Raw genomic sequence first — 72,089 nt, 5'->3', positions numbered from 1 at the left:
AAATTGACACCCAGTGCAGATTACATAATCCACATGTGTTTTATAAAGTATTCAAAGATGCAATAATCAATGGGTTCACACAATGGCTGCAGTAAATCATGCACTTTAATAAAATAATCATGGTAACTGCATACAAGACAATAAACATACAAGGAACCAAAAGATGTAGAACATTTCAAAAGCTATCAACAATAAACGTATTATTCTCAGCCTCCACGCTTTTACCAGAAGACCTCAAGTTCTCCCCTAGTGTGCAGCCCAACGGGCGAGAGCAGATCTCCTACTAAATCCTGCAGTCTTTTAGGGACTCAACTGTTCTTGGTCTAATCCAAACTTTTATAACTTCCTCTTAGCAGAAAACTAAGATGAGCACAGACCTTTCCTATGGATGAAAGGAGGATGAAAATGAAAGCTGAATACGCAAATGAGCACAAAATGCTTTCCAAATTTTTGCAAATAAATTGAACCCCCCCACCGTCCAAAACAATATCAGATGGTGTGAGGAGTTGGCCACTTACTAAAGACTATAAGACGAATTGACGTAGAGCAGAGTCCACATCTCTACGGTTTGCAGACTTTTTCCCAGCACGGAGCACCGGTTGTCGGAGTCCACATCTCTACGGGTTGCAGACTTTTTCCCAGCACGGAGCACCGGTTGTGTCGATATTATTGTATTTTATTACAGATTTGCTTGCTGTATTTTATTAGTGATTTACTTGCTCATCAGTTTAGCCTCAGTAATCAATGTTTCCATTCAGTGACAGTAAGCAAAGGAAGACATGCAGGCTAGTAGATCTTATGCATACATAAGGCCAAACCCAAGAGTAGTGATCAAGGAACTCATTCCATTGTTCTTATAGCCACTTGTCCCATTGTGTGGATGGGGATAGTAGACCCAGGGGAGCCAACACCACAGGAGTTCTCACATGCAATCTTGGGCAATGGGGCTCAGCCTAAAGGTACCGTTACACTCAGCGACGCTGCAGCGATATAGACAACGAGCCGATCGCTGCAGCGTCGCTGTTTAGGTCGCTGGCAGACATCAAACACAGCAACACCAGAACGATGCAGGAGCGATCCTGTGACGTACTTATCGTTCTCGCCGGTTGTTAGCTCCATGTTAAAACATTGCTGGCATCGTTGCTTTTGCTGTCAAACATGACGAATCACGCCGACCTGACGACCAAATAAAGTTCCGGACTTCTAGTTACGACCAGCGATGTCACAGCGGGATCCAGATCGCTGCTGCGTGTCAAACACAACGAGATCGCTATCCAGGACGCTGCAACGTCACGGATCGTTGTCGTTCTCGTTGTAAAGTTGCTCAGTGTGAAGGTACCTTAAGTGAAACATCCCCACCAATGCACAGTTATCTTTTGGAGGGGAGTGTTTCCCAAGGGTCAGACTCAATTCTGGGGGCAGCTTGGGATATTGAGTACTGACGAGGAAATGTTTTTGTTGTTGGAGTGACGTTGAGGGGAGAGGATCCAGGCTGAGATGAATGAATGGCCTATGGAGTTTTGGAGATTGGTTGCCGGCTGGGTTGGATTTCCATACTACAGTTGAGGGATCTGTCATCTGGACTTCACAAACTTTCTTTAGGATTGTTGGTCCCGGATAGTTGTGTTATTTGTCGTCTGGCGGAGCCTGGACTGTGACTACAGACTATACAGGCGGGAGATCCGAAATCTGTGGACCAATCAAAAGTTGGGAGACAGTGAGTATCGCCTGGTACGGGGGCAGTGGGACTATCAGCCCCGGGGAGGGGATCTTGTGAACTGGGGACATTGTATTTTGGCAATCTACCTGGATTTGTTGTAAAACCAGTATTTGCATTGTTAACCTGCCTAGGTGATTACAACAACCCACAACCTCAGATCTTCAAAGATGGAATCCCATGTTATTTCACAATCACTTTAAGAAAATTTTGCTCCAAAGTCTTGGCATTCGGTAAAGCAGGTAGCGCAATGAAATGAGCCATGTTGCTGAACCTATCCACTAATGTTATAGTGCTACCTGCCGGTATGGGTAGATCAGTGATTAAATCTACAGACAAATGAGTTCATGGCATCGCCAAAGGTTGAAGAGCTCCGGACGGACGAGTATTTGGGGTCTTAGAAAATGAGCAAGTATTGCTGGTAGCCACATATTTGCGAACATCCTGGTTCACCGTAGACCACCAAAAACGACTAGTAAAAAGATCTGTGTTGTCTTTACTACTAGTGGAGCGCCCCCAAGGGCTAAGGGAACTCGGTACCGGGCCCTTTGGTTCTCAAGGGGGATGTCACGGTGGCTGAAACGGTCCATGGCCCTCGGGAGGTCCGTTGTGAAAGGGGAAAGGTCTTTAAAGGGGAAATGTTCGTGACGCCACCTGTGGTATTAGGTCAGGGTGACCGACGCTGCTTAGGGGTCCGCTGGGGTGATGTTATGGCAGCTAGATGGTATACCTTCCCACAGGTGAAGTGTGTCCACAGGGCTTCCCCATGTGTAGATGGTGGATGGTAGATGGCGCAGTGAATAACGAGGACACAAGGTTGCAGTCTCTTTACCTTTTTACTGAAGGCTTCAGCATCCACAGTCCAAAGCACCAGATCACAGGGCAGGCAGAGTCCGGCCGGTCTGAAGGCAAATCCAGAGTCCCCTTATCCAGGTGGAAATCAGTAGCCTATCTCTAGCGCCTGAGTGTTGTAGTACCTTCCTGCTAAGTTTCTCGGTAAGGTCCTCACAACTGTTGTTGGTGTTGTGTTTCTCTCTGTCTGATGGATAGGAACAAACCCGTATGACTGGTGGCCTGGGGCTTTTTACAGGGACTCTAGCACGCCCCAGCCCCACAAGTTGCCACCGTGCCTCCTGGGTATAGGTCAGGCAGATAACGTGGAATTAACTGTCCTGCCGGTCTCTGGAGTAAGGCATGGAGACGATTGCTCCCTCAGTGTTCCGGCTACCGGATCCTGCACCTCAGAAGGAGGCAGCCTGTCTAGGGCAGAACTCCTTCTGGTTTCCTCTCCTTTTGCTATGACTTTGTTTCTCACCCCCTACAATACAATTCACTGTTCGTGTCTCTTTCTTAGGATGCTGCCGCATCAGTAGGCAGTCGCAGCTCCGTGTCCTTCTGTCTAGGCCTCTGACAGGATCCCACCCATGTCAGGGACCAACTACCTGAGCAGAGCTCAGATAGCAGCTAACTCGGTGGAGCCCAGCTAGCTTCTCCCCCACTTCCTATCCAGACCACCAGTTTTACCTAATTGTGAGGAGTGCCCTAATAAATAGGAGCATAGCTCCCCCTGGTGGACTGGAGTGTGAAGTGTGTTGCATGGTTTGCGATACCTGGTAAAGAGATCTCCTTTATTGCCTTCAGACGTAACATCACTCCCCCTAGAGGAGAACGATATTACTGCAACGACCAGGACCCTGGGGCGCTGCAAAACACCCCCCACCCCCCCGTTAAATCCAGTACTCCGGGACTGGGAAAAAAACAACAACAATACATTAGCAAAAAGACATGCAATTTTTGAAATGCTATAAAACAAGTTAATTTATACTAAGCTTCCCTTTATGGGAGGTGAGGACACTTGAACGTTGCATAACAATAACATATCTACATTGTGCGTACGACTTTTTAAGGCAAGTAGAAAACAGTTATTAACTAGCTATGAAACACAATTACCCATACAGGTATACTATCTACTAAGTGCAAGTACCCTCTAAGGGTATACTAACATAGAACTCCAAAGTGCAAATCAAGATTTTTCCTTATTCTTCTACACATGCAGGACTATCTATCAACCCCCACGGGCTCACTGCATTTCCTTCAGTTTATTCAAAGTACATTATCAAACATTTTCCCCATTATCTAGACTTCAACTCTGTGTAAACACTATTAGTATCTAAATCTAAATTCTTAACTTTATTTGCTATATTACCCTGTAATACACCAACTTCTTAACAAAGTGCAAGGATGCAACATTCTCTTTAAGGCTGTGTGCACACGTTGTGTTTTTTTCGCGGTTTTTCCCGATAAAAACGCTATAAAACCGCAAAAAAAAACCACATACAATAAGCATCCCATAATTTAGAATGAATTCCGCATGTTTTGTGCACATGATGCAGTTTTTTCCGCGAAAAAAACGCATCACGGTAAAAACCGCAGCATGTTCATTAATTTTGCTTTTTTTTTTGTGGATTTCCCACTACAAAATGCATTGGGAAGTGTCACGGCAAAAACGCGGCAAAACCGCGGCAAAAACGCATGCGGTTTTCTTGCGGATTTCTTGCAGAAAATGTCCGGTTTTTCTCAGGAATTTTCTGAGAGAAATCCTGAACGTGTGCACCTAGTCTAAGGCAAACTCAAGTCTTTCAATGAGGTAGTGCAAACAATCACATCATCAACATTCAAGTCAGTTTTAGCAATATGAGTGATGTGATGAGAGGGACCCGTGACGAACCCCCAACGTTGGTTTTGGGTGGGCTACAAGACGTGTCTCCTGACCTGGAATTCTACCACACCAACGGGTTTTTCTTCAGGTCTGTAAAACAAAATTCTTACAACAAGATTAGTAGCAGTCTCCAACGAAGGCAGTCTCTGTAAAAGCCTCCGTTGTAAAACCAGTAGGAAGCACCTTTAAGAAGGTGCAAACTATTTACAAGTACAGTTTGTGAATCATTCACAGTTTATGATTCTGAGTTCCTTGAAACAATTATGAACTTTGGGCAACAACTGAGGATCCCTTTAAATGTGAGACCCCTTTAAGAGTTAACCCTAAATGGGTTCAGTACTTTAGCAGCAAACCGTTAACAGTTAACTATGTACAATCTTTTCAGTGTTCTTTTATGCGAAGGCTTCCAGGGCTTCACCTGGCACAGAACCCTTCTTGGCCTGGGAAGGGTTGGATCCAGGGTCACACCTGGTGCCAAGTAAACACCATTGGTTTGTCTTTCATGGATAGTTAAGTCATGCGCAGCGATGGAGGTCTGCGTAGCTTGAGTATGGGCATTTACTGCAGCAGAGGTAGCAGCTACTGGCGGTTCAGCTGCAGTAGTAGTGGGGACGATTTCTTGGACCCCCTGCGACGCTAGGAGTGGGATTGGTGTCTCATCGGTGGTCTGGGGAGTCGCTAGAGCTGGGCCGATGGCTGGTGTTCGGTCACAGTCGGGGCCAGGAGCGGTCACTGAGGCGGAATCAGCAGCTGGGGGAAGTGCGGTCACTGGAGCAGGATCGGTCGGTGGGGCAGGGACATTTTCTGTACCTGCGTCTGATGTGGTTCCACCGATGCCGGTCTGCTCCGCTGATGTGGACGCTGGAGTCTGCTGTTGCCCAGACCGCGATTCTTCCAGTGCGATCTTCCTGCACAGCTCCGACTTCCATATCTTCACTGCTGTCGGCTCTGCGTCCAGGAGTTGATGGCTCGGCTCCTCCACCTGCGGATCCAAGAAGTCCGGATCCTCCAGCAGCGGCGAGTTCGGTTTCGCCTCCAGTCGCTTGGGATGGTCCTGGGTCACTTCGTCGTCATTCAGGTACCTGCTGGTCGCCATCTCTGCTCCTGGATCTGTGGCCGCAAATGCACGCTGCTCCTCCATTTTCTGGGGGCGGGGCTCCTTGGCTGCTGGGCACATCTTCATCTCGTAGCATTAGTCGGAAGGGGCGTTCATCACTTCTGGCGCCGCTTTGGTAGTCTCCTCCCATGTTGGCACGCCCTTCTTTTTCTCCTGCGCTCCTCGTGGCGCTGTAATGGCGGCGGTTTTGGCAGAAATTTTGGCGGTCTTTTGCAATACACAGTCCTTTCAGCAAATCACAGTTCAACACAGTTCTGACACAGTTCTTAGGCGCACATGACCCGATTTTCAGGCTTAAGTAGATCCTGTTCGTGACGCCAAAAGATTGGAGCGCTCCCAAGGGCTAGGGGAACTCGGCACCGGGCTCTTCGGTTCTCAAGGGGGATGTCACGGTGGCTGACCCGGTCCGTGGCCGTCGGGAGTTCCGTTGTAAAAGGGGAAAGGTCTTTAACCCCTTTACCCCCAATTTTTACAATTCTGACCACTGTCCCTTTATGAGGTTATAACTCCGAAACGCTTCAACGGATCCTGGTGATTCTGACAATGTTTTCTCGTGACATATTGTACTTCATGATAGTGGTAAAATTTCTTTGATAGTACCTGCGTTTATTTGTGAAAAAAACGGAAATTTGGCGAAAATTTTGAAAATTTCGCAATTTTCAAACTTTTAATTTTTATGCAATTAAATCACAGAGATATGTCACACAAAATACTTAATAAGTAACATTTCCCACATGTCTCCTTTACATCAGCATAATTTTGGAACCAATTTTTTTTTTTGTTAGGGAGTTATAAGGGTTAAAAGTTGACCAGCAATTTCTCATTTTTACAACACCATTTTTTTTTAGGGACCACGTCTCATTTGAAGTCATTTTGAGGGGTCTATATGATAGAAAATGCCCAAGTGTGACACCATTCTAAAAACTGCACCCCTCAAGGTGCTCAAATCCACATTCAAGAAGTTTATTAACCCTTCAGGTGTTTAATAGGAATTTTTGGAATGTTTAAATAAAAATGAACATTTAACTTTTTTACACAAAAAATTTACTTCAGCTCCAATTTGTTTTATTTTACCAAGGGTAACAGGAGAAAATGGACCCCAAAAGTTGTTGTCCAATTTGTCCTGAGTACGCTGATACCTCATATGTGGCAGTAAACCACTGTTTGGGCGCATGGGAGAGCTCGGAAGGGAAGGAGCGCCGTTTGACTTTTCAATGCAAAATTGACAGAAATAGAGATGGGACGCCATGTTGCGTTTGGAGAGCCACTGATGTGCCTAAACATTGAAACCCCCCACAAGTGACACCATTTTGGAAAGTAGACCCCCTAAGGAACTTATCTAGAGGTGTGGTGAGCACTTTGACCCACCAAGTGCTTCACAGAAGTTTATAATGCAGAACCGTAAAAATAAAAAATCATATTTTTTCACAAAAATTATATTTTTGCCCCCAATTTTTTATTTTTCCAAGGGTAAGAGAAGAAATTGGACCTCAAAAGTTGTTGTCCAATTTGTCCTGAGTACGCTGATACCCCATATGTGGCAGTAAACCACTGTTTGGGCGCATGGGAGAGCTCGGAAGGGAAGGAGCGCCGTTTGACTTTTCAATGCAAAATTGACAGGAATTGAGATGGGACGCCATGTTGCGTTTGGAGAGCCACTGATGTGCCTAAACATTGAAACCCCCCACAAGTGACACCATTTTGGAAAGTAGACCCCCTAAGGAACTTATCTGGATGTGTGGTGAGCACTTTGACCCACCAAGGGCTTCACAGAAGTTTATAATGCAGAGCCATAAAAATAAAACAAAATTTTTTTCCCACAAAAATTATTTTTTAGCCCCCAGTTTTGTATTTTCCCTAGGGTAACAGGAGAAATTGGACCCCAAAAGTTGTTGTCCAATTTGTCCTGAGTACGCTGATACCCCATATGTGGGGGGGAACCACCGTTTGGGCGCATGGGAGGGCTCGGAAGGGAAGGAGCGCCATTTGGAATGCAGACTTAGATGAAATGGTCTGCAGGCGTCACATTGCGTTTGCAGAGCCCCTAATGTACCTAAACAGTAGAAACCCCCCACAAGTGACACCATTTTGGAAAGTAGACCCCCTAAGGAACTCATCTTGATGTGTTGTGAGAGCTTTGAACCCCCAAGTATTTCACTACAGTTTATAACGCAGAGCCATGCAAATAAAAAATATTTTTTTTTCCACAAAAATTATATTTTAGCCCCCAGTTTTGTATTTTTCCAAGGTTAGCAGGAGAAATTGGACCCTAAATGTTGTTGTCCAATTTGTCCTGAGTACGCTGATACCCGATATGTGGGGGGGAACCACCGTTTGGGCGCATGGGAGGGCTCGGAAGGGAAGGAGCATCATTTGGAATGCAGACTTAGATGGATTGGTCTGCAGGCGTCACATTGCGTTTGCAGAGCCCCTAATGTACCTAAACAGTAGAAACCCCCCACAAGTGACCCCATATTGGAAACTAGACCCCTCAATGAACTTATCTAGATGTGTTGTGAGAACTTTGAACCCCCAAGTGTTTCACTACAGTTTATAACGCAGAGCCGTGAAAATAAAAAATCTTTTTGTTTTCCCTCAAAAATTATTTTTTAGCCCCCAGTTTTGTATTTTCCCAAGGGTAACAGGAGAAATTGGTCCACAAAAGTTGTTGTCCAATTTGTCCTGAGTACGCTGATACCCCATATGTGAGGGTAAACCCCTGTTTGGGCACACAGGAGAGCTCGGAAGGGAAGGAGCACTGTTTTACTTTTTCAACGCAGAATTGGCTGGAATAGAGACCGGCGCCATGTCGTGTTTGGAGAGCCCCTGATGTGCCGAAACAGTGGAAACCCCCCAATTATAACTGAAACCCTAATCTAAACACACCCCTAACCCTAATTCCAACGGTAACCCTAACCACACCTCTAACCCTGACACACCCCTAACCCTAATCCCAACCCTATTCCCAACTGTAAATGTAATCTAAACCCTAACCCTAACTTTAGCCCCAACCCTAACTGTAGCCCCAACCCTAACCCTAACCCTAGCCCTAACCCTAGCCCTAACCCTAGCCCTAGCCCTAACCCTAGCCCTAACCCTAGCCCTAACCCTAGCCCTAACCCTAGCCCTAACCCTAACCCTAGCCCTAGCCCTAACCCTAACCCTAGCCCTAACCCTAGCCCTAACCCTAGCCCTAGCCCTAACCCTAGCCCTAACCCTAGCCCTAACCCTAGCCCTAGCCCTAACCCTAGCCCTAACCCTAGCCCTAATGGGAAAATGGAAATACATTTTTTTTTATTTTTCCCTAACTAAGGGGGTGATGAAGGGGGGTTTGATTTACTTTTATAGCGAGTTTTTTAGCGGATTTTTATGATTGGCAGCCGTCACACACTGAAAGACCCTTTTTATTGCAAAAAATATTTTTTGCAATACCACATTTTGAGAGCTATAATTTTTCCATATTTTGGTCCACAGAGTCATGTGAGGTCTTGTTTTTTGCGGGACGAGTTGACGTTTTTATTGAAAACATTTTTGGGCACGTGACATTTTTTGATCGCTTTTTATTCCGATTTTTGTGAGGAAGAATGACCAAAAGCCAGCTATTCATGAATTTCTATTGGGGGAGGCGTTTATACCGTTCCGCATTTGGTAAAATTGATAAATCAGTTTTATTCTTCGGGTCAGTACAATTACAGCGATACCTCATTTATATCATTTTTTTATGGTTTGGCGCTTTTATACGATAAAAACTATTTTACAGAAAAAATTATTTTTGCATCGCTTTATTCTCAGGACTATAACTTTTTTATTTTTTTGCTGATGATGCTGTATGGCGGCTCGTTTTTTGCGGGACAATATGACGCTTTCAGCGGTACCATGGTTATTTATATCTGTCCTTTTGATCGCGTGTTATTCCACTTTTTGTTCGGCGGTATGATAATAAAGCGTTGTTTTTTGCCTTGTTTTTTTTTTTTTTTCTTACGGTGTTTACTGAAGGGGTTAACTAGTGGGACAGTTTTATAGGTCGGGTCGTTACGGACGCGGCGATACTAAATATGTGTACTTTTATTGGTTTTTTTTTTTTATTTAGATGAAGAAATGTATTTATGGGAATAATATATATATTTTTTTTTCATTATTTTGGAATATTTTTTTTTATTTTTTTTACACATTTGGAAAATTTTTTTTTTACTTTTTTACTTTGTCCCAGGGGGGGACATCACAGATCAGTGATCTGACAGTTTGCACAGCACTCTGTCAGATCACTGATCTGACTTGCAGCGCTGCAGGCTTCACAGTGCCTGCTCTGAGCAGGCTCTGTGAAGCCACCTCCCTCCCTCCAGGACCCGGATCCGCGGCCATCTTGGATCCGGGGCTGGAGGGAGCAGGGAGGGAGGTGAGACCCTCGCAGCAACGCGATCACATCGCGTTGCTCCGGGGGTCTCAGGGAAGCCCGCAGGTCCGTGACCGCTCCTGGCACATAGTGCCGGATGTCAGCTGCGATGAGCAGCTGACACCCGGCCGCGATCGGCCGCGCTCCCCCCGTGAGCGCGGCCGATCGGCTATGACGTACTATCCCGTCCAGGGTCAGATAAGCCCAGGGCACCTCGACGGGATAGTACGTCTAAGGTCACAGAGGGGTTAAAGTGGAAATGTTCGTGGCGCCACCTGTGGTATTCGGTCAGGGTGACCGACGCTGCTTAGGGGTCCGCTGGGGTGATGTTATGGCAGCTAGATGGTATACCTTCCCACAGGTGAAGTGTGTCCCCAGGGCTTCCCCGTGTGTAGATGGTGGATGGTAGATGTCGCAGTGAATAACAAGGACACAAGGTTGCAGTCTCTTTACCTTTTTACTGAAGGCTTCAGCATCCACAGTCCAAAGCACAAGATCACAGGGCAGGCAGAGTCCGGCTAGTCAGAAGGCAAATCCAGCGTCCCCTTATCCAGGTGGAAATCAGTAGCCTTCCTCTAGCGCCTGAGTGTTGTAGTACCTTCCTGCTAAGCTTCTCGGTAAGGTACTCACAACTGTTGTTGGTATTGTGTTTCTCTCTGTCCCCCAGATGGATAGGAACAAACCCGTATGACTTGTGGCCTGGGGCTTTTTACAGAGACTCTAGCACACCCCAGCCCCCACAAGTTGCCACCGTGCCTCCTGGGTATAGGTCGGGCAGATAACATGGAATTAACTGTCCTGCCGGTCTCTGGAGCAAGGCATGGAGACGATTGCTCTCTCGGTGTTCCGGCTACCGGATCCTGCACCTCAGAAGGAGGCAGCCTGTGTAGGGCAGAATTCCTTCTGGTTTCCTCTAATTTTGGTATGACTTCGTTTCTCACCCTCTACAATACAATTTGCTGTTTGTGTCTCTTTCTTAGGATGCTGCCGGATCGGTAGGCAGTCGCACCCCTGTCAGGGACCAACTACCTGAGCGGCGCTCAGATAGCAGCTAACTTGGTGGAGTCCAGCTAGCTTCTCCCCCACTTCCTATCCAGATCACCAGTTTTACCTAATTGTGAGGAGTGCCCTAATAAATAGGAGTATAGCTCCCCCTGGTGGACTGGAGTGTGAATTTGTTGCATGGTTTGTGATACCTGGTAAAGAGATCTCCTTTATTGCCTTTAGACATAACATCACTCCCCCTAGAGGAGAACGATATTACTGCAACGACCAGGACCCTGGGGCGCTGCACTAGCATACCCAGCAAAGACCAAATAATGATCCTCACTCAAAACTTTAAGTTTGAGGTTTACAGGGACAAACAGTTTACTTTAAGGACAGGCAGCAGGGTTGTCCCCCCTTGAGCCCCTATGACCTCTTTCTCCAGATCAGAAAATATAATAGCAGTAATTACCCCTTTCTGTAATATAGGAAACAGTTCGCAATTACTTTCATCCCCTGGTCAACAACAAGATAAATCATCCACCTTAATGTTCTTATCCCCAAGGATATAAAAGTCATAACAAAGTTGAATCTGGTAAAGAATAAATACCATCTTGCCTGTTTACGTGTTAGATGTTTGGCAGACTTCAAATACAAAAGATTTTTATGATTGGTGATTACCATAACCGGATGAACTGAACCCTCCAAAAAATGATGCCACTCCTCAAAGGCCCACTTTATTGCCAAGAGTTCCCTATTACCAATGTCATAGTTTCTCTCGGCTGGTGACAGCTTCTTGGAGAAGCACATGGACGCCATGAACTTGGGGATGAACCCTGCGACACTTCAGCCCCAGTCCCACCTCTGAAGCATCAACCTCTACAATAAATGGCTGAGTGATGTCAGGCTGTATAAGAATCGGTGCAGAAACAAAACATTTCTTTAAAGTAGCAAAAGATTCATTGGCCGGACTGGACCCTTCAGAAAAGTCTGTCCCTTTCCTGGTCATATCTGTCAGTGGTTTGGCAACTACTGAAAAGTTCTTGATGAACTTACGGTGATAATTGGCGACCTCTAGAAACCTTTCTAAAGTTTATAAGTCTTCAGGACGATCCCAATCGAGTACCATCAGGACTTTCGCCGAATCCATGTGAAAACCGGTGAATGATAACAAATACCCCAGAAAAGGAATCACCTGAAGCGAGAACATACATTTCTATGGTTTGACGTATAATTCATTGTCCCTAAGTATTTGTAAGACCTGCCGACATGCATCTGATGTGACTCGAGGTCCGGCAAATACAAATCAATACGTCATCCAGATAGAGTACTGCAAATCTACCTGCCTGGTGACAGAAAATGTAATTTCCAAAGTGTTGAAAAACAGCAGGAGCATTAGTCAACCCAAAAAGTATAACAATATTTTCGTAGTGTCCTTCTGGCTTTTTAAAAGCGGTCTTCTCTCATCCTCCTGCTCAACCCCTTTCCGACATCGGGCATAATAATACGCCGATGTCGGACACCCTCCATTTGCTGTGGGCTCCAGCGGTAAGCCCACATCTTTTCCGGCACATGTGCCGCTAACAGCCATTGGAGGAATAGCGATACCATCACCTGGCCCCAGATCACAAAAAATGGAGATGCTACGGATATTGGAAAATGGCGCAATTTTGTTTTTTTAGAAAGTTTGGAATTTTATTTCATCACTTAGATAAGAAAGAACCTAGACATGTTTGGTGTCTATGAACTCGTAATGACATGGAGAATCACAATGGCAGCTCAGTTTTAGCATTTAGTGAACCTAGCAAAAAAGACAACCAAAAAAACAAGTGTGGGATTGCACTTTTTTGCAATTTTACCGCACTTTGAATTTTTTTCCTCTTTTCGAGTACACAACATGGTAAAACCAATGGTGTCGTTCAAAAGTACAACTCGTCCCGCAAAAAAACAAGCACTCAAATGGCCATTTTGACCAAAAAAAAATAGAAAGTTATGGCTCTGGAAAGAAGGGGAGCAAATAATGAAAATGGAAAACCAAAAATACCTCTGGTCATTAAGGGGTTAATACAGATGAGATTATAGGCCCCCCTAAAGTCCAGTCTGGAAAACAACTTCGTCCCAATTATCTGATTAAAGAAATCTGGAATAAGAGGGGGTGGATATGGAACCAAAACAGTGATTCGATTTAACTCCTTGAGATACAAACACCCCATCGGTTTTCTTAAAGAAAAATCCTGCTGCCACCGGAGATGAAGAGGGTCTGACATGTTCCTTAGCCAGGCTCTCCGCAATATTATCTTTCACGGCATGTCTTTCAGGACCAGGAACACTATACAACCTGTTCTTAGGCAACTTAGCCTCAGGAATCAAATCCACTGCGCAATCATAAGGACGGTGAGGTGGTAGTTCTTGACAGCCTTATTCTGAAAACACATCCTCGTAATCAGACAAATACTCTGGTAGAGACCTGGTTGTTACCATGGATAAACGAGTGCGCATGCAGTTATTTTGTCAGTAATTGCTCCACCTCACTATCTCCCGTGCCTGCCAGTCCACTACCGGATTATGTAACATCAGCCAAGGTAGGCCTAGATCCACAAGCGAGGGCAAGCCCTCTAACACATAACATTTGATGGATTCAGTGTGCATGGCCCCTACCCGAAGATGTATATCCTAAAAGACCTGAGTGAAATACCCCTGAATAAAGGCATATGGATGGGCAGGTACCAACAAAATTACGCATCTTCCCCCCCCCAAAAAAAAAACCACTCCCTTTTGCATCGAGCTTGTGGTGGACCAGAGTAAAGAGTTTCCCACCATTAGCTGCATGGGTTCCTCACTGGACTCAGGCCAAGGTGCATTAGACATGACTCCCTGAAAATTGAGGAGTCACCTCTTGTCTCTGACTCGGTGGTCTACATGGATCGCTAAAGACATGGCAGCATTTTTGGAAAATCAGGGTCTCATACAAGACAAAGGCATCTTTTATAATTTCAGACAGCCCCTAACAAAATTGACTTTGGAGTGCAGTGTCATTCCACCTACGGAACTAGGAGCAAAACTCCTCCACTGGATTATCTCCCTGCTGATGCAGATTTAATTTAGACTCAGCCAGAGAAACTCGTCGGGATCTTCATAGATTAGACCCAGAGCCGTAAAAAAAATTCCTCAAAGAAACTGGGAATCAGACGGGAAAGAAAATGCCCAGACTTGAGGGTCGCCCTGGAATGGCCATTACAAACAGAATGATCTATTTCAAGTGTTTATTTCTGTTAATGTTGATGATTATGGCTTACAGCCAATGAAAAGCCAATAGTCATTATCTCAGTAAATTAGAATACTTTATAACATCAGTTTGAAAAATGAATTTAAAATCCGAAATGTTGGCCTACTGAAATGTATGTTCAGTAAACGCCCTCAATACTTGGTCAGGACTCCTTTTGCATCAATGTGGCATGGCATGGAAGCGATCAGCCTGTGGCACTGCTGAGGGGTTATGGAAGCCCAGGTTGCTTTGATAGCAGCTTTCAGCTCCTCTGTATTGTTGGGTCTGGTGTACCTCATTTTCTTCTTGACAATACCCCACAGATTCTCTATGGGGTTAAGGTCAGGCTACTTTGCTGCCTTGGGTACCAGGTTTCGTACTTTTGGCAGTGTGGACAGGTGGCAAGTCCGCATGGAGAATGAAATTTCCATCTCCAAAAAACTTATCGGCCCCCCTACAGTCATACATGGCAGGGGTTTGGGTAATGTCAATAGTGTTATCATGGAGTTAACTTGGTGATGCTCTGAACGTTCTTTGCAGCTTGAGGGCAAGATGAATTCAATTAAGTATCAGGAAATCCTTGGCGGATATTGGCATTTGCAACAGGACAAGGATCCTATTATATCTCACAGTCCAATGAGGCTTGGTTTCAAAGGAAGCCCTGATTTTCGAGTGTCTGTCACAATCACCTGACTTGAACCCCATAGAAAATCTATGGTAGGATTTAAACAAGGCATTGCCCATGAGGACTGGCTAAGATCCCTGAGGAACGCTGCTAAAAGCTGGTGTCTGGCTCTGCATCATGTGTACGGCAGGTCACAACAGCCAGAGGTGCTCTACCGAGTACTAAAAATGCTGGTCATGACAGAGGGAACAAATCGGAGACTTTCAGCAACTTGTGCTGAATTTGAAGAAACCACTTGATATATATTAGTCGTGTTGCGCTCATTACATCCTTCTTGTTTGACTGGTTGATAGCAAATAGCAGAAAGTTTCTAAATTTAATTTAAAAAAAATAATGTGTAATGGGGGGTGAATAATTTTGAATGCAAATGTAGATGAAGACAATCTAACTTTTATCTTAGTCCTTCTGTCACCTACTGATTTTATGTCCTACTCAGGATTTGTCTTGTAACTTGAAATGGGTCCATATTGTGCCTTGTGGTATCTCGTGTAACGGGGGTATCGTCACCTACATGTTATACCCTAAAGGCGGTGTACAGTGGTGGTGATGGGTCAATACCCACAGGGACTACTTTTATCAATGTAACTTCACCATACACAAAACTATCAAGACAATTAACGCTTTCAATATATGTCAGGTTGATGCAAATGATTTCCACTAGGAAAACATCCTTTGTGCCTCTGTATCCCCCACATAATTAACTTACACTTCCCATTTCATTTAGGATTGTGATTTCACAGCAATAATTGCTTCCCAATTAGCAAGTTCCCGTGGAGGGGCAATTAATGAGATGTTTACAGATTGCGAATACTTGCATGTTGATCCTTATTTCCCCTATTTAGTGAATTGTTGCTAATTATTACAACACAGAACACAATATCAGAGGCTTCCAGATCGCAATCTTATTGGGCCTGATTCACTATTCTTTATCAGCATTTTTTTAATTATTTTTATTATTTTATTATTTTTAGTCACTTTTTGATTCTTGCCTTTTCTATTTTTTTTTTAACCTTCTGCTTTTTCTGTGTTCGCTAGATATACAGTGGGGAAAATAAGTATTTGATACACTGCCGATTTTGCAAGTTTTCCCACCTACAATTAATGGAGAGCTCTGCAATTTTTACTGTAGTTACACTTCACCTGTGAGAGACAGAATCTAAAAAAAAAAAACACAAAATCACATTTTATGATTTTTACATAGTTCATGCAATAAAATGCAAGTTAATTAAGTATTTGATACAACCGAAAAACAACTTAATATTAAGTGCAAAAACCTTTGCTTGCAATTACAGAAGTCAGACGTTTCCTGTAGTTCCTGACCGAGTTTGCACACACTGCAGCAGGGATTTTGGCCCCCTCCTCCATACAGATCTTCTCCAGATCTTTCAGGTTTCGCGGCTGTCGCTGGGCAACACTGAGTTTAAGATCCCTCCAAATATTTTATATTGGGTTCAGGTCAGGAGACTGGCTAGGCCACTCCAGGATCGTGAAATGCTACTTACGGAGCCACTCCTTATTTGCCCTTGCTGTGCATTTCGGGTCACTATCATGCTGGAAGACCTATCTTCAATATTCTTACTGAGGGAAGGAGGTTGTTGGCCAAAATTTTGCGATACATGATCCCATCCATTCTCCCTACAATACGGTGCAGTCGTCCTGTCCCTTTGCAGAAAAGTACCCCAAAGTATGATGTTTCCCCCACCATGCTTCACAGTTGGGAGAGTGTTCTTGGGTTTGTACTCATCCTACTTCTTCCTCCAAACACCGTGAGTCGAGTTGCATGCCCTTCAGGATTTTAATCCAGGACGGTGTATTGTTTTACTAACGGTAATGTTTGAGACTGTGGTTCCAGCTCTCTTCAGGTCATTGACCAGGTCCTCCCGTATAGTTCTGGGCTGATTCCTGACCTTTCGCAGAATCATCCTTACCCAACGAGGCGAGATCTTGCATGGAGTCCCACACAGAGGAAGATTGAGTCATCTTGTGTTTCTTCCATTTTATAATAACAGTTGTCTTTTATACAGGTAACGAGTTCAAACGGGTGAAATTAATACAAGTAATCAGTGTAGAGTAGGAGAGATTCTTAGGAGAGACAGAATTCTTGTTGGTTGGTGGGTGATCAAATACAAATTTCATGCAACAAAATGCAAATTAGTTATGTAAAATTCATACAACATGATTTTATAGATTGCTAATTTCTGATTCTGTCTCTCACAGTTGAAGTGTACTTACGATAAATATTAGACCTCTCCATTCTTTGTAGGTGGAACAGTCTGCAAAATCGACAGTGTATCAAATACTTATTCTCCCCATTATGTATATATATACACTGGGTCAGGGACACTGGCAATGTAAGTGATTGGAGATATGTATCATGAAGATTGCTATCTTCTGTAATCTGAAAAGCCAGAAGTTTTGCTCCAGCATGCTATGTGCTGAGGGGTTAATCAGCCATGACAGGGTTGGGCTTTTATGTGAGTGGCTGTATGAGATGGGCGGGATGTCCACTCACCATATCTCCTCCCCAAGGGTGTGGTTTGGCAAATTAAATATCTGACCACTGAGGTTTTTTTCTCTGCTTGTGGATTTGTAAGCAGGATGGTCCAGAGAATTGTTTATGTGCAACTGTGCTGGACTCTGTTGATATTTTACCCTGAGCAGCCAGATCTCCACAGGTATATCGACTGTCCTGTTCGTTATCTTTTGTATTCCCGTTTTGCTACATTGAAATCTAATATATCAGGCAGCACATAATGTGAACAACACTGAAGCACCCAATCTCAATATGTGAATACACTGTGAAATAGGCCAGATGGCCATAAACATAGACTGAGATAAAGGGAAAGTTGGTTAAATAAGATGTTGCTTAGGCTACTTTCACACTAGCGTCGGATTCGAGGTGCGGGGAGGTGGGGGCGGAGTTCCGGCCGCGCATGCGCGGTCGGAAAAAGCGGTCCGCCGGCTGCAAAAAACGTTACATTTAACGTTTTTTGCTCCCGGCGGTCCGCCACAACACGGCGCAACGTCGCAAGACAGTTGCGACGTGTGTCAATACGTCGCAATGCGTTGGTAATGTAACTCTATGGGGCAAAAACGCATCCTGCAGACAACTTTGCAGGATGCATTTTTTCCCCTAAACGACGCATTGCGACGTATTGAAAAAAATGCCAGTGTGAAAGTAGCCTTACCCATGGTTCTGGAGGACTCAGTGAGGCCCCACAGTGCTCCTACGCCGGCGCTATTTTAATGGATGTAACATTTTCTTCTAACTCCACAATATTCTATGCACATTAACGAAGCTACTGGGGGGTCAGAGGAGGCCGTCGCCCCGGGCCCCGCCACATGAAGGAATAAAGTTAATTTCCTCCTGGCAGAGGGTCTCTCAGTGCGGGCGCTGTACGGTGTCAGAACGCTAGGTATACTGTGTTTTGGGGGAGCGGTGGGGACATCATTCTGTGTACAGTTGTGCTCAAAAGTTTACATACCCCAGAAGAATTTTTGCTTACTTGCCCTTTTTTCCAGACAGTATAAATGATAACACCAAAACTTTTTCTCAAATCATGGTTAGTGGTTGGGTGAAGCCATTTATTGTCAAACTACTGTGCTTTCTCTTTTTAAATCATAATGACAGCCCAAAACATCCAAATGACCCTGATCAAAAGTTCACACCTGTGACCTGTTTGCTTATAATCAGTGTGCGTGCATAAAAGCTGAGTGAGTTTCTAGGATCCAGACAGACTCTTGCATCTTTCATCCAGCCACTGACGTTTCTGGATTGTGAGTCATAGGGAAAGCAAAAGAATTGTCAACAGATCTATGGCAAAAGGTAGTTGAACTGTATAAAACAGGAAAGGGATACAAAAAGATATCCAAGGAATTAATTGATAATGACAGTCAGCAGTGTTCAAACGGTTATTAATAATTGGAAAATTAGGGGCTTGGTAAAAACAAAACCATGGTCGGGTAGACCAACAAAAATGTCGTCCACAACTGCCAGGAAAATTGCTCGGGATGCAAAGAAAAAAACACAAATAACATCAGCTGAAATACTGGACTCTCTGAAAACTAGCGGCGTGGCTGTTTCAAGATGCACAATAAGGAGGCACTTGAAGAAAAATGGGCTGCATGGTCGAGTCGCCACAAGATAACCATTACTGCGCAAATGCCACCAAGCATCTCACCTACAATACACAAAACAGCTCAGAGACAAACCTCAAAACTTCCGTAACAGGGTAATTAGGAGTGATGAGACCAAAATTGAACGTTACATTTGGAGAGAGGTCAACAAGGCCTATGATGAAAGGACCACCATTCCTACTGTAAAGCATGGAGGTGGATCGCTGATGTTTTGGGGATGTGTGAGCTACAAAGGCACAGGAAACTTGATCAGAGATGAAGGAAAGATGAATGCAGCACTTTATCAGCAAATACTCATCAGCCTGGAAGCTGCGCATGGGACGTTCTTGGACGTTCGGACATGACAACGATCCAAAACAAAAGGCCAAGACAACCTGTCATTGGCTACAGCAGAACAAAGTGAAGCTTCTGGAGTGGACATCTCAGTCTCCTGACCTCAGTATCATTGAGCCACTCTGGGGAGATCTCAACCGCGCACTTCATGCTAGACAGCCCAGGAATTTACAGGAACTGGAGGCATTTTGCCAAGAAGAATGGGCAGCTTTACCATCTGAGAAAATAAAGAACCTCATCACCAACTACTAGGGTTGAGCGACTTTTACTTTTTTAGGGTCGAGTCGGGTTTCGCGAAACCCGACTATCTCAAAAGTCGAGTCGAGTGAAATCGGCCGATTATCGCGAAAAGTCGGGGATCAACTGAAACACGAAACCCAATGCAAGTCAATGGGGAAGCATAGTCGGCAGTGAGTGGGGGCCAGGAAAACACCTACAGTGCCCATTTTAATGGCAAAAACATCTTGTTACTGAAGCTTGACAATCTTAATTTACCTTATAATAATAGTTAGGCATTGGAAATTGGGGGTCATTTGGCTAAAGTTGTGGGGGGTAGGGCTGGTTCAAGTATTTAGTGGGCCCAGGAAACGTGGACCACGTCACGGCAGTGGAGCAGGGAGAGGTAAGTATTTCAACTTTGCAAGTGCTGTGATCCTGAGCAAGCAGGGGGGGCCCACTCGTTCGCATTGGCACTGGCACAGGGCCCCTCAAAGTACGGCGGTGTGTTTGCACAGCGGGGGCGCCTCCCACCGGCAGCGACACTTTTGCATTCTATGAGGGGCCCTGTGCCAGTGATGTCGCCAACGAGTATCCCCCCCCCTCACCTGATGAAGGAACCTGCACTTTCATCTGCACCTTCCTCTTTGTCCCCGTGTAAGGTGGTATATTATGTGGGAAGGGGAACCTGACTTTCAGCTGGGTCACATTCTGGCTGTGTAGCGTGCACGGGGAATGTAGCGGTCTGGGTCAATGTACATGCAGACTCATCTAGCACTGGCTGGGCAATGGGCAAGATGAGGAGGAAACACAGATATAGGCTCAAATAATAAAGTGGGCTAAATGCAGTTCAAAATTGGTAACAGGACTAACCAGGCGGCATTGCTTTGTTCAGTGGAGGACAACTGTAATGAGAGGCTGACACAGTGAGTAGGCCCAAATCAGTAAGTAGGCTAAATGCAGTTCAAAATTGGTAAAAGTAATAAACAGGCGGCACCGCTTTGTTTAGTGGAGAACAGCAAGGAGCGGCAGACACCGTTAGTAGGGCCAACAAAACAAGTAGGTCAAATGCAGTGTTATATTAAAAACAATTTAACGAGAGCCTGAAGATTGAAGCTCAGGAAAGGCAACCAGGAGAACACCTTGGAGCGGCAGACACTGTTAGTAGGCCCCAACCAAACTAGTAGCCCCAATGCAGTTGTTCGATTAAAAAACTATTTAACGAGAGCCTGAAGATAGAAGCTCAGTAAAGGCAACCAGGAGAACACCTTGGAGCGACAGACACTGTTAGTAGGCCCCAACCAAACTAGTAGCCCCACTGCAGTTGTTCCATTAAAAAACTATTTAACGAGAGCCTGAAGATAGAAGCTCAGGAAAGGCAACCTGGAGAGCACCTTGGAGCAGCAGACACTGTTAGTAGGCCCCAACCAAACTAGTAGCCCCACTGCAGTTGTTCCATTAAAAAACTATTTAACGAGAGTCTGAAGATAGAAGCTCAGGAAAGGCAACCTGGAGAGCACCTTGGAGCGGCAGACACTGTTAGTAGGCCCCAACCAAACTAGTAGCCCCACTGCAGTTGTTCCATTAAAAAACTATTTAACGAGAGTCTGAAGATAGAAGCTCAGGAAAGGCAACCAGGAGAACACCTTGGAGCGGCAGACACTGTTAGTAGGCCCCAACCAAACTAGTAGCCCCACTGCAGTTGTTCCATTAAAAAAACTATTTAACAAGAGCCTGAAGATTGAAGCTCAGGAAAGGCAGCCTGGAGAACACCTTGGAGCGGCAGACACTGTTAGTAGGCCCCAACCAAACTAGTAGCCCCACTGCAGTTGTTCCATTAAAAAACTATTTAACGAGAGCCTGAAGATAGAAACTCAGGAAAGGCAACCTGGAGAACACCTTGGAGCGGCAGACACTGTTAGTAGGCCCCAACCAAACTAGTAGCCCCACTGCAGTTGTTCCATTAAAAAACTATTTAACGAGAGCCTGAAGATCGAAGCTCAGGAAAGGCAACCAGGAGAACACCTTGGAGGGGCAGACACTGTTAGTAGGCCCCAACTAAACTAGTAGCCCCACTGCAGTTGTTCCATTAAAAAAAACTATTTAACGAGAGCCTGAAGATAGAAGCTTCGGAAAGGCAACCTGGAGAACACCTTGGAGCGGCAGACACTGTTAGTAGGCCCCAACCAAACTAGTAGCCCCACTGCAGTTGTTCCATTAAAAAAACTATTTAACAAGAGCCTGAAGTTTGAAGCTCAGGAAAGGCAACCAGGAGAGCACCTTGGAGCGGCAGACACTGTTAGCAGGCCCCAACCAAACTAGTATCCCCACTGCAGTTGTTCCATTAAAAAACTATTTAACAAGAGCCTGAAGATTGAAGCTCAGGAAAGGCAACCAGGAGAGCACCTTGGAGCGGCAGACACTGTTAGCAGGCCCCAACCAAACTAGTAGTCCCAATGCAGTTTTCAAATTACGATAGGCTGAAAACCTGACAATTGAAGCTCAGCTTTTTTAAGAGGAGGACAGCTGTATTGAATGGCGCAGACAGACACAGGTAGTAGGCCTTAAACCAAAAAGTTGGCTCAAACCAGTTTAAAAAAAGGTTACAGGGGTACACAGGCAGCATTGGTGTGGTCAGTGGAGGACAATTGGAAGGAGGGACCGCAGACAGACTTAGTAGGCCTAAAATAAAAAAAAGTAGGCTCTATGCACTTTTTAATAGGTTCCAGGGGTACACAGGCAGCATTGGTGTGGTCAGCGGAGGACAATTGGTAGGAGGGACCGCAGACAGACTTAGTAGGCTTAAAATAAAAAAAATAGTCTCAATGCAGTTTCAATTATCTTGCAGGGGTACACAGGCAGCATTGGTGTGGTCAGCGGAGGACAATTGGTAGGAGGGACCGCAGACAGACTTAGTAGGCCTAAAATAAAAAAATGAGGCTCAATGCAGTTTCAATTATCTTGCAGGTGTACACAGGCAGCATTGGTGTGGTCAGCGGAGGACAATTGGTAAGAGGGACCGCAGACAGACTTAGTAGGCCTAAAATAAAAAAATAGGCTCAATGCAGTTTCAATTATCTTGCAGGGGTACACAGGCAGCATTGGTGTGGTCAGCGGAGGACAATTGGTAGGAGGGACCGCAGACAGACTTAGTAAGTCCTTAAATTTAAAAAGTTGGCTCAATGCAGTTTCAATTATCTTGCAGGGGTACACAGGCAGCATTGGTGTGGTCAGCGGAGGACAATTGGTAGGAGTGTCTGACACAGTTAGTACTCCAAAATAATACATAGATGTTATGTCTCGCAAAAAAAAAAAAAAACCAAAAAAAAAGGGTGGCATACTTAGGTACAGGGGTGGGCTCTTCTGCTGACTTTCAGACATTGTTATTTGGCGCAAAGTATTTACTGGTGTAAATGTAGGACAGGGCCCCTGAATATTTTAACTAGCATCATACATGTCAACAAATTGGTATTGTCAGTGCCAGGCATTGAAGGATTTCACCGCATAGACTAAACAGTGGTGGAGCAGTGAGAGATAATTTTGCAAGTGGTAGAGCACTGTTTGAGCTGGGGGGGACACTCTCTCGTGGCTGGCGGTACAGGCCCAGGGTTCCTGATGTTACAAAAAGTGTGTCTGACGTTGGGTGCGCGCCACCACCGCCAGAGACACTTCATTGTACTATGAGGGACCCAGTGCCAGTGCCGTCGACCAAAAGTGGGCACACCCCCCTCTTCAGACAAACGGCACTCTCAAGGGTACTTGCGCCAAGTGGCGAGACCACGGCCCCGTGGGGGGAGTCAGCCCATTTAGGGAGGTGTAAACATGTCGTATGTCATACAGCAGCTGCAAATTAAGAGATTGGAACAGTCAGTAAGTCCAGTCCAAAAGCAAGACCTTTTTACAGGAAAGCTAGGTGTCAGCCGGGAAAGGTGGGGCAAAATAATTAGAAATCCATGAGTGGTTCATTTTAATGAAGGTTAGATCATCAACATTTTGGGTAGCCAGACGAGTCCTTTTTTCGGTCAGTATTGAACCAGCAGCACTGAATACTCTTTCTGATAGCACACTAGCTGCTGGGCAAGCAAGCTCCTGCAATGCATATTCGGCCAATTCAGGCCAGGTGTCTATTTTGGATGCCCAGTAATCAAATGGGAATGACGGTTGAGGGAGAACATTGATAAGGAAGGAAAAATAGTTAGTAACCATACTGGACAAATGTTGTCTCCTGTCACTTTGAATTGATGCTGCAGTACCTGTCCTGTCTGCGGTCATTGCGAAATCATTCCACAACCTGGTCAGAAAACCCCTCTGTCCAACGCCACTTCTGATTTGTGCATCTCTAACACCTCTTCCCTGTTGCCCCCTGCAGCTCGTGTGAGAACCATCACCGGCGCTGTGTGCTGGGAATGCCTGAATCAAACAGTCTACAAGAGTTGCTTGTTTGGTTGCCAATAATTGTTCAAGGTTCTCATGTGGCATGATATTTTGCAGTTTCCCCTTATAGCGTGGATCCAGGAGGCAGGCCAACCAGTAATCGTCATCGGTCATCATTTTTATAATGCGGGGGTCCCTTTTTAGGGTACGCAAGGCATAATCCGCCATGGGGGCAATGTTTCAGTTGTCAATTCACTGATTGTGCTGGGTTGAGGAGCACTTTTGGGCAAATCAACGCCACTTGTCTCCCTCAAAAACCCTGAACCTGGCCTTGCAATGCCACCAGTTTCTATTGCCCCCTGAGAAGCTTCCTCATCCAAAAAATACTCATCCCCATCATCCTCCTCCTCTTCACCCGCCACCTCGTCCAGTAGACTTCCCTGACCAGACAATGGCTGACTGTCATCAAGGCTTCCCTTGTCCTCGGCTGCAGACGCCTGCTCCTTTATGTGCGTCAAACTTTGCATCAGCAGACGCATTAGGGAGATGCTCATGCTTATTATGGCATTGTCTGCACTAACCACCCATGTGCATTCCTCAAAACACTGAAGGACTTGACACAGGTCTTGTAGCTTCGACCACTGCACACCTGACAACTCCATGTCTGCCATCCAACTGCCTGCCCGTGTATGTGGATCCTCCCACAAATACATAACAGCACGTCTCTGTTCGCACAGTCTCTGAAGCATGTGCAGTGTGGAGTTCCACCTTGTTGCAACGTTGATGATTAGGCGATGCTGGGGAAGGTTCAAAGATCGCTGATGATTCTGCATACGGCTGGAGTGTACGGGCGAACGGCGGATGTGCGAGCAAAGTCTGCGCACCTTCAGGAGCAGGTCGGGTAACCCCGGATAACTTTTCAGGAAGCACTGCACCACCAGGTTTAAGGTGTGAGCCAGGCAAGGAATGGGGTTCAGTTGTGAAAGGGCTATGGCAGCCATAAAATTCCTTCCGTGATCACTCACTACCTTGCCTGCCTCAAGATGTACACTGCCCAGCCATGACTGAGTTTCTTGCTGCAAGAACTCGGACAGAAGTTCCGCAGTGTGTCTGTTATTGCCCAAACACTTCATTGCCAATACAGCCTGCTGACGCTTGCCACTAGCTGTTCCATAATGGGACACCTCGTGTGCAACAGTGGCAGCTGCGGATGGAGTGGTCGTGCAACTGCGGTCTGTGGACGAGCTCTCGCTTCTGCTGGAGGACGAGGAGGAGGAGAAGGGGGGGCGAACGCCTACAGCCAACTGTTTCCTAGACTGTGGGCTAGGCAGAACTGTCCCAATATTGCTGTCCCCTGTGGACCCTGCATCCACCACATTAACCCAGTGTGCTGTGATGGACACGTAACGCCCCTGGCCATGCCTACTGGTCCATGCATCTGTTGTCAGGTGCACCTTTCTACTCACAGATTGCCTGAGTGCATGGACAATGCGGTCTTTTACATGCTGGTGGAGGGCTGGGATGGCTTTTCTCGAAAAGAAGTGTTGACTGGGTAGCTCGTAGCGTGGTACAGCGTAGTCCATCAGGGCTTTGAAAGCTTTGCTTTAAGCTAACCGGTAGGGCATCATCTCTAACGAGATTAGTCTAGCAATGTGGGCGTTCAAACCCTGTGTATGCGGATGAGAGGATGAGTACTTCCTTTTCCTAACGAGAGTCTCTTGTAGGGTGAGCTGGACTGGAGAGCTGCATATGGTGGAACTAGCGGGGGTGCCGGTGGACATGGCAGACCGAGAGAGGGTTGGTGATGGTATTCTTGCTGTTGGCCTACATGCAGTGTTTCCTCCCACGAACTTGGTGATTCCCTGACTGCTTTGGCCTTGCGACAAAACCTCCACATTTACTGCAAGTGGTGTGGTAAACGGTGGGCTTAGAGTGAGGGAAGGAATGTAGCGTTGCTGACTAGCTTCATTGTGAGAGGGTGCAACAACGTTAAGGGACGTTTGGTAGTTAGTCCTGGCTTGCAAGTGCATGGTGGTTAAATGTCTATGCATGCAACTTGTATTTAGCTTTTTAACATTCTGACCTCTGCTGAAGGTCCTTGAGCATTTCTTACAGATGACTTTGCACTGATCATTTGGATCTTGGTTAAAAAAATGCCAGACTGCACTCTTCCTACTATCAGATACCTTTTCAGGCATTGCACACTGAGCTACTTTAACCAGATGGCCACGCTGTCCTACAACTGTTTTTGGTTTTGCCACACGTTTTTGGCCAGATATGGGCCTACCAGATGGAACCTGTTGCGATGTTGATGCCTGCTGCGGCTCCTCCTCCTCCGCTTCAGAGCTACTGCCGGCTGCACCGTTCCCCCAATGGCTGCCAATCGGGGTCAACAACTGGGTCATCTATGACCTCCTCTTCTATGTCCTGTGCACCTTCCTCTGTGTCACCGTGTAAGCCGGTGCTATAGCGTTTGTGACGGGGCTCCATAGTCTCATCAGGGTCAGATTCTGGCTCAGTACACTGCGAGGGCAATGTTCTGATCTGAGTCAAAGGAACAGCATAGTAATCTGGCTGTGGCTGTGCATCTGTGCACTCCATGTCCGATTCATCTTGTAATGGGCATGGCCTGTTAACAATTTCCCTTTCTAACCCAGGAACGGTATGTGTAAAGAGCTCCATGGAGTAACCCGCTGTGTCGCCTGACGCATCGTTCTCTGTTGTTCTGGGTGAAGAACACAAGGAAGCGACTTGTCCCTGACCGGGAACATCCACTGACGAGACGCTGATTTTACATTTTGCACTTTCCGAAGAGGAGGCGAAAGAGCTAGAGGCAGAGTCAGCAAGGAAAGCCAAAACTTGTTCCTGCTGCTCCGGCTTTAAATGCGGGTTTCCTACTCCCAGAAAAGGGAGCGTTCGAGGCCTCGTGTAGCCAGACGATGACGCTCAACAACTCGAGACTTCGGTGCAATATTGCTTTTCCCACGACCACCTGATGCTCCACCACCACTACCATCATTACCAGCTGGCAATGACCGCCCACGGCCACGACCTCTTCCACCAGACTTCCTCATTCTTTGAAAAATGTAACCAAACTAACAAACGGTATTTGGTACTGTAAAACCAGTTAGAAGGTGTACGCAAACTTGTTGTGAATTTAAATCTCCCTTTATAGGTGTGTGAGACTGCAGGGAAAATCAGGCCCACTGTATTACAGTACACAGCTTCAGTGGCAGACAGTGGCTGACAGATATGCCACTAACAGGACTGACGCAGATGCACACACTGGAAATAAAAATCTCCCCCCTTTTTTTTTTTTATATGGGAGACTAGTGAATAAATCAGGCCCACTGTATTACAGTATAGTTTCTGTGGCAGAAAATGACTGACAGATACCACAGACAGGACTGGAACAGATGCAGATTTGCCAGTATTAATCTCCCCCTTTTTTATTTTTTTCTGGGAGACTAGTGAATAAATCAGGCCCACTGTATTACAGTATATTTTCTGTGGCAGAAAATGAGTGACAGATACCACAGACAGGACTGGCACAGATGCAGATTTGCCAATATTAATCTCCCCCTTTTTTATTTTTTATGGGAGACCAGTGAATAAATCTGGCCCCACTGTATTACAGTATATTTTCTGTGGCAGAAAATGAGTGACAGATACCACAGACAGGACTGGCACAGATGCAGATTTGCCAACATTAATATCCCCCTTTTTTATTTTTTCTGGGAGACTAGTGAATAAATCTGGCCCACTGTATTACAGTATATTTTCTGTGGCAGAAATAGGGATTTTTGTGTTACTCACCGTAAAATCCTTTTCTCCGAGACGCTCATTGGGGGACACTGGACTGTGTGACTGTGGGTGTATGCTTCTGCCGCCAGGAGGCTGACACTAAGTAAACGTGAAAAAAAGTTAGCTCCTCCTCCATCGTATACACCCTGACACTGGCTACCAGAGACTCCAGTTTGGTGCAAAAGCAGTAGGAGAACAAAACACAAAAAATGATATAACAGCATAAATACGGAAAACTTATGTCTAGAAAAGATCCTACTGACTAACAAAAACAGATACAGCCAAAGCAGCCAACAGGCTACCAGGGAGGGAGCTGTGTCCCCCAATGAGCGTCTCGGAGAAAAGGATTTTACGGTGAGTAATACAAAAATCCCTATTTCTCCTTCGCCTCATTGGGGGACACAGGACTGTGGGATGTCCTAAAGCAGTCCCAGGGAGGGAAATTAACTCACCAGTAGTAATTATTCGGATAATGATTCTCTATAAGTGCGCCACCGCCGCTTGAAGAATCCTTCTACCCAAACTTGCATCCGCAGAGATCTGGGAGTGGACATTATAATGTTTGACAAACGTATGCAGACTAGACCAGGTTGCAGCCCTGCAAACCTGTTCTGCTGAGGCCTGGTGCCGAATCGCCCAGGAAGCCCCCACTGCTCTAGTGGAATGAGCCTTGATTCCAGCCGGAACCATCATGCCCTTGGTACGATAGGCCTCCTGAATGGTTGCCCGTATCCACCTGGCCAGGGTGGATTTTGAGGCCGCACAACCCTTCCTGCGACCTTCCGGAAGGACAAACAGAGCATCTGTCTGGCGAAAAGGAGCCATTCGGGAAACGTACCTCCTCAGTGCCCTCACCAGATCCAACATATGGAGAGCTTTTTCTACACGGTGCGTAGGCGCAGGACAAAAAGAGGGCAGAACAATATCCTCATTGATGTGGAATGAGGAAACAACCTTCGGCAAAAAAGACGGTGCTGGTCTGAGCACTACCTTGTCCTGATGAAAACGAAGAAAGGGAGAACGACAGGAGAGGGCTGCTAGCTCTGATACCCGCCTTATGGAGGTTATGGCCCTAAAAATACAACTTTCCAGGAAAGGAGAGTCATGGAAATATCCTGAAGAGGCTCAAAAGGAGCGTCCTGTAAAGCCCTTAAGACCAAATTAAGGTCCCAAGCATCCAAAGGAGTCTTATAAGGAGGGACCTTATGAGCGACACCCTGGAAAAAAGTTTTGACCTGAAGATTAGTAGCAATCCTGCGCTGAAAGAAGACAGATAAGGCCGAGATCTGCCGTTTAAGAGTACTTGGCGCAAGCCCGGAATCCAGGCCTGTTTGAAGAAAGGCTAGAATGTTTGGGACGGAAAAACGCAGAGGGGGCAACCCGTGCTCTCTACACCAAGCAAGGAAAACTTTCCAAGTGTGATGGTAGATTCTGGCCGAAACAATCTTACGTGCACTGATCATAGTATCTGCTACCTCTTGGGAGAACCCTGCCTGAGTTAAAACCCAAGATTCAACGGCCAGGCCGTCAAACGTAGGACCCCTGAGTTCTGGTGGTAGATCGGCCCTTGCGAAAGAAGATCTGGCCAATCGGGAAGCCGCCATGGAACCCCGGCGAGAAGCTGCACCAGGTCTGCATACCAGGTCTGACGAGGCCAATCCGGAGCGATCAGAATAGCCGGTACTCTCTCTGCCTTGATTTTCTTGATTACTCTCGGGAGCAGAGCCAGAGGCGGGAACAGATAAGGGAAGAGAAATTGGTTCCCAGACAGTACTAGCGCATCTACCGCGATAGCCTGAGGATCTCGGTACCGAGATACAAATCTGGGTACCTTGGCATTGCCCTTGGACGCCATTAGATCCACGTCTGGCGTCCCCCAACGATGGCATATCTGTAGAAAAACCTCGGGATGGAGAGACCATTCCCCGGAAGCTAGACCCTGACGGCTTAGGAAATCTGCCGCCCAGTTCTCTTCGCCCGGAATGTGGACTGCCGAAATCACAGAGTGATTTCTCTCTGCCCAGAACAGAAACTGTTTTACTTCCTGCATGGCTGCCTTGCTGCGAGTGCCCCCCTGGTGATTTATATAGGCCACAGCTGTGGCGTTGTCCGATTGAATTCGGACAGGGCGACCCGCCAGAAGATGGTGGAAATGTCGCAAGGCTAGCCGAACTGCTCGGATCTCTAAGAGATTGATGGGGAGGGCTGATTCCTGAGGGGACCTGAGCCCCTGAGCTGTGTGATGGAAGAACACTGCTCCCTAACCCAGGAGACTGGCATCTGTTGTGACCACTAGCCAATTGGTTGGGGGAAAGGGCTTCCCCCTGAGGAGCGATGAGCTGTTTAGCCACCAAGAGAGGGACTGCCTGACCTGGAGAGACCACCGGAATCTGCGGTTGAGGGAGAGAGGATTTCTGTTCCACACTGCCAGGATAGCTTGTTGGAGAGGGCGAAGATGAAGCTGCGCAAAAGGAACTGCCTCTATAGTTGCAACCATCTTTCCTAACACCCTCATGCAAGACCGGATCGTATGAGAGTACAGTTGTTGAAGCTTCCATACTTCCTGCCGAAGGGCGAGGACCTTGTCCTGGGGGAGAATTGAAAGGGCTTGAGAGGTGTCAAAGATCATGCCTAAAAAAGAGATTCTCCAAGATGGTTGAAGGGATGACTTCCTTAAATTTATTAGCCAACCTAGACGAGAAAGGGTGTCCAGAGTGATGCTGACATTTTCCCTGCAAGATTGAAAAGTCGCCCCTTTGATCAGTAGATCGTCTAGATAAGGCAGGACAACTATGCAACCGGGAGTGCAGAATGGATACTACAGTTGCCATGACTTTTGTGAACACCCTGGGGGCGGAGGCCAGCCCGAAGGGTAAAGCCGTGAATTGGAAGTGCTGATCGTTTAAGGCAAACCGGAGAAATCTTTGATGAGGTGGAAAGATGGGAATATGTAGATAGGCGTCCTGAATGTCTATTGAGCCCAAAAACTCTCCCTTTTCTAGCGAGGCGATGACAGACCTGAGGGATTCCATCCGAAAGTGACGAACGCTGACAAACATGTTTAAGGCTGTGTTCACACTTTGCGTTTTTTTTGCGGTTTTTCCCAATAAAAACGCTATAAAACCGCAAAAAAAAGCATACAATAAGCATCCCATCATTTAGAATGAATTCCACATGTTTTGTGCACATGATGCGTTTTTTTCCGCGAAAAAAACGCATCGCGGCAAAAAACGCAGCAAGTTCATTAATTTTCCGTTTTTTTTGCGGATTTCCCACTCCAAAATGCATTGGGAAGTGTCCGGAAAAAAACGCGGCAAAAACGCGGCAAAACCGCGGCAAAAACGCGGCAAAACAGCGGCAAAAACGCATGCGGTTTTCTTGCGGATTTCTTGCAGAAAATGTCCGGAATTCTCAGGAATTTTCTGCAAGAAATCCTGAACGTGTGCATATAGCCTAAAAGTTTTAGATCTAGAATAGGCCTGACTGTTCCGTCCTTTTTGGGGACTACAAAAAGATTGGAATAAAAGCCCCGAAACCTTTCCTCCCTTGGAACAGGAGAAATTACTCCGCTGAGACGAAGGGTCTCTATGGAGTTGTACAAGTCTTGACAGAGAGACTCGGACTTGGGAAGACGGGATGGGAAGAACCGGGGAGGAGGTAGACGGACCAGCTCTATCTTGTAACCTGAAGATACAAGCTCCCCCACCCACCGGTCGTGGATTACCTGAAGCCAGACCTGGTGAAAAAAAAGAAGACGTCCGCCTACTCTGTTGGAGGAACCCCGAGGAGGCCTCCAGTCACTTAGCCGAAAACCTTTGAGTCCTAGATCCTCTGGATCTAGTTGACTGGGAACGCATTCTTCCCCCCTGGTTGGCCGAATAGGGGAACCGAACGTCTCGGTCCTGATTGGGTCGACCCTGCGCAACAGAACTCGATGCTGGAGCCCATCTAGCATTGCGAAAGGGTCTGAAACGAGCATGAAATTGGCGGCGAAAAGGCTGTCTAATCCTCAGCTGAGGAAGAAACTTACTCTTCCCTCCTGTGGAATCCGAAATCAGCTGATCCAGTTTTTCACCGAACAAGCGACTACCCTGATACGGTAGAGTAGTAAGCGATTTTTTAGAAGTAGAGTCAGCCCGCCAAGATCTTAGCCAGAGAGCCCTTCTAATAGCAATAGCATTAGCCGCCGCTGCAGAGGCACAATCTGCAGCATCCAAAGATGCATTAATCAGAAACTGCCAGCCAGAGCTATCTGAGATGACATCTCCGCCAATTCTGCTGACAAATCACTCTCTTGAAGAGCCTTTGTTAACAACTCTGACCAAGACATCATAACCTTAGTAACCCAGGTTGCCGCGAAGGAAGGGAAAAGCACTGAACTAGAAGCCTCGAAAACGGAGCGAGCCAAGCTCTCAATAAGACGATCCGTAGGATCCTTAATTGCCGAGCCATTAGGGAGAGATAGCAATGTATTAGAGGCTAAACGGGACACCGGAGGATCCACAGCAGGATTTTCTGCCCAATTACTACAAAGTTCAGTAGCAAAGGGATACCTAGCTTTCAGAGCCCTAAGCCCTGAAAAGCATTTGTCCGGGTGTTCTCGGTTAAGGCGAATCAGGTCCTCAAATTCCGGATGAGAGGAGAATACCCTGTGGGCTCGTTTTGCCCGCTTAAACGAGACCTTATGATCCAAGGATGAGGCGAGCTCGTCCTCTATTCCCAGGGACTGATTGACAGCCTCAATGAGGCTATCTACCGACTCCTGAAAACCAGGATTCTCAAAATTAAGGGACCCTTCAGACTCATAGTCTGTCTCAACTTCCCCGCTCTCTGCAGGGGAAGGAGAACGAGATACAGAGCACCAGGATGCGGAAGCACCTTAGGGCCTGGGAGACGCAGTGCGAATCCGCTTTCCACGCGTCTGTCTAGTGCGAGCGCGGCCCCTGCAAGCCGGAGGCTCCTGAGACCCCGAGGCCCTCTCCGAGACAGATGGACTGCTGGCCCTAACCGCCGGGGTCTGAAGGGATTTGATTGCTTCAGTAAGGGACGCCATCGATTGCGACAAAGACGTGACCCATTCCGGCGGAGCTGCCTCAGAATCCTGAGGGTCAGAAGCCAGAGGGATTGCTGGGGAGCTGGCGGGGGGGGGGGGGGGGGGCTCCTGGGCGCGTTCAGAGTCACAGGCCTCGCAGCGGCGATTACTCTGGGCGTGCGGGAATGGGGCATGACAATCTACACAATCGGTAAATAGAACCGTGTGAGACTTAACTCTTCTAGACATAATGATCTGTAAATGCTACACCGGGGGCCAGAGACTGGGACAAAAAATACTGCTTCAGCCAGCTGGAGGGAGAAGCACTTACCCCAGTCCTGTGTCCCCAAGAACGTAGCGACAGATCCAGACGCACGCTGCGGAACAAAAGGATGCTGCTTTTATCATCTTCAGAGCCCCCTGAGCCGATGTCAGGGGGAGGGACCGCCAAACAGCGCTGCGGCCTGTAGTAGGCCTAAAGCCGGGACCTCAATTTTTTCCCCCTGAGAGAGGAAAGGCGGAACCGGAAGTGGACGCGCCGGAAGGGGAGGAGCCTAATGGCGCGGTCTGCTGGGCAGAAGCCCGGGCCCTGTGCTGCCCGAAGATGTCCCCGAGCAATCTGGAGACCTGGCCCGCACCTGGAGATGATAGTGCGGCACCAGCCGCACGTAGCGCCGCCGCACCATAGCGCCGCGGCGCCAGTAGCGCCGTAACGCCGCGGCGCCGGCCGTAACACAGCATCGGCGGCACCGCCGCGCCGGGTACAGAGACCCCACCACAGCGCCGCAGAAACGGCCGCGGTCGGCAGCAAAGGAGCGCTGCAGCACAATCCGAACACGGCGCAGGCAACGGATCCCCCCAGCACTGGAGAGCCCCTGCCGTCGCAAGATGCCAGGGGCGTAAGGTAAAACCTAAAGCGCACAGGAGCCCCCCCATTGTTAGAAGCCAGCAGGGCGAGGGGGGAAGCAAAAAAGACGGTGCAGGAGCCCTATCTCCATTATCTAGGATAAGGAGAGGGACCGTCCACCACCCCATCTATCACCGCAGCAGAGCAGGGGTGTAGAAATCCGGGGGGAAACACGGACGTCTAGGGGCACCTGTACAGCCCAGGGTCTAAATACCTTAGGGTGGTCAGGGCCAAGTCCGGTGCAGAATCCCACGTAGCGGGAAAGGGTACGTGGATATGGAATCACACGTGCTTGCCCGTTGATGGTTTTGGGGAGATCGGACCCTCAAAAGGATCCATCGCCCCTTCAATTCATAGTGTTGAAAAAAAGGAGTCCAAAGGAACAGGACTCAGAGGTGTGCCTCCTTGAGACACTAAGCATAAACTGGAGTCTCTGGTAGCCAGTGTCAGGGTGTATACGATGGAGGAGGAGCTAACTTTTTTCACGTTTACTTAGTGTCAGCCTCCTGGCGGCAGAAGCATACACCCACAGTCACACAGTCCTGTGTCCCCCAATGAGGCGAAGGAGAAAATGAGTGACAGATACCACAGAGAGGACTGGCACAGATGCAGGTTTGCCAATATTAATCTCCCCCTCTTTTTTATATGGGAGACCCATATAAAAAAATCAGGCCCACTGTATTACAGTATATTTTCTGTGGCAGAAAATGAGTGACAGATACCACAGACAGGACTGGCACAGATGCAGATTTGCCAATATTAATCTCCCCCTCTTTTTTTTTTTTATATGGGAGACCAGTGAATAAATCAGGCCCACTGTATTACAGTATAATTTCTGTGGCAGAAAATGAGTGACAGATACCACAGACAGGACTGGCACAGATGCAGATTTGCCAATATTAATCTCCCCCTCTTTTTTTATATGGGAGACCAGTGAATAAATCAGGCCCACTGTATTACAGTATAGTTTCTGTGATATATATATATATATATATATATATATATATATATATATATATATATATATATATATAAAGGACTGTACTACAATTACTATCTCCCTACAGTAATCTCACAAAAGTATGGCAGGCAGCAATAAAAAGGACTGCTGCACCCAAAAGTGTGGACAAAGACACAAGATAGCTGTGCAGAAAGGAAGGAGCAACAGGATTTATGCTTTGAATAAAGCAGTTGGTTTGCACAGAGGCATACAAACAGCAATGCAGCTATCAGGGAGCCTTCTAGGGCAGCCCAATAAGCTACAGAGCTGATGAAGAAAAATCTAGCCTCCACTGTCCCTGCAAAGAAAAGGTGGTGTTGGACAGTGGAAATCTCTACAGCACAAGCGGTTTTGGGGTTTATATTCCCTGCCTAATGCTATCCCTGCTTCTGACGAAGCGGCAGCAACCTCTCCCTATGCTCAGATCAGCAGCAGTAAGATGGCGGTCGGCGTGCACGTCCCTTCACCTGTATTATGATCTAGCTGCTTTGTGCCAGCAGTGCAGGAGTTAACCTTATTGCTAAGATGCTGAGAGCTGGGTCTCTCAGCTGAAGTGGATTTTGTAATCTGATCCTCTATATAGACCCAGTCCTGACTTCAGCTATTGTCAGTGATCAGTTCTACTGCCTGGCTTGGAGGTTGAAGGAGCATAGTGTTGGAGTTGGAGGTTTATTTACAGAGATTGGTGTCTGCTGTTTTGGTTGCATGTTTAAACCGGTTTTCCTTCCTAGTTTATTCCTTCTCTTCCCTTCTCTGTGTTTCCTCTGTGGTTGTGTGAGCATTTTGTGAGTTTGAGACTTTTAGTTACCTTGTCTGTATACCCTGTTATTTGTTGTATTGTTACACTGGTGCAGTCCACCTCCTTTGGGGCCACTGATAGGGCCTGCACAGGAGACAGGGATACGCTGGCGGCTCAGGCCTCCTAACCATCATAGGTACCCCTGAGATAAGGGAAAGCCAGGGCCCCATTATAGTAGCAGGGACAGGTGCGGGTCCCAGTACGCCGTCCTGCCCCTCTATCGCCGCTTACGGCGTGACAGCTACACATCAGGTGCAGTAATAAAAACACAAACGGATTGTGCAGGTTGGAGACAGATGGGGACGGTGCTGGAAATGTGACAAATCAAATGTGTCTGTGCTGTAATCTCTGCAGCCGAGTCTTGGCTGGAGAAGCCATCATGTCGGTCTGGATCAGATGGAAAAGACGGCAAAAATGAAAGATTTCCTCAGAAAGAACGTCAGCGGTAAGTCATTATATTTAACTGTACTGTAATCTTATATGGTCGCCATATGGTGGTAATATCGGTGATCGCTTTTGTATATAGATTTATTTTCAATAACAGAATAGTTATCTGCTGAGATTCTCCTATACCCACAATTATGGTGCGCCACTGTAGCTGTAATCATGGTTACCGTTTAGGGGCCCACTCAGATGTTTCGTCTCTCCTGAGCTGAAACCCTAGATACACCTCTGTCTATGCAGTATGTAAAATGGGCAGCAGGTCATAAGCCCATACAGATGAAGATGTGAGCAAAGCACCACGCAAAGCCCCACTCACAGCTCCACCCACGGCATGCACAGGGCCCCGCCCACAGCTCCACCCACAGGCCGCCAAGAGCACGAGAATCTCATTAACTGAAAATAAAGATTAAAGAAGAATCATAAGACGGATTTCATTGCCAGGTATCATTGTAATCAGTATAACGGCGCCGACCTGACACTGTAGTTAGAGTACATTCACATTAGTGTTCTGCTGGGCTGCGTCGGGCACAGCCGCGGCGACGCATGCGCCATGCGCCCCTATATTTAACATGGGGGCGCATGGACATGCGTTTGCATGCGTTTTGCGATGCATGCGTCTTTTTTGCCGCAAGCGTTAGGGCGCAGAGGACGCAGCAAGATGCATTTTTTTTTGCGTCCAAAATCCGGCAAAAAGGGAAGCATGCGTCGCAAAACTATGCATTTTGCATGCGTTCTTGTTTGCGTTGTGCGTTGTGTCGCCGACGCAGCAGCGCACAACGCAAATGTGAACGTAGCCTTACTGAGCGCAATCCTGCTGACAGGTTCCCTTTAAATGCTGAAGTGTCCATCTACTCCTGTTATTATTCAAAACTTATGAGCAAAACCAACTGTCACTTTCTGCCAGTTTTTACAGTAATCACTACCTGTTTATACATGGGACTAGCACCACGTACGGAGCAGGCTGCTGACTAATATAGGGTGGTCCCATTATAATGCTCGGCGCTCAACTTCTGTGAGGAGCTTTATAAAAAGTGTAATGATGATGACAGAAACGTTCGGAGCCGGATCAGGAGCAGGTTTGTTACACTGTGACATTGTGTGAAGGGATTTCAATAGGAGAGAACATGAGACACTGTACATAGTAACTGTATCCTGAGAGACAGCAACAGGGCGGAGGAGCAGACAGACAACTAATGTGACTGCAGAGATCACAGAGCAAGACGTCACAGTGAGACGGTAAGAAGACGAGAAATATATTAGATATGGTGATGAAAGATCCATTAATCCTATATCTGCCTCAGATCCATCTCATATCTATGTATCTCTCATCTCTCTCCACCTCATATCTATGTATCTCTCTCCACTTCATATCTATGTATCTCCCATCTCTCTCCACCTCATATCTATGTATCTCCCATCTCTCTCCACCTCATATCTATGTATCTCTCATCTCTCTCCACCTCATATCTATGTATCTCCTCCACTTCATATCTATGTATCTCCCATCTCTCTCCACCTCATATCTATGTATCTCCCATCTCTCTCCACCTCATATCTATGTATCTCTCATCTCTCTCCACCTCATATCTATGTATCTCCTCCACTTCATATCTATGTATCTCCCATCTCTCTCCACCTCATATCTATGTATCTCCCATCTCTCTCCACCTCATATCTATGTATCTCCCATCTCTCTCCACCTCATATCTATGTATCTCCCATCTCTCTCCACCTCATATCTATGTATCTCCTCCACTTCATATCTATGTATCTCCCATCTCTCTCCACCTCATATCTATGTATCTCCCATCTCTCTCCACCTCATATCTATGTATCTCTCATCTCTCTCCACCTCATATCTATGTATCTCCTCCACTTCATATCTATGTATCTCCCATCTCTCTCCACCTCATATCTATGTATCTCCCATCTCTCTCCACCTCATATCTATGTATCTCCCATCTCTCTCCACCTCATATCTATGTATCTCCCATCTCTCTCCACCTCATATCTATGTATCTCCCATCTCTCTCCACCTCATATCTATGTATCTCCCATCTCTCTCCACCTCATATCTATGTATCTCTCATCTCTCTCCATCTCATATCTATGTATCTCCCATCTCTCTCCACCTCATATCTATGTATCTCTCATCTCTCTCCACCTCATATCTATGTATCATCCATCTCTCTCCACCTCATATCTATGTATCTCCCTCCACCTCATATCTATATATCTCTCATCTCTCTCCACCTCATATCTATGTATCTCCCATCTCTCTCCACCTCATATCTATGTATCTCCCATCTCTCTCCACCTCATATCTATGTATCTCCCATCTCTCTCCACCTCATATCTATGTATCATCCATCTCTCTCCACCTCATATCTATGTATCTCCCTCCACCTCATATCTATATATCTCTCATCTCTCTCCACCTCATATCTATGTATCTCCCATCTCTCTCCACCTCATATCTATGTATCTCCCATCTCTCTCCACCTCATATCTATGTATCTCCCTCCACCTCATATCTATATATCTCTCATCTCTCTCCACCTCATATCTATGTATCTCCCATCTCTCTCCACCTCATATCTATGTATCTCCCACCTCTCTCCACCTCATATCTATGTATCTCCCATCTCTCTCCACCTCATATCTATGTATCTCCCATCTCTCTCCACCTCATATCTATGTATCTCCCACCTCTCTCCATCTCATATCTATGTATCTCTCATCTCTCTCCATCTCATATCTATGTATCTCCCATCTCCCTCCACCTCACATCTATGTATCTCCCATCTCCCTCCACCTCATATCTATGTATCTCTCATCTCTCTCCATCTCATATCTATGTATCTCCCATCTCCCTCCAGCTCACATCTATGTATCTCCCATCTCTCTCCACCTCATATCTATGTATCTCCCATCTCTCTCCATCTCATATCTATGTATCTCCCATCTCTCTCCATCTCATATCTATGTATCTCATCTCTCTCCACCTCATATCTATGTATCTCATCTCTCTCCACCTCATATCTATGTATCTCCCATCTCTCTCCACCTCATATCTATATATCTCCCATCTCTCTCCACCTCATATATATGTATCTCCCATCTCTCTCCACCTCATATCTATGTATCTCTCATCTCTCTTCATCTCATATCTATGTATCTCTCATCTCTCTCCACCTCATATCTATGTATCTCTGTTCACCTCATATCTATGTATCTCTCATCTCTCTCCACCTCATATCTATGTATCTCATCTCTCTCCACCTCATATCTATGTATCTCCCATCTCTCTCCACCTCATATCTATGTATCTCTCATCTCTCTCCATCTCATATCTATGTATCTCTCATCTCTCTCCACCTCATATCTATGTATCTCTGTTCACCTCATATCTATGTATCTCTCTATTTATCTATTGTCTTTTCCTTCTTCCGCACTCGTAAATCAACTGGTGATCAGGAGACTGTTCAGTACTGACTCCTTTGTATAACGCGGGGTCTATTATCTGATATTACCCCTGAACTTCATCCATGGAGCTATGCACACTATTGCCTTCCAGTAAAAGGAAGTTCTGATCAGTCTGGATTCGGATTAATACATTTGTATCCTCTTCTCTTCTGTACCCACACAATGCTGTGTTCTCTTTAGAACTACAGCAATTTTAAATGACTAAATGTTCACTTTTATCTAATATGTGACAGGTGGTCCGGGGTATTACTCCGCTCTGTCCCCAGTTCTGCTCCATTAGTCCTATGCAGCCTGTGATACTTTGTGTCTGGCTCACTGTGATATTGGGTCCTTGAGTTCCTGGCTCGGTTCCATTCCGCCTATCTGCACGTATCATTGAACACACTTTATCAAATGTGAGCAATACTCAAGTCTAGACGGTATTTCACAAGACTCTGCAGGTCAAATGCAGTTGCATATTTGGAGATGTCAATGTGTTACCGATCCTTAGACAAAACTAAACCTGCTGACAATTGTAGTTTCCCAGCAAATGGAGAGTGAGAACTTCAAGGCAGAAAACAACCATTAACAATAAATATTTTTGCTTGTAGACAATAACACTTTTGAGATTTTTAGGCAGAGAAAATCCTGCTCACTGTTAGGCCATGTGTACACGTTCAGGTTTTTTCACGTTTTTTCGCGCTAAAAATGCTATAAAAACTCATTAAAAATGCATACATTATGCATTCTATCATTTAGAATGCATTCTGCATGTTTTGTGCACATGGATGCGTTTTTTTCCGCGAAAAAAAACGCATTGCGGTAAAAAAAATGAGCATGTTCATTATTTTTGCGGATTTTCTGCGTTTTTCCCGCAATTCTATGCATTTAGGAAAAAATGCACAAAAAACGCACAAAAACGTGTCAAAAACGCGTGAAAAATGCGGTAACATTGCGGTAAAAATGCATGCGGATTTCTGGCAGAAATGTCCGGATTTTGTCAGGAAAATTTCTGCAAGAAATCCTGACGTGTGCACATACCCTTAATGTTTCTGGCCCCCCATCCAGCAGGTCCCGGATTGAGTCATTCAGCAAGCAGTGTGAGGGTATGTGCACACGTCCGGATTTTTAGCGGATTTTCGCCATAAAAACGCTATAAATCCGGTAAAAAAACGCTAACATTATGCATCCTATCATTTAGAATGCATTCCGCATTTTTTGTGCATATGTTAGCGTTTTTTTTCCGCAAAAAAAACGCATTCTGCAAAAAGAACGGACATGCTCATTCTTTTTGCGGATTTTTTGCGGTTTTCATAGCAAAAATGACATTCAGGAAAAAAAAAACGCAAAAAATCCGCGCAAAAAACGCGCAAATTCCGCGAGAAATCCGCGCGAAAAAAAAACGCGGTTTTCTGGCAGAATTCTCAGGATTTTGTCAGGAAAAAAACCTGACGTGTGCACATACCCTTAGAGTTTATAGAGGATCCCCCAATGTCTTGTGCCAGAGCCGGTAAGGTGGACATAAGAGAATGCAGCAGTGTTCTGTATAAGGGAAGCTGCAGGGGAAGCAAAAAAGTGGAGCAGAGAGGAGCAAAGGATCTCACCATGTGCCTCACTTTGCTGGCTGCTGAGACTCATCTCTGAATGACTGTCCCTACTTGCAATTGCAGCTATTAATGTGGTCACTAGGGGAAGCTCACTACTCGAAATATATACAACTCCCAGTGATTTCAATACTGAATATACACTGCTCAAAAAAATAAAGGGAACACTTAAACAACAGAATATAACTCCAAGTAAATCAAACTTCTGTAAAATCAAACTACCCACTTAGGAAGCAACACTGATTGACAATCAATTTCACATGCTGTTGTGCAAATGGAATAGTCAACAGATGGAAATATTATTGACAATTATCAAGACACCCTCAATAAAGGAGTGTTTCCTGAGGTGGGGACCACAGACCACATCTCAGTACCAATGCTTTCTGGCTGATGTTTTGGTCACTTTTGAATGTTGGTTGTGCTTTCACACATGTGCTAGCATGAGACGGACTCTACAACCCACACACGTGGCTCAGGTAGTGCAGCTCATCCAGGATGGCACATCAATGCGAGCTGTGGCAAGAAGGGTTGCTGTGTCTGCTAGCGTATTGTCCAGAGGCTGGAGGCGCTACCAGGAGACAGGCCAGTACACCAGGAGATGTGGAGAGGGCAACAACCACGCAGCAGGACCGCTACCTCAGCCTTTGTGCAAGGAGGAACAGGAGAAGCACTGCCAGAGCCCTGCAAAATGACCTCCAGCAGGCCACAAATGTGCATGTAATAAGTATAAAAGTCTCGCACTCAACTTAAGTATCAATGATTCTTCAAAAAAAAATTTTTATTGGTGCAAAGTGGCCCAACACCATGCAGGACATTTGGCGTTTGCCACAGAACACCAGGATAGACAAATTCGCCACTGGCACCCTGTGCTCTTCACAGATGAAAGTAGGTTCACACTGAGCACATGTGACAGACGTGACAGAGTCTGGAGACGCCGTGGAGAGCGATCTGCTGCCTGCAACATCTTTCGGCATGACCGGTTTGGCAGTGGGTCAGTAATGGTGTGGGGTGGCATTTCTTTGGAGGGCCGCACAGCACTCCATGCGCTCACCAGAGGTAGCCTGACTGCCATTAAGTACTCAGATGAGATCCTCAGACCCCTTGTGAGACCATGTGCTGGTGCGGTTGGCCCTGGGTTCCTCCTAATGCAGGACAATGCCAGACCTCATGTGGCTGGAGTGTGTCAGCAGTTCCTGCAAGATGAAGGCATTGAAGCTATGGACTGGCCCGCCCATTCCCCAGACATGAATCCGATTGATCACATCTGGGACATCAGGTCTCGCTCCATCCACCAATGTCACATTGCACCACAGACTGTCCAGGAGTTGGCGGATGCTTTAGTCCACGTCTGGGAGGAGATCCCTCAGGAAACCATCCGCCGCCTCATCAGGAGCATGCCCAGTCATTATAGGGAGGTCATAGAGGCACTTGGAGGCCACACACGCTACTGAGCAGCATCATTTCCTTGTCTTGAGGCATTTCCACTGAAGTTGGATAAGTCTGCAATTTGATTTTCCACTTCGATTTTGAGCATCATTCCAACTCCAGACCTCCGTGAGATATTAGATATCATTTACATTGATTATTTTTTAGGTTTTATTGTTCTCAACACATTCCACTATGTAATGAATAAAGATTTACAACTGGAATATTTCATTCAGTGATATCTAGGATGTGGGATTTTAGAGTTCCCTTTATTTATTTAGAGCAGTGTATATAGGAGGGAGAGTCAAAAATTTTCTACACTATAGTTCTTAACTTCTGTTGGCCCCACGTTCAGCGTTTTCTGTATGATGTTGTCTCCTCGTCGATGCTATGCAGATTTGAACATGTTAAGTCAGGTTTTTTGTTATTGTGGTGTAAGAAACAATGGCTGCTCAACTTACGGGAAAAAAGAGCATTGTGCAGCAATTCATTTTTTCCGTGGTCTAAGGGTTTATCTGTTGGCGATATTTATGAAAGATTTTGTGCACAGTATGGAGAAAGTGATTTGTCGCAAATACTTGTATATGAATGGAGAAGTGCAAGGAAGGTTATACACGTCATACATGAAGAAGGAGCCATCGCCTGTCCACGACTAATGACAGGATTTAGCTGCGTGCATATGAACTGATTCTGTTGGATAAACAACTGACAGAAGATTACGTGGCAAATACCGGTAATTTGCAAAGCGGCCATGGCTCTGCCTATGCGATAATACACAAAAAAAACTTGGGTTTTCGAAAAGTTTGTGGAATATGGGACCGAAACATCTCACGGAAAAAAGCAAACAGAAGAGTTTGGACATCTACAGTCAAAGGCTGGACCGATACTCTAAGCAAGGTGAAAGTTTCTTAAAAAGGATCATCCTGGTGATGGGACATGGCTTCATCACTGCGAGAGTACAACTGTCCAAGCAATTTATTACAGGGGAGTATATAACCGTAATACCAAACAAAAATCCTACCCCTAAAACCATAAATCTTTATTAATAATCCCAGATAATACCATCAATCCAAAAACTAGATAAAAAACATCCCGCTAGGGAATCATATACCAGGAATTAGGGATACAGCCTATGTATGGAATCATATATCCAAAAAAATTCTAACCAAAAAAATTGTGATATCAAAAAAACACAAATACAAAAACAATGAAAAAAAAAGGGTGTGCAGGATATAATATGCCTTTCCTCTCCCTAGTAGGCCCTAGATTCTGATATCCTTCCTGTCAGCGGAGGTTGGCACCCTAAATATGCGATGTGGCGCCCCCGCTCCACGACGGCTGCCCCTTAAATCCCTGGGTGATCCCTATATCTATAACAGTCACAGACAAAACACAAAATTATGGATCAATTTAGATCCATAGTAAACACACATAAGCACTACTATATGGCTTCTAGGCCAGTCTAACTATTACTACCTCTATTCTTTTCTCCACATAAACATTAATATGTAACAATATTCACTTAGAGACTTTTAATATATGTGGTCAGACTATAGAGTCACAAAGGGCAAATAAAAAAAAAGGGGAGCTATGCTGAATGTAAGCTGCCCTTATGGGTATCATAGAAAAATTAGTTAAACATGCATTAACAACTCCATAGTTTATCATCAGCGAAATATACCCTCATTTATATCATGCATAACTGATGCCTCATTTTATAAAGTACTAAATGTGCAAAACATGATACAAAACCATAGCTCATAAAAACCGTTTACTTAGCTTATTGTTCCTCAGGCAATCCTTTAAAGTGGCCATGTCAATACATTATCTCACACTGTCCCTGGAACTCTCTACCACAACACATCAGCCTCTCGCCTACCACAGAAATCTTCAAAAAGAACCTGAACACTCACCTCTTTCGACAAACCTACAACCTGCAGTGATCCTCAACCTACTGAACCGCCGCACAACCAGTTCTACCCTCTCCTAGTGTATCCTCACCCATCCCCTCCCTCCTTATGTACCTGTGTGCCTTGTTTTTTTGCTCATGTTTAGTTGTATTTGTCTATATTTGCCCCCTTTTCACATGTAAAGCGCCATGGAATAAATGGTGGTATAAAAATGTACAATAATAATAATAATTTGCAGTGGTATGATACTCCTTCCATTTGAATATGATCGCTTGCACAGTGCTCCTTGAGATATTTGAAGTTTTGGAAATAATTTTGCATCCAAATCCGGCTTTAATCTTCTCCACAACAGTATCACGGACCTGACTGTGTTCCTTGGTCTTCATGATGCCCTCTGTGCTTCAAACAGGACCCTGAGACTATCACAGAGCAGGTGCATTTATACGGAGACTTGATTACACACAGGTGGATTAGATTTATCATCATTAGGCATTTAGGACAACATTGGATCATTCAGAGATCCACAATGAACTTCTGGAGTGAGTTTGCTGCACTCAATGGAAAGGGGCCGAATAATATTGCACGCCCCACTTTTCAGTTTTTGAATTTCCACAAAAATTTCAAACAACCAATAAATTTTGTTCAACTTCACCATTGTGTTCCACTTGTTAATGATTCTTCACCAAAAATTTACATTTAGTATCTTTATGTTTGAAGCATGATACTGTATGTGGGAAAAGGTTGAAAAGTTCCAGGGAGCCGAATACTATCACAAAGCACTGTAAATCACAACTAATATCCCATGGAGATCTGGAGTTGGACTGATGCTCAAAATCAAAGTGGAAAATAAAATTACAGGCTGATCAAACTTCAGTGGAAATGCCTCAAGACAAGAAAATGATGCTCAGTAGTGTGTGTGCCCTCCACGTGCCTGTATGACCTCCCTATAACGCTTGGGCATGCTCCTGATGAGGTGGTGGATCGTCTCCTGAGGGATCTCCTCCCAGACCTGGACTAAAGCATCCGCCAACTCCTGGACAGTCTGTGGTGCAATGTGACGTTGGTGGATGGAGCGAGACATGATGTCCCAGATGTGTTCAATCAGATTCATGTCTGGGGAACGGGCGGGCCAGTCCATAGCTTCAGTGCCTTCATCTTGCAGGAACTGCTGACACACTCCAGCCACATGAGGTCTGGCATTGTCCTGCATTAGGAGGAAACCAGGGACAACCGCACCAGCATATGGTCTCACAAGGGATCTGAGGATCTCATCGCGGTATCTAATGGCAGTCAGGCTACCTTTGGCGAGCACATGGAGGGCTATGCAGCCCTCAAAAGAAATGCCACCCTACACCATTACTGACCCACTGTGAAACCGGTTGTTAAAAATGGTTATTTCGCAAAAATATTTAACCCCTTAATCCCATATGACGTACTATACCGTCGAGGTGCGGTGGGCTTTAATTCCCACCGATGGTATAGTACGTCATAGGCGATCGGCCGCGCTCACGGGGGGAGCGCGGCCGATCGCGGCCGGGTGTCAGCTGCCTATCGCAGCTGACATCCGGCACTATGTGCCAGGAGCGGTCACGGACCGCCCCTGGCACATTAACCCCCAGCACACCGCGATCAAACATGTGGGGTATCAGCGTACTCAGGACAAATAGGACAACAACTGTTGTGAATTCTGTGGCAGAGCTCCCTCCTGTGGTCACAAGTGGTACTTCGGCTGATTCTCTCTGTGAGCTTCTGTTGGTGGAGGGAAGTGGTACTGCGGCTTCTGAGTTTCCTCCCTCAGGTGATCTGGTGAGGTCGTTAGGTGCTTCTCTACTTAACTCCACCTAATGCTTTGATCCTGGCTTCCTGTCAATGTTCCAGTGTTGGACTTGCTTTTCCCTGGATCATTCCTGTGGCCTGCTGCTCTGCATAGCTAAGTTCTTCTTTGCTATTTGTTTGCTATTTTTTCTGTGCAGCTTGTCTAATTTGTTGCTGGAAGCTCTGGGACGCAAAGGGTGTACCTCCGTGCCGTTAGTTCGGTACGGAGGGTCTTTTTGCCCCCTTTGCGTGGTTTTCTTTAGGGTTTTGTGTAGAACGCAAAGTTACCTTTTCTATCCTCGCTCTGTTAAGAAAGTCGGGCCTCACTTTGCTGAATCTATTTCATATCTACGTTTGTCTTTTCATCTTAACTCACAGTCATTATATGTGGGGGGCTGCCTTTTCCTTTGGGGTATTTCTCTGAGGCAAGGTAGGCTTATTTTCTATCTTCAGGCTAGTTAGTTTCTCAGGCTGTGCCGAGTTGCATAGGCAGAGTTAGGCGCAATCCACGGCTGCCTCTAGTGTTGTTTGGAGAGGATTAGGGATTGCGGTCTGCAGAGTTCCCACGTCTCAGAGCTCGTTCTATGATTTTGGGTTATTGTCAGATCACTGTATGTGCTCTGACCGCTATGTCCATTGTGGTACTGAATTGCCTTTCATAACAGTACAGGAAGGCCAGGATCAAAGCATTAGGTGGAGTTAAGTAGAGAAGCACCTAACGACCTCACCAGATCACCTGAGGGAGGAAACTCAGAAGCGGCAGTACCACTTCCCTCCACCAACAGAAGCTCACAGAGAGAATCAGCCGAAGTACCACTTGTGACCACAGGAGGGAGCTCTGCCACAGAATTCACAACAGTGACAAACGTAGAGATGAAATAGATTCAGCAAAGTGAGGCCCGACTTTCTTAACAGAGCGAGGATAGAAAAGGTAACTTTGCGGTCTACACAAAACCCTAAAGAAAACCACGCAAAGGGGGCAAAAAGACCCTCCGTACCGAACTAACGGCACGGAGGTACACCCTTTGCGTCCCAGAGCTTCCAGCAACAAATTAGACAAGCTGGACAGAAAAAATAGCAAACAAATAGCAAAGAAGAACTTAGCTATGCAGAGCAGCAGGCCACAGGAATGATCCAGGGAAAAGCAAGTCCAACACTGGAACATTGACAGGAAGCCAGGATCAAAGCATTAGGTGGAGTTAAGTAGAGAAGCACCTAACGACCTCACCAGATCACCTGAGGGAGGAAACTCAGAAGCCGCAGTACCACTTCCCTCCACCAACAGAAGCTCACAGAGAGAATCAGCCGAAGTACCACTTGTGACCACAGGAGGGAGCTCTGCCACAGAATTCACAACAAACAACTTTTGGGATCCAATTTCTCCTGTTACCCTTGGGAAAATACAAAACTGGGGGCTAAAAAATATTTTTTGTGGGAAAAAAGATTTTTTATTTTCAAGGCTCTGCGTTATAAACTGTAGTGAAACACTTGGGGGTTCAAAGTTCTCACAACACATCTACATGAGTTCCCTGGGGTCACTTGTGGGGGGTTTCTACTGTTTAGGTACATTAGGGGCTCTGCAAATGCAATGTGACACCTGCAGACCATTCCATCTAAGTCTGCATTCCAAATTGGGCTCCTTCCCTTCCGAGCCCTCCCATGCGGCCAAACAGTGGTTCCCCCCACATATGGGGTATCAGCACACTCAGGACAAATTGGACAACAACTTTTGGGGTCGAATTTCCCTTCTTACCCTCGGGAAAATACAAAACTGGGGGCTAAAAAATAATTTTTTGGGGAAAAAATGTTTGTTTTATTTTTACGGCTCTGCATTATAAACTTCTGTGAAGCCCTTGGTGGGTCAAAGCGCTCAAAACACATCTAGATAAATTCCTTAGGGGGTCTACTTTCCAAAATGGTGACACTTGTGGGGGGTTTCAATGTTTAGGCTCATCAGTGGCTCTCCAAACGCAACATGGCGTCCCATCTCAATTCCTGTCAATTTTGCATTGATAAGTCAAACGGCGCTCCTTCCCTTCTGAGCTCTCCCATGCGCCGAAACAGTGGTTTACCCCCACATATGGGGTATCAGCGTACTCAGGACAAATTGTACAACAACTTTTGGGGTCCAATTTCTTCTCTTACCATTGGGAAAATAAAAAATTGGGGGCAAAAAGAATTTTTGTGAAAAAATATGATTTTTTATTTTTACGGTTCTGCATTATAAACTTCTGTGAAGCACTTGGTGGGTCACAGTGCTCACCACACCTCTACATAAGTTCCTTAGGGGGTCTACTTTCCAAAATGGTGTCACTTGTGGGGGGTTTCAATGTTTAGGCACATCAGGGGCTCTCCAAACGCAACATGGTGTCCCATCTCGATTCCAGTCAATTTTGCATTGAAAAGTCAAATGGCGCTCCTTCGCTTCCGAGCTCTGTCATGCGCCCAAACAGTGGTTTACCCCCACATATGGGGTATCGGTGTACTCAGGACAAATTGTACAACAACTTTTGGGGTCCATTTTCTCCTGTTACCCTTGGTAAAATAAAACAAATTGGAGCTGAAGTAATTTTTTTGTGAAAAAAAGTTAAATGTTCATTTTTATTTAAACATTCCAAAAATTCCTGTGAAGCACCAGAAGGGTTAATAAACTTCTTGAATATGGTTTTGAGCACCTTGAGGGGTGCAGTTTTTAGAATGGTGTCACACTTGGGTATTTTCTATCATATAGACCCCTCAAAATGACTTCAAATGAGATGTGGTCCCTAAAAAAAAATGGTGTTGTAAAAATGAGAAATTGCTGGTCAACTTTTAACCCTTATAACTCCCTAAAAAAAAAAATGTTGGTTCCAAAATTGTGCTGATGTAAAGTAGACATGTGGGAAATGTTACTTATTAAGTATTTTGTGAGACATATCTGTGATTTAATTGCATAAAAATTCAAAGTTGGAAAATTGCGAAATTTTCATAATTTTCGCCAAATTTCCGTTTTTTTCACAAACAAACGCAGGTACTATCAAAGAATTTTTACCACTATCATGAAGTACAATATGTCCCGAGAAAACAATGTCAGAATCACTGGGATCTGTTGAAGGGTTCCAGAGTTATAACCTCATAAAGGGACAGTGGTCAGAATTGTAAAAATTGGCTCGGTTCATAAAGTGCAAACCACCCTCGGGGCTTAAGGGGTTAATCAGGACTATTCACCAGGTGCTTACTCTTAAAGAAAAATGTCATGATATTCTGATGAAAAGTATAGTGGTTTATTGAATTATCCACAGGAAAACCACATCGCAGCAAAACATTAAAGTAGATGAAATAGTTACGAACAGATTGTCCATGTGTAAATATCAGCGCTTGTCTTGTTACTCATCTTTCCCAAGGTCCTGAATGGTAAAACCATCTGTCTGTGTGAAGTCTGAAGTCATCATGGCATGGAGTAGAATCATGGCATGGCTAACAGCTGTTGTTCCTTGTGACTTGTCTCATGTCCATGGAGAATGATGTGTAGGCAGGAGGTGACAGTCCCACGTGACAAAAGCCCCCACACCCTCCTAAGAGACATTTATATATGTTTCTTACAGACCACGTGTTTTCTGTATATGGTGTTAACTTATGCTCTGAGCTACATACACAGAAATAGCTTTTTGTAATGTCAGCAAGAAACAATGTGCTCAGTGCAGGATTGAGAATATGAATGATTCAATTACGGTAATAATTAATATTTAACACCGGTCATGCTGAAGGATGTTGCAGACAGCAGATCGCTCTCCATGGCGTCTCCAGACTCTGCCATGTCTGTTACATGTGCTCAGTGTGAACCTGCTTTCATCTGTGAAGAGCACGGGGCGCCAGTGGTGAATTTGCCAATCCTGGTGTTCTGTGGCAAATGCCAAGCATCCTGCACTGTGTTGGACTGTAAGCACAACCCCCACCTGTGGACGATGGGCACTCAGACCATCCTCATGGAGTCGGTTTCTAACTGTTTGTGCAGACACATGCACATTTGTGGCCTGCTGAAGGTCATTTTCCATAGCTCTGACAGTGCTCCTCCTGTTCCTCCTTGCACAAAGGCTGAGGTAGCCATCCTGCTGCTGGGTTGTTGCCCTCCCACAGCCCCCTCCACATCTCCTGATGTAGTGGCCTGTCTCCTGGTAGCGCCTCCAGCCTCTGGACATTACGCTGACAGACACAGCAAACCTTCTTGCCACAGCTCGCATTGATGTGCCATCCTGGATGAGCTGCACTACCTGAGCCACTTGTGTGGGTTGTAGAGTCCGTCTTATGCTACCAGGAGTGTGAAAGCACAACCAACATTCAAAAGTGACCAAAACTTCAGCCAGAAAGCATTGGTACTGAGATATGGTCTGTGGTCCCCACCCGTAGAACCACTCCTTTATTGAGCGTGTCTTGATAATTGGCAATAATAATTTCCATCTGTTGTCTATTCCATTTGCACAAAACCATGTGAAATTGATTGTCAATCAGTCTTGCTTCCTAAGTGGACAGTTTGATATCACAGAAGTTTGATTTACTTGGAGCTATATTCTGCTGTTTAAGTGTTCCCTTTATTTTTTTGAGCAGTGTATATTCAGTCTTGAAATCACTGGGCAGTCTGGATCCCACAGAGTTACACATCCGGGGATGAGGATTGTGGCCCAGGAGACAACTTATCTATGAGGTATTGCCACGGGGTCTCTTCGGGCCGGAGGCCGGGACATGAATCCTCCGTCGGAAATGGCACATGTGTATAGCGCTCTTTAGGCACCATTTTGTAAGTTACGCATCCGGGCCAGTGAATGGGACGCAGGATGGGAGCAGCACATGACAGAATGGGGGCGCAGGATGGGAGCAGCACATGAAATTGGGGGCGCAGAATGGGTGCAGCACATTACAGAATGAGGGCGCAGGATGGGAGCAACACATGACAGAATGGGGGTGCAGGATTAGAGCAGCACATGACAGAATGGGGGCGCAGGATTAGAGCAGCACACGACCGAATGGGGGCGAAAGATGGGAGCAGCACACGACCGAATGAGGGCACAGGATGGGAGCTGCACATTACAGAATGGGGGCGCAGGATGGGAGCAGCACATGACAGAATGGGGGTGCAAGTTTAGAGCACCACATGACAGCATGGGGGTGCAGGATGGGAGCACCATTTGACAGGATTGGGGCGCAGGATAGGAGCACATGACAGGATTGGGGCGCAGGATGGGAGCACATGACAGGATGAGGGCACAGGAAGAGAGAAGCACATGACAAGATAGAGACGCACAAAACAGGATGAGGTGCAGGATGGAAGCTGTACATGACAGGAATGGGGTGCAGGATGGGAGCAGCATATAAAAGGATGGGGGCGCAAGATGGCAGCAGCACATGACAAGATTAGGGCGCAGGATGGAAGTAGCACATACCAGGATGGAGACCATATACCAATATAAATGCTCACCACCCGGGTGTATAAGGGGTTCAATAGCTAGTATATATATCTTTGTCGCCATAAAAGGTGGGGGGCCCAGACACATTTCTTGCACAGGGGCCCTAAGCTGTCAATGTCTGCCCCTGGGGAGATATTCACTTCTGTGATACGTTCATTTTATTTTTGTGATTCAGGACCCTCCGCTCACTCCATGGCGGACACTTCTGTGGGATCGGCCACCTGGCGAGATGCCTCCTATAAGACCATCCGTCAGGCGCTGGATCTCAGCTATCGTCCCTTCTCGTGTCTCCCATCTCCCCTAACCCTTTCTGAGAAGATGAGAGCAGAGGATGACAACTCGCCTATGAAGATTAGAGGATATCACCTTACGCCTCCACCTTTCAATCGAGACCTCATCACCGACACTTGCAATATTTATGCCCGCGGATACATGAGAGAAACCCGAACCGCAGTGTCCATCCTGCGACAAGCCTTGTGGGAGACGGAGCAACATATCCAAAAACTGCAGAAACAGAGGGGCATTCTAGAGAGATCTCATGCAAACACTAGAAGAGACATCCTGACAAATAACGAGACCATCCAGCTACGGAGCACGAGACCCATGAGCGAGAGGGTGAGATATCACTGCTTTAATATATGACTACTACTGGCCAAAAGGTAGCATTACATAATAGTAGACCATCTATTGGTAGATAAAGGTTGTCAGGTGTACAGACGTAGTCAGGGAGAAGACTGCTGGAACAAAAATGTTTGCGTCCTCCTAAAAAAGTAGATTTGTCATGTCTTTCACACCCGTTGCTCACTAGGGTTATTCTGGTAAAAAGAATTCACCTAGGTGTATTATGTGCTCTAGGTGCTAAAAACGTATTTCAGAAAGAAGTCATTCTAAATCGTGGGGGGCCCAACCTCCGAGACCCTCACCAGTATAAGAGTTATTATCCCCGATCCTGTATCAGAAAAAAAATGTTAAAAAGTTACCATAAAAAAGTGGGTGATAAAAGCGCTGCTGAGTGCGACAGAAAGGCAGGTAATGTTGTCATAGAAGTTTATCTGAAAAAATTGAGCTACACGTTTTAACATGGGATACATGTCTTCCTCAGGCCAGGCGGCCGTATTGGGTACTTTCTGCGGCAGGGTCTAATAGATACCAGAGTAATGGCAGAACTATTGGCCATATTTATGTCTCAGCTGCCACTGCAACCCATCGCCACCCGCAAGAGTGCCCTAGTATTGAAGGGACGGTGCTGATGTGCTGACACAAGGAGCCCGCCATATTAGTCTGTCCACTTAGATACCATGAGCATTGATCTGAGTTTTGCAGGGCAGAGATCTGAGTTTTCGTCAGTCCTGGCTTTTGCAGCAGTCATCTACATCCTCTGCAGATGGTACCTTCTCCAACCCAATATGATACGATCAATAAATATTCTATCAATCTTTTGTGCCTCCCACCAATGTGGAGATGAAACAGGCATTTCTCGTGGACACTGACTCTCCCAACCATGTTTGCTTGTGATTTGTCATCACTTACGTTAGTGAAAAAACCCTATGAAAATAAAGGGGGCAAATTCATCCAGTGACGTTTCATTCTCCAATGTCGAAGAATCTCCTGGAGGCAAAAGTGACAAATTCATTAAGAGGCTCATGTGCCAGAGTCAGAAATATATCAAGGAGATTGAAAAATTTTCCTCTCTTGGGATATAATAAAACTTCTTTTGATAGCACTTTCTGTACGAAGTCGCTGTCTCACCAGTCGCTGCTCTGTAGGTTTGAACATGTTACGTGACGTCAGTTCATTTGTGACTGCGTTGCTGTGATGCTGAGTCACTTCTGAGTCGGGATAGTCAAGAAATTCTAGGTCAATTGCCAGGAGGGTACGTCAAATAGAGGGAGGAGACAAAGTCATAGTCAGGCAACGGTCCAAGGTCAAAATACCAGGAGGATAACGGATCTGAGCAAAAGGCTTAAACAGACGGATAGTCAGAAAGAGGTGCAAGGTCAGGCAGCGATAAATTAATGAGCAAAATACAAGGTACAGAGAGCACCAACCACACTTAGCTGCAGCTATGGCTGACATCTATCTGGGGTTGCCAGTTCAGTTAAAAAGCCGCGCCATAACTCGGAGCACCTGACAAGTGCTCAGCACCTCGCAATCTCATATTGGATTGCTGAGCTGTCAATCACTGCACAGACAGCTCAGCACTGAGAGCTGGAATTGTTACAGATGCAAGAAACAGCCGCGCCATTTACATTTTGCATGAAAGATGAGCAGAGGTTTGTTTTTTTTGCATGAGGGCGTCTAGTGCCGAGCTTTTTTGAAGATTCTGTGCACAGTAAGGAGAAGTCCAAGGAAGGCGGCACAAGTGTCAGCCATGAAGGATGATCTAACTCTGTTGGATAGACGAGTAATGGCGGATTATGTGGCAAATCATTTGATGAAGAAGTGAAGAGAGTGGTGCATTCCTGGCTCTCAGCTCACCTTAATATACCGTACTGCTTATTGAGGGAATATGAAAGTGTGCTGACATATGGACAAAGTGTATTGAAGAACCTAGGAGAAAAATCATTTGTCTTTTCTGAAACTTGATCAAAATACCGTAAATTCTGCAGTCAGAGTGCGGATCTTTTTTTGACTCACCTTCATACTTACAGATTAGAGTAAATTCCTACTATAATTTATGCAAAAACAAAAGTTGGCAAAGCCAGTGTAAAATAACTGAATGCCAAAAATCAACTACGTAACTACGTATTTTGCAACAAAAAAATTGCAAGATTTACAAAAATTTTATGTCTCTTCCCTGTCACAATGAATAGGGCCCAAAAATAATGATCAAACAGTAGAAGTATAATAACTTTTACTAAAGTACTCAGCGAAATCCAAAATGGCATATTTTTATATTTTTACAGTACAAATGGATGCAACAATTATAGTACAAAAACGAGGCGTGAGGCAGGCCTTAGGCAATGTTCACACAAAAGAAAAAAGATCTTTCAGATTCTGTTGCAGATCTGCAGTTAAATTATCAGGTGTTATGCGAGAGCTTTGGTGAAGATTTTGTGCAGATTAAAAGAAGCCTTGAATCCGCAGGAAAAAAAAAATTGACATGCAGATGAATTTCCACATAAATTATCGGCAGCGCGTAGATGAGAAATTCGAAACCTCGTTCACTTTCCTGCTACTGTAACCCACTCCAGATTTTCAGTCTCCAAATCCAATGACAAATCTGCACATTAAGGTTATGGAGTGGCCTAGCCAGTCTCCAGACCTTAATCCCATAGAAAACTTATGGAGGGAGTTGAAGCTCCGAGTTGCCAAGTGACAGCCTCAAAATCTTAAAAAAGTTGTCCACTACTCTCACTTCTTTTTTCATAAATCTTGCTATTATGTGCCACTCAAAACATCCACTGTGCTTATTTTAGCAATATTACCTTTTATCATGCTGTAGCAGCACATCCTCAGTGCTGGCTCCAGCTCTCATGGGGTTAATCGACAACTTCCTTTCTCCTGACTTATTGTGCTCTAATACTACAAGTTCCATGATGCATTGCACTGGCCTGTAAGCCCGAACCTAGCACACCCACTCCAAAAACACACCCAAACCCATCCTTCCTCTATCTTCAAAAAGATTTGTGATGTAATTTGTGATGTGTTTGGACACACCTTCTCATTTAAAGATTTTTCTGCATTTTCATGACTATGAAAATTGTACATTCACACTGAAGGCATCAAAACTATGAATTAACACATGTCTTGTTTGCACACTCTTGGCATTCTCTTGATGAGCTTCAGGAGGTAGTCACTGGAAATGGTTTTCCAACAATCTTGAAGGAGTTCCCAGAGATGCTTAGCACTTGTTGGCCCTTTTGCCTTCACTCTGCGGTCCAGCTCACCCCAAACCATCTCGATTGGGTTCAGGTCTGGTGACTGTGGAGGCCAGGTCATCTGGCGTAGCACCCCATCACTCTCCTTCTTGGTCAAATAGCTCATACACAGCCTGGAGGTGTGTTTGGGATCATTGTCCTGTTGAAAAATAAATGATGGTCCAACTAAACGTAAACCGGATGGAACAGCATGCCGCTGCAAGATGCTGTGGTAGCCGTGCTGGTTCAGTATGCCTTCAATTTTGAATCAATTCCCAACAGTGTCACCAGCAAAGCACCCCCCCTTCCCCCCACACCATCACACCTCCTCCTCCATGCTTCACGGTGGGAACCAGGCATGTAGAGTCCATCCGTTCACCTTTTCTGCGTCGCTCAAAGACACGGTGGTTGGAACCAAAGATCTCAAATTTGGACTCATCAGACCAAAGCACAGATTTCCACTGGTCTAATGTCCATTCCTTGTGTTCTTTAGCCCAAACAAGTCTCTTCTGCTTGTTGCCTGTCCTTAGCAGTGGTTTCCTAGCAACTATTTTACCATGAAGGCCTGCTGCACAAAGTCTCCTCAACAGTTGTTGTAGAGATGTGTCTGCTGCTAGAACTCTGTGTGACATTGACCTGGTCTCTAATCTGAGCTGCTGTTAACCTGCGATTTCTGAGGCTGGTGACTCGGATAAACTTGGTCTTCCTTTCCTGGGGCGGTCCTCATGTGAGCCAGTGTTTTTGTAGCGCTTGATGGTTTTTGCCACTGCACTGGGGACACTTTCAAAGTTTTTCCCAATTTCTCGGACTGACTGACCTTAATTTCTTAAAGTAATGATGGCCACTAATTTTTCTTTACTTAGCTGCTTTTTTCTTGCCATAATACAAATTCTAACAGTCTATTCAGTAGGACTATCAGCTGTGTATCCACCAGACTTCTGCACAACACAACTGATGGTCCCAACCCCATTTATAAGGCAAGAAATCCCACTTATTAAACCTGACAGGGCACACCTGTGAAGTGAAAACCATTCCCGGTGACTACCTCTTGAAGCTGATCAAAAGAATGCCAAGAGTATGCAAAGCAGTCATCAAACCAAAAGGTGGCGACTTTGAAGAACCTAGAGTATAAGAAAGACCCCAGCACTGCACCGCCCGCAGACCCCAGCACTGCACCGCCCGCAGACCCCAGCACTGCACCGCCTGCAGACCCCAGCACCACCCACAGCCCAGTCACTTTTGATGAGTGACCGCTGTCTGTGGAGGCTGGGTCACACCTGCTGATGACGTCACATTAATTCCCAGAGTCAGGAAATTGAAGTGACGTCAGCGGATATAAGCGGAGGCTGCACCCTGGGGGTCACGTGACCCGGACTCAGCCGCTGGCATAGCGCCACTCACAGGCAGTATCGGCAACACAAGGTATTTACAAAATTTATTAGGGGCCCCGGGGGGGATACATTGGGGGGTTAATTGAAAGTAGTGGACAACCCCTTTAATGATTTAGAGATGATCTGCAAAGGACCAAAATTCCTCCTGACATGTGCACAAACCTCATCATCAACTACAAAAAACGTCTGACTGCTGTGCTTGCCAACAAGTGTTTTGCCACCAAGTATTAAGTCTTGTTTGCCAGAGGGGTCAAATACTTATTTCTCACTGCAAAATGCAAATAAATTTATATAATTTAAACAATGTGATTTTCTGGGTTTTAATTTTGATATTCTATCTCTCAGTGTTAGAATTAACCTACCCTTAAAATTATAGACTGTTCATGTCTGTCGGTGGGCAAACTTCCAAAATGAGCAAGGGATCAAATACTTATTTTCCCCACTGTATATATAATAGTATATAGCTCCGATACTGGAGTATATAGTGTATACAACCTCCAGCTTGTACGCCGTCCTTCCCAGTCGGGCTCTGACAATAGTTACAACCATAGCTCTCTAATAGCCAATTAAATCAGTCCAGTGAGGTCAGCATCAGGGGAGGAGTGCCCTGACCCCGCGGGGGGGCAGTGACCAGCCCGGTCATGTGACAGTAGAACCAAGCGAGAGGTTGCAGATTTGAGGTCAGTGTGAAGAGCAGGGTGACCGGAAGCACGGAGTATTTTTAGTGGTTTCCTATATGATTGAGGTAACGTCAGGGATGTATGATGTCCCCTGAACGAGACCATATCTACTTCATCTATTCAGTACATGGTGGAGATTTTGCTCTGTCACTTGCTGACGCTTCTCTGCTTTCAGTATCCGGATAAAGTCGATGATCTCTTACGAGAGGAGAAGAAAGGACTTCACGACCTGAAGCGAGACTCGGAGCGTCAGCTGCAGGAAGTCTCACGGCAGCTCCAGGTCACTAACTACTGTATATATACATGGGGTTTGTTCTAGGAGACGGGTATGTCCCATCCATCAGAATCGATAGTCGCTGACTATTCCTCCCCTGGGTGGTTAGGAAGCATAGTCTATATAGCGCCCAGGACTCGCACTGTACAGTCCCACCTGTTACCTCCTCGCACTGTACAGTCCCGATCCTGCTGCCTCCATGTTCTTGTGGTCCTGCAGGTTCTCTACTGTCACCGTCAGAAGCTCTTGGAGTTTAGTAAAGAGAAGCAACGAGTTCTGGACATCATCAGCGAGAACGCCCGGCCTCGACACCAGTCTCAACACCAAGCTGGTGGCAGTAAGCTGCTGGGTCATGAACACACAGGTACCAGGGGGCAGAAAACCGATCGTTTCATGCACGTTCTTCATATTATAACACCCCTTTTCTTGTCATCATTCTTGTACAGATTGTCAGGCGGCCATCGGCAGTGCTCTCATCACAGGTGAGAAATTCAGAAACACGCAACCTCCGAACTGGCATAACCCGGAGGACCGCCGAGAACTGAAAGAGAGTGTGACCCAGGCCCTGTGCAAGAAGGCGGCGGAGAGCAGCCGCATCTGGGTATGTACAGGAAACTATCCTGACGAGCGCGCAGCGAGATCCTGATGGCCCCCCTGACCGGGCGCCATCCAAGAACTTATCTGTATCATGCATGGTCCTGCACAGAATGACCCCTGCCGACCGCCAGCTACCATCACTGGTGCAAGACGTAACTAAGGAAAAGGAAGCATGTGAGAAGCTTCACTGGAGGTCAAGGGGGAGGTTTAAACTTAGTATAGGTGGTTTTCCTGTTGAAATGAAGGAGCAGTTTATTACGAATGGGACTGGATGCATTATTTTGGGCTGTTGACTTTTTATGAACCTACCTTAAAGAGGTTTAGAAGGTTTTCGATATGAATCCATACCTACCCTAGACCACCAGGAACCGTAGATAATAATCTCATCACCATCATAGACTACCATAAATACTGGGTATTCAACTGGTGATCACACCCGCTAATAGTGAGAATGAGGGTTCACCATGTTAGTGGAAAAGTGTTCGCACGTGTGCAGCGCCGCTTCATTCACACTCTACGGGACTGAAGGAGAATGCCGAGAATAATGCCACGACACCTCGGGGTAATAATCTGTGAACACTCTCCAGGGATACAATCACTGACCATAAAACAGGTATTCCCATCCCGGACAGTGATCATACATTTACAGGATATGCCATAAATGTCCGACAGACGCAGGTCTCATACTTGCTTAGCAATTTTCACCAACTCCAGTACTAGTAAATACAAAGGGCATGTTTACGTTTTGACATAGAGAACGTACCGTAGCTATGCCATAATTGTCTAAGATCCAAACACCCCTTTAAATGTGTTTTCCTCTGCAAAAAAACCCCCAAAAACCTACATTAAAGAAGCAATTTCTGTAAATCCCCGGCTGTCAATGATGCTCCGGCCTTTGCATTGCAGGAGGATTTAACTCTGACTTCTGGAGATGTGAAGAATTCGACCCAAAGGCAGCAGAGGATCCACGATGAGCTGCAGGCCGGTCAGCTCCTACAGCTGGTCAGTGTGTCTGCCTGGGAGATACGGGAATACGCCATACTCAAACACGAGCAGCCGCACATCATGGTCACTGTTGTTTCAACTAACTGCATAAATCAATAGTACAATCAAATATAAGAAACATAATGTAACTCAGAGAAACCCACCTCTTTCACCACTTATGAGACACTTCTTTACCTCCCCTTACTTCACCTCCTGTGAAGAACTGCTAAAATACGTTTTGGTCACAACAAACTTCCAGATCATGGAGGGAACAGATTACAGCTGCCTATTAAAGTGCAATGGGTGAGACAAAAACACACAGACCAAGCTGTCACTTTATAGTAAGTGGTTTATCTCATCCCGGTGCTGGATTCCCATGTACACTGCTCAGTACTGCTGTATAATGTTCTGCATGCTGCGGCTTCTGTACATAGACATGAGGGAGTCCTGCTCTACTGTCTGTCTGTGTGCGCTGTGTATGTCTCCACTTACCAGGTCAGAGGGAACTGAAAATTACAGATAGTCTGTCATGATATATATATATTGACCCTGCAGGGGGTGTCGGTCAGCAGACGGCACAACACACACACGCAACAGGATGGTATAGGGGAGAGGAAGGCCCTACCGATAGGGAATGAGGGATGATGACCACCTGAACTCAAACCTAATTCTGTCCCTGCACTCCCCTAATGCCCTAAGTGGGTCCCTCCCCCCACCACCATCAGGAACCTCGTCCCTCGCTGTCACATCACAATGCCCTGGCTAGTGCACTGGCCGGCAAGGGCGCTAGCATCACCACTGCAAATGGTTCAAGACACAGGAAAAAAGCTGCATTTAAAACATAGTTGAATCAGAGCTACTATGAATCCAAAAATGGATTGTGACATAGTCTCTGCAGAGGGGAAAACGCAGGATACAAGTGATAATGGTCAGAAATTGTTTCATTCCTCATGTGCACATACAACAGCTTATTCTGAAGTTACTGGTAATTGTGATTTTCGCCCCTGCACAGGGTCCGGTCTCCAGCCTGGATCTCACTGTACGAGAACGATTAGATCGGCCATTAGTAAGGATCCTCCAGAGGCACCCGGGCACCCAGCTCCCAGAGAGCACCCTCATCTCACAGGTACAGTATGGTGCATCCGTCCAGGGATAATACACAATGATGACAACTTACAGAACAAATTCTCATTAAAAAAAAAAAAGTTTACTTTTTTTTGGGTAGGGGCGTAGTTCACAGTTACAGTAATAGATTGGATTAGTCAGAAGCGAGAGTACAGGAGTAACAGGAAACCGATTCCTCCATGGCATTCTGTGGTCCAGGACACATTTCTTGGAGCCACCAGGTATAAATAGGGATGTATACAAAAATTCATCCAAAGGAGACCTCGAAAAAGGTAAAAAAACAATGCACAAAAAAGAAGAATATTTCAATGCACCAGAGGTGGAGGAACCATTGATCAGTTTAGTAGCCAACTACACCAGGCTACGAGCCATGTGTCACTTATTAGTTGGTCATGGAGTATGGCCGCCTCCTGGGATCTGTCCTGTATTATACGTAAACCCCCTTTAAAGCGACAGTGTCCTCTCTGTGCACGCTCCCCCTTGTGGTGAAGACAGAGAAAGACAGTCATTATAAACTGAGCATGCTCGACCTGTCCGAGAACGCTGTAGGATGGGGCTTTTTTTTTTCAATAATATATTTACAATGAGTAATGATTTTAGGTAAGGAACACACTGAGATTTTTGGAATACCACTTTAACCCCTTCATGACCCAGCCTATTTTGACCTTAAAGACCTTGCCATTTTTTGCAATTCTGACCAGTGTCCCTTTATGAGGTAATAACTCGGGAACGCTTCAACGGATCCTAGCGATTCTGAGATTGTTTTCTCGTGACATATTGGGCTTCATGTTAGTGGTAAATTTAGGTCGATAATTTTTGCGTTTATGTGTGAAAAAATTGGAAATTTGGTGAAAATTTTGAAAATTTCGCAATTTTCAAATTTTGAATTTTTATTCTGTTAAACCAGAGAGATATGTGACACAAAATAGTTAATAAATAACATTTCCCACATGTCTACTTTACATCAGCACAATTTTGGAAACAATTTTTTTTTTTGCTAGGAAGTTATAAGGGTTAAAATTTGACCAGCGATTTCTCATTTTTACAACGAAATTTACAAAACCATTTTTTTTAGGGACCACCTCACATTTGAACTCAGTTTGAGGGGTCTATATGGCTGAAAATACCCAAAAGTGACACCATTCTAAAAACTGCACCCCTCAAGGTACTCAAAACCACATGCAAGAAGTTTATTAACCCTTCAGGTGCTTCACAGCAGCAGAAGCAACATGGAAGGAAAAAATGAACATTTAACTTTTTAGTCACAAAAATGATCTTTCAGCAACAATTTTTTTATTTTCCCAATGGTAAAAGGAGAAACTGAACCACGAAAGTTGTTGTCCAATTTGTCCTGAGTACGCTGATACCTCATATGTGGGGGTAAACCACTGTTTGGGCGCACGGCAGGGCTTGAAAGGGAAGGAGCGCCATTTGACTTTTTGAATGAAAAATTGGCTGCACTCTTTAGCGGACACCATGTCACATTTGGAGAGCCCCCGTGTGCCTAAAAATTTGAGCTCCCCCACAAGTGACCCCATTTTGGAAACTAGACGCCCCAAGGAACTTATCTAGATGCATAGTGAGCACTTTGAACCCCCAGGTGCTTCACAAATTGATCCATAAAAATGAAAAAGTACTTTTTTTTCACAAAAAAATTATTTTAGCCTCAATTTTTTCATTTTCACATGGGCAACAGGATAAAATGGATCCTAAAATTTGTTGGGCAATTTCTCCTGAGTACACCGATACCTCATATGTGGGGGTAAACCACTGTTTGGGCACATGCTAAGGCTCGGAAGGGAAGGAGCGCCATTTGACTTTTTGAATGAAAAATTATCTCCATCGTTAGCGGACACCATGTCACGTTTGGAGAGCCGCCGTGTGCCTAAACATTGGAGCTCCCCCACAAGTGACCCCATTTTGGAAACTAGACCACCCAAGGAACTTATCTAGATGCATATTGAGCACTTTGAACCCCCAGGTGCTTCACAAATTGATCCATAAAAATGAAAAAGTACTTTTTTTTCACAAAAATTTTATTTTAGCCTCAATTTTTTTCATTTTCACATGGGCATCAGGGTAAAATGGATGCTAAAATTTGTTGGGCAATATCTCCTGAGTACACCGATACCTCACATGTAGGCGTAAACCACTGTTTAGGCGCACGGCAAGGCTCGGAAGGGAAGGAGCGCCATTTGACTTTTTGAATGAAAAAATAGCTCCAATCGTTAGCGGACACCATGTCACGTTTGGAGAGCCGCCGTGTGCCTAAACATTGGAGCTCCCCCACAAGTGACCCCATTTTGGAAACTAGACCACCCAAGGAACTTATCTAGATGCATATTGAGCACTTTGAACCCCCAGGTGCTTCACAAATTGATCCATAAAAATGAAAAAGTACTTTTTTTTCACAAAAATTTTATTTTAGCCTCAATTTTTTTCATTTTCACATGGGCATCAGGGTAAAATGGATGCTAAAATTTGTTGGGCAATATCTCCTGAGTACACCGATACCTCACATGTAGGCGTAAACCACTGTTTAGGCGCACGGCAAGGCTCGGAAGGGAAGGAGCGCCATTTGACTTTTTGAATGAAAAAATAGCTCCAATCGTTAGCGGACACCATGTCACGTTTGGAGAGCCGCCGTGTGCCTAAACATTGGAGCTCCCCCACAAGTGACCCCATTTTGGAAACTAGACCACCCAAGGAACTTATCTAGATGCATATTGAGCACTTTGAACCCCCAGGTGCTTCACAAATTGATCCATAAAAATGAAAAAGTACTTTTTTTTCACAAAAATTTTATTTTAGCCTCAATTTTTTTCATTTTCACATGGGCATCAGGATAAAATGGATGCTAACATTTGTTGGGCAATATCTCCTGAGTACACCGATACCTCACATGTAGGCGTAAACCACTGTTTAGGCGCACGGCAAGGCTCGGAAGGGAAGGAGCGCCATTTGACTTTTTGAATGAAAAAATAGCTCCAATCTTTAGCGGACACCATGTCACGTTTGGAGAGCCGCCGTGTGCCTAAACATTGGAGCTCCCCCACATATGACCCCATTTTGGAAACTAGACTACCCAAGGAACTTATCTAGATGCATATTGAGCACTTTGAACCCCCAGGTGCTTCACAAATTGATCCATAAAAATGAAAAAGTACTTTTTTTTCACAAAAATTTTATTTTAGCCTCAATTTTTTTCATTTTCACATGGGCATCAGGGTAAAATGGATGCTAAAATTTGTTGGGCAATATCTCCTGAGTACACCGATACCTCACATGTAGGCGTAAACCACTGTTTAGGTGCACGGCAAGGCTCAGAAGGGAAGGAGCGCCATTTGACTTTTTGAATGAAAAAATAGCTCCAATCTTTAGCGGACACCATGTCACGTTTGGAGAGCCGCCGTGTGCCTAAACATTGGAGCTCCCCCACATATGACCCCATTTTGGAAACTAGACCACCCAAGGAACTTATCTAGATGCATATTGAGCACTTTGAACCCCCAGGTGCTTCACAAATTGATCCATAAAAATGAAAAAGTACTTTTTTTTCACAAAAATTTTATTTTAGCCTCAATTTTTTTCATTTTCACATGGGCATCAGGATAAAATGGATGCTAAAATTTGTTGGGCAATATCTCCTGAGTACACCGATACCTCACATGTAGGCGTAAACCACTGTTTAGGCGCACGGCAAGGCTCGGAAGGGAAGGAGCGCCATTTCACTTTTTGAATGAAAAATTAGCTCCAATCGTTAGCGGACACTATGTTGTGTATGGAAGGTATGTAGTGTATGTCAGGTTGGTGTGTGTGTGGTGTAGTATTCACCACACACACACACACACACACACCTGACGTACACTATACCACACCACACCAAACTGACGTACACTACGCCATACACACCCTGACACTACGTCAGGTTGGGTTGTGTAGTGTTAGGTTGGGGTGTGGTGTAGTGTACGTCAGGTAGGTGTGTGTGGTGTAGTGTACACCACACACACACACACACCAACCTGACGTACACTATACCACACCACACACCAACCTGATGTACACTACGCCACACACACCAATCTGACACACTACGTCAGGTTGGTGTGTGTGGTGTAGTGTATGTCAGGTTGGGGTGTGGTGTAGTGTACGTCAGGTAGGTGTGTGTGGTGTACTGTACACCACACACACACACCAACCTGACGTACACTATACCACACCACACACCAACCTGATGTACACTACGCCACACACACCAATCTGACACACTACGTCAGGTTGGTGTGTGTGGTGTAGTGTATGTCAGGCTGGGGTGTGGCGTAGTGTACGTCAGGTAGGTGTGTGTGGTGTACTGTACACCACACACACACACCAACCTGACGTACACTATACCACACCACACACCAACCTGATGTACACTACGCCACACACACCAATCTGACACACTACGTCAGGTTGGTGTGTGTGGTGTAGTGTATGTCAGGTTGGGGTGTGGTGTAGTGTACGTCAGGTAGGTGTGTGTGGTGTACTGTACACCACACACACACACCAACCTGACGTACACTATACCACACCACACACCAACCTGATGTACACTACGCCACACACACCAATCTGACACACTACGTCAGGTTGGTGTGTGTGGTGTAGTGTATGTCAGGTTGGGGTGTGGTGTAGTGTACGTCAGGTAGGTGTGTGTGGTGTACTGTACACCACACACACACACCAACCTGACGTACACTATACCACACCACACACCAACCTGATGTACACTACGCCACACACACCAATCTGACACACTACGTCAGGTTGGTGTGTGTGGTGTAGTGTATGTCAGGTTGGGGTGTGGTGTAGTGTACGTCAGGTTAGTGTGTGTGTGTGGTGTTGTGTATATCAGCCTGGTGTGGGTGAGTTCTGTAGTGGAATATCAGGATGTGGCTAGTCCACGGACGTGTGATGAATTCTGAAGCATTCATTCAAACACAGTGCAGGTTTGTCGGGACACGTTTCACATTGGAAACGAGTTTCCCTTCTTATCCCCCTTTTATAGCACACCCGGCACCTTTTTTTTGCTCTCCCCTCACAGGGAAAATGTTGCACCGGTACCATACGGGAGACTTGAGTTCCAGCAGTGCTGGGGCCCGCTCCTTCCTCGTCTCCAAACATCAGGGCCTTTATCACCGCCTCCTGGAACTGAAGGAAGGTGTTGTTGGTCTGGCCTGCACATCGTGATAGCACGTATGCGTTATACAGTGCCATTTGTACGATGTGCACAGCCAGTTTTTTATACCACACCTTCGTTTTCCGCATGGCACTATAGGGCTGGAGGACTTGATCAGAAAGATCAACTCCCCCCATGTGTTTGTTGTACCCCAGGGCACAGTCCGGTTTGTGGACCTGTGCTGGGGTACCTCGAACAGTGCTGGCCGTGGTGCCGGGACCATGGATTGTTGTCAAGAAAAAGACGTCCCTTTTGTCTTTGAACTTGACCGCAAGCATGTTGCCACTACATTGGGCCCGGCTCTCACCCTTTGGGAGAACCTGCTCAATTAGTGACAAAGGGAGACCCCTCTTGTTTCTGCGCACAGTACCGCAAGCAACGGTAGCTCTGGCAGAGAGGGACTGAAAGAGTGGGATGCTTGTATAAAAGTTATCAACGTACAGATGGTAACCTTTATCAAGCAGTGGGTGAACCAAATCCCACACTATTTTCCCACTCACCCCCAGAGCAGGTGGACAATCTGGGGGCTGGATACTGCTGTCCTTTCCTTGATAAACTCTAAAGCTGAGAGTGTACCCTGAGGTACTCTCACAGATCTTGTAGAGTTTTATCCCGTACCTCGCCCTTTTGCTTGGCAGGTACTGACGGAACTGAAGCCTCCCTTTGAAGTGGATGAGGGATTCATCCACACAAATTTCCCTTTGGGGAATGTACACTTCAGCAAACTTGTTGCTGAAGTGTTCGATGACCGGCCGAATTTTGAACAATCTATCAAAATTCGGGTCATCGCGAGGAAGGATGTCCGTATTGTCCCTAAAGTGGAGAAATTTATGAATCGCCTCAAAACGTTTGCGATTCATAACCATGCCAAATACTGGAGTTTGATATAAAATATCAGTACTCCAGTATTGGCGAAGTTCTGGTTTCTTCACAATTCCCATGTGAAGGACCAGTCCCCAATATTTCATCATTTCTACGGAGTCAACGGGCTTCCAAGTAGTAAATGATGAAACTGGGTTTTGGGCAAAAAATTGCAGGGCGTACAAATTTGTTTGCTCCACCATGAGACTGACGATTGACTCCGAGAAAAAGACTTTGAAAAAGTCTATCTCCCGGAGGTTGGCAGTCTCAAATTGGATTCCTGATTGGGGAATGAAATCAGGAATCCGTGGAGCAAAGTTTTCAGGGACGGGGGTCCAGACGGGGGCACTAGTGCTAGGTTGGGCGTCACTAGCACTAGGTTGGGGGTCACTTACACTTGGCTCCGACTCTCCTCCCCTGGGCTCCGGCTCCCCTCCCCTGGGCTCCGGACGATTTCTCGGCCTGCGACATCTTGGGGGTGGCGAGTCGGTGTCACTAGGGGAGGAAGAGTGGGAGGAATACAGAAAAGTGGGGTCCTCTCCCTCACTATCAGCTTCGGAGGCAAGAAAGGAATATGCCTCCTCAACTGAGTACAGCCTTTGTGACTGGGATGACTGGGATGAGCGGGACATTGTGTGTGTGGTGCGTGTGTAAAAAAAAATCTAAACTTTATTATAGTGTTGCGTGTGCGTGTGTATGTGCGAGTGTTTGGTGCAACTCTTCTGCAGGAGGAGGCTATCAGGTGCGGGGAGCTGTCAGACGCGTGTGGGGGCTGTCAGGCGCGTGGGGGCTGTCAGGCGCGGGGGGCTGTCAGGCGCGGGGGGCTGTCAGGCGCGGGGGGACAGGAGGGGGCTGAGGAGATGCAGCGTCAGATGGAGATGAAGCTGGCAGCAGCAGGTGATCAGGGGGGCAGGGGGTGATCAGGGGGGCAGGGGGTGATCAGTGGGTGATCAGGGGGGCCAGGGGGTGATTAGCGGTGATCACTGAAGAGGGTGATCACCAGGGCAGGAGGGGCTGACAGACACAGGGGCGGTAGCAGAGAAGAAAACGCAGCAGCAGCAGCAGGTGATAAAGGGGGGCAGAGGGGTGATCAGGTGGACTGGGGGGGCAGGGGGTGATCAGGGGGGGCAGGGGGTGATTAGCGGTGATCACTGAAGAGGGTGATCACCAGGGGAGGGGCTGACAGACGCAAACGCGGTAGGAGAGAAGAAAACACAGCAGCAGCAGCGGGTGATGAAGGGGGGCAGAGGGGTGATCAGGTGGACAGTGGGGGGGCAGGGGGTGATCAGGGGGGGTAGGGGGTGATCAGGGGGGGCAGGGGGTGATTAGCTGAAGATCACTGAAGAGGGTGATCACCAGGGGAGGAGGGGCTGACAGACGCAGGGGGCAGTAGGAGAGAAAACACAGCAGCAGCAGCAGGTGATAAAGGGGGGCAGGGGGTGATCAGGTGGACAGGGGGGGGGCAGGGGGTGATCGGGGGGGTAGGGGGTGATCAGGGGGGGGCAGGGGGTGATTAGTGGTGATCACTGAGGAGGGTGATCACCAGGGGAGGAGGGGCTAACAGATGCAGGGGGCGATAGGAGAAAAGAAAGTAGAGCAGCAGCAGGTGATAAAGGGGGGCAGGGGGTGATCAGGTGGACAGGGGGGGGGCAGGGGGTGATCGGGGGGGTAGGGGGTGATCAGGGGGGGGGCAGGGGGTGATTAGTGGTGATCACTGAGGAGGATGATCACCAGGGGAGGAGGGGCTAACAGATGCAGGGGGCGATAGGAGAAAAGAAAATAGAGCAGGAGCTGGTGATAAAGGGGGGCTGGGGGATGATCGGGTGGGGCAGGGGGGAGGGAGCGGAGGTTGGGGGGAGTGGAGGACAGGAGAGGGGAGGTACCTGTCCTCAGCAGCAGCGGTGGTACTGGCGGTAGCAGTGGGGGAGGCGGCGGTGGCAGTGGGGGATACGGCGGCGGCGCTCTGAAGATGTGTGCGGCGGCTGCGGCGGCGATCGCGGAGTCTGGGGGGGCAGGTGAGCAGTCGGGCACCTCGCTCCTCAGCTTCCACGGATGGGATGAAGCTGAGGAGCGAGGCAGACGCTGTTTTTCTCCGCCCCTCCAGCTCTGATTGGAGTGCTAACGTCACATGGACGCTAGCTCCAATCAGAGCTGGAGGGGGTTAAAAAAAGGTCAGCAGCGGTGATCGTAGACCCGGGGGGGCAAAGCCACCCCCCCTGGGGTGAAGTACAGGTCCCCCTGCACCTGCGGGTACGGTGACATTTGAATGACCCCGGTCACCGGACCCGCAGGGAAGCATTCCCGCCATGACGCCACATAGGCGTCATGGGTCGGAATGGCACCGACTTTCATGACGCCTACGTGGCGTCATGGGTCGGGAAGGGGTTAAAATTCCACATAGAGCAATGCACCCAACTGTAGGGAAAACTGATAATCCCAATCAATACCCACGTTTGGTTGTACCTCAAAACCAAAATACCTATAGCAGAACCTTTCCTGATTGTTGCGGATATTTCCATTGGGATGTCAAGAACGAGAGCCCCCGATCGCGCTCTGTGCACAGAGGACGGGCAGCACACGCACACCGCTGCTTCATTCATTTTCTATGGGACTAGCGGTAATAGCCCAGAGCTGCACTTCGTTACAGGTCCCATATACAATACATGGAGCAGACGCGCCATTCTATGACCTGCGCTCCATTTTGGGGGTCACAACACTTATATCCGCCGCGAAAAGAAACTCAAAACCAATTCTTTAGATAGGTTATAAGTTTAACTATTTGGGCTCGTGTCCCCAACATGATGTCTTAGGAGAATACTGGCGAAGCGATCACCTGGTGGCCTGGAGTCTGGCTTCTCCTAACCTACAGGGACCAGACTGCAGGCCCGGGCTACACAATGACGCTGATATTTCGGGGTTCAAATGCGACACTGCATCAAATGATTCCCTATGGTGTCACATTGGGATCTACTGCAACACAGAGCCGCAGATGTTTTCACGACAGGTCGCGAAGTGACGCCATAAGAAATCAGAAGATGTATCGCAATATGACGCTGTGGTTGCGATGCAGCAGACAAAACCTTTACTAACAGATCCCACACAGGATCACGTTAACCCCCCCATTACCTGTAATCTCTTCTCAGGGTTCTGCGTCCATGCAGAAGTCGCTCTGTAGGTCCCGTGAAAGAATCGGCCTCCTGCATGACACACAGCTAAAAGTAAAGACCGATCAGGAGAACAAACTGCGAGGACAAAGCATCGACCGAGCGGCTGCGAGACTGCGGACCAGGAGCGCCAAGGGCCGGAGAGAGAGGCTGGGCCTATAGGGGAGCAAAAGAGTAAAAATCACTGGAGGTGGATTATAAAAGAGGACAAGATCAGGTAACGTCCGCCGATACAGAGAAGGAGAGAACAGCGGGACAACAATGGAACAGGTCCAACGGGACAACAAGAACAATCACAACAACACATTAAAAAGATGTAAAGACCGCTAACGCATCAAAGTTTTTTTTATCCGTTCAGCCCCTTCTGTAAATGAGGTGATCGCCCAGGGAAGAAGCTCCCATTCCTGGGTAAATGTGGTACTGCATAGCACCCAATCAAAGGAAATACAAGGCCAACACAGCGCTAAGGAGGAGCTGATCTGCTGGAATCCTCCGCAGTCATCACCGCAGAGTCTGAATACATGACGTTAATGAGGGTCTGTGGACAGCAAGGAGTCGACCAAGGCGGATTGGCCTATCGCCGATCTCACGGGCCGTGCTCATATTGTAACACCAGATCTCCTGACCTTGTATGCGGCACCTGTCAGCAACAAAAACTCATGAAAATGCCCAGAGACTAGAATAGATGGGTGTTATGATTTTTTTTTATTGAAAATCCAGCATGCTGCATGGTTCGAGACAGGAGAATTGATTCACCGTACTCCAGTCTGTCGGATGGTAATCTGTGACTGCTGGACAGGAGGTCTGCGCATCTCCTGGCGTCTGAATAGTTGGACTGGTGCGGCGTTGTGTGTGCGTCATACTACAATGATCGTGCCGGCCATGACTACTCACATGAGTTGGGAGATAAAGGATGCGCCGGCCTCCTGTCCAGCGGTCACAGATCTGGCCAATGTCCTGCAAACGGATTGTCCCATCTCTAGATGTAGATAATGCATGTAGGAAAGTCTTTAAACATGCTGACCATTTGGCTATTAAACCAAATTGAATCAAGAAGTGTCTTACTTTTTTCATTAAAAGATTAAACTTTATTTACATATTTTTAAAAGAATAACACAGCAATAAAATAGTGCCTCCAAACCAATGGCAATTACTTAATAAAGGTCAACTGTACTCTGTGCATATCAAAACAAGAGAAAAATTGGGGCTAAAAAACTGTTTTACTGCTCCTACAATCATTACACTATACCAGTTAGCAATATGATAGACATATAATTTAAATGTTATTCATAAATTGTTCATGGAAAACTCCATATTCATACAACTAACTACTTACAGTAAACTATCTGTTTTAAACGTGATCATAAGAAGCAGAAAAAAGAGGGACCCTGGGAAATGTTTTAAATGTGTGGAGCAGATATATACTAATTGCGACAAAAAATATAGTTCTTACCGATAACGGTATTTCTCTGAGCCCATGACGGCACCACGGAGAGGGGATCCGCCCACCAAGGACAGGAAACCTATGGATAAAAAGGCGGTACCACTCTCCTGCATCAGTTGTTTTACATAGAGAACGATGGGAGACTACTTAAACATTTGTTAAATTTTAACTGTTTATCATAACTAGATACCGCGTGACTTTTAACACTATGAGTAGACTATGGCACTATTTTGATGTGAGCACCCACAAGTGAAGGGAGGGAATGTACGGGTGCCGTCATGGGCTCAGAGAAATACCGTTATCGGTAAGAACTATATTTTTCTCTGATCGCCCATGACGGCACCACGGAGAGAATTGCATAGATAGTACATTCAGGGAGGGACCACCGCCTCCAGAACCCTTTTACCGAAAGTAAGGTCTGAAGAGGAGATTAGGTCCAATCTATAGTGCCTATAGAATGTGGATGGTGAAGACCAGGTAGCAGCTCTACATATCTGGTCAATGGAAGCTCCGGCCTTCTCCGCCCAGGAAGTCGCTACTGCTCTTGTTGAGTGAGCCTTAATCTCCCCGGGAACGGACATCCCACTTGCCGAGTATGAGAGACTGATGGCGTCTGTGATCCATCTTGTTATGGTGGCTTTAGATGCTTTTTTCCCCTTCCGGGGACCCTGGAAACACACAAACAGAGAGGATTCCTCCCTACTCTCTCTAGTGACTTCTAGGTAATGTAAGAGACATCTTCTTACATCTAGTGTATGTAGTGTTTGTTCCTCCTTATTTTTAGGATTAGGACAGAAGGAGGGGAGAGATATCTCTTGAGACCTGTGACATTTTGAAGCCACTTTCGGGAGATATGCTGGGTCTGTTTTTAAAATGACCCTATCCTCTAGGAATTGTGTGTA

General features: G+C 46.2%; 1 protein-coding gene across 1 annotated transcript; it reads left to right on the top strand.

Annotated features, from left to right (window-relative positions):
* Positions 1–37,028: 37,028 nt before the first annotated feature.
* TEKTL1 (tektin like 1) lies at positions 37,029–70,799 on the top strand. The gene is made up of 8 exons (XM_069746234.1): positions 37,029–37,162; positions 51,762–52,201; positions 57,693–57,797; positions 58,011–58,155; positions 58,238–58,392; positions 59,295–59,390; positions 60,385–60,498; positions 69,723–70,799. Exons 2-8 carry the CDS (start codon positions 51,779–51,781, stop codon positions 69,903–69,905), a joined length of 1,221 nt encoding a protein of 406 aa, XP_069602335.1. The 5' UTR covers positions 37,029–37,162; positions 51,762–51,778; the 3' UTR covers positions 69,906–70,799.
* The last annotated feature ends 1,290 nt before the right edge of the window (positions 70,800–72,089 follow it).

The sequence above is a fragment of the Ranitomeya imitator genome, chromosome 2 (genome assembly GCF_032444005.1).
Source record: "Ranitomeya imitator isolate aRanImi1 chromosome 2, aRanImi1.pri, whole genome shotgun sequence".
In the NCBI taxonomy this organism is placed as follows: domain Eukaryota; kingdom Metazoa; phylum Chordata; class Amphibia; order Anura; family Dendrobatidae; genus Ranitomeya; species Ranitomeya imitator.
Note: the sequence above shows the minus strand (reverse complement) of the source record. Positions and strands in the feature narration are given on the sequence as shown.

Bases quoted from the DNA above. Each gene is read 5' to 3' on its own strand.
- TEKTL1 (XM_069746234.1), top strand. From the start codon at position 51,779: ATGGCGGACACTTCTGTGGGATCGGCCACCTGGCGAGATGCCTCCTAT. The intron at 58,393-59,294 runs GTATGTACAGGA...TTTGCATTGCAG, and splicing joins CGGAGAGCAGCCGCATCTGG to GAGGATTTAACTCTGACTTC. The intron at 60,499-69,722 runs GTACAGTATGGT...ATCTCTTCTCAG, and splicing joins AGAGCACCCTCATCTCACAG to GGTTCTGCGTCCATGCAGAA.